Source organism: Excalfactoria chinensis, chromosome 8 (assembly GCF_039878825.1).
Source record: "Excalfactoria chinensis isolate bCotChi1 chromosome 8, bCotChi1.hap2, whole genome shotgun sequence".
Taxonomy (NCBI): domain Eukaryota; kingdom Metazoa; phylum Chordata; class Aves; order Galliformes; family Phasianidae; genus Excalfactoria; species Excalfactoria chinensis.
The window spans coordinates 8,299,341-8,370,137 of NC_092832.1; the positions used below are offsets into that span (position 1 = coordinate 8,299,341).

At 42.6% G+C, this 70,797-nt stretch overlaps 3 protein-coding genes and 1 long non-coding RNA gene across 5 annotated transcripts in view; 1 reads left to right on the forward strand and 3 right to left on the reverse strand.

The window, feature by feature from the left end:
• Window positions 1-18,549: 18,549 nt before the first annotated feature.
• Window positions 18,550-21,439, reverse strand: RGS2 (regulator of G protein signaling 2). The gene is made up of 5 exons (XM_072343682.1): window positions 21,285-21,439; window positions 21,045-21,146; window positions 20,884-20,945; window positions 19,948-20,114; window positions 18,550-19,531 (listed from the first exon to the last, which is right to left on the reverse strand). Exons 1-5 carry the CDS (start codon window positions 21,434-21,436, stop codon window positions 19,337-19,339), a joined length of 678 nt encoding a protein of 225 aa, XP_072199783.1. The 5' UTR covers window positions 21,437-21,439; the 3' UTR covers window positions 18,550-19,336.
• Window positions 21,440-24,630: 3,191 nt separating this feature from the next.
• On the forward strand, window positions 24,631-26,880 carry LOC140255804 (uncharacterized). Of its 2 annotated transcripts, XR_011904551.1 has the most exons (5): window positions 24,631-24,691; window positions 24,978-25,325; window positions 25,466-25,532; window positions 25,656-25,701; window positions 26,378-26,880. It is a non-coding gene; the product is annotated as an uncharacterized lncRNA (long non-coding RNA). The 2 variants fall into 2 exon arrangements; XR_011904550.1 differs by having other exon boundaries at window positions 25,466-25,701.
• A 28,583-nt stretch (window positions 26,881-55,463) lies between these two features.
• On the reverse strand, window positions 55,464-61,563 carry RGS13 (regulator of G protein signaling 13). The gene is made up of 5 exons (XM_072343160.1): window positions 61,470-61,563; window positions 60,470-60,538; window positions 57,755-57,816; window positions 56,553-56,719; window positions 55,464-55,961 (listed from the first exon to the last, which is right to left on the reverse strand). Exons 2-5 carry the CDS (start codon window positions 60,532-60,534, stop codon window positions 55,764-55,766), a joined length of 492 nt encoding a protein of 163 aa, XP_072199261.1. The 5' UTR covers window positions 60,535-60,538; window positions 61,470-61,563; the 3' UTR covers window positions 55,464-55,763.
• Window positions 61,564-69,713: 8,150 nt separating this feature from the next.
• The window catches only part of RGS1 (regulator of G protein signaling 1), a 3,644-nt gene continuing 2,560 nt past the window's right edge, over window positions 69,714-70,797 (reverse strand). Inside the window, exon 5 of the mRNA XM_072343159.1 lies at window positions 69,714-70,518. Coding sequence (XP_072199260.1) covers window positions 70,333-70,518 — 186 coding nt within the window. The 3' untranslated portion in view covers window positions 69,714-70,332. The remainder of the gene's footprint in view (window positions 70,519-70,797) is intronic.

Below are 70,797 nucleotides of genomic sequence, written 5' to 3' on the forward strand. Positions count from 1 at the left end.
ATGAAGGTCATAAGGACTGCTTTGTGGGATATGGGATTCAGCTGGGATCTTACCTGCCATACAGATGTTATAACTCAAATCAGGAAAACAGGAAATAAAAAAATAAAGAGAAAACAATAAGGGGAGGGGGAGGAAAGGTTAGAAGAAAAGAATGCTTCACTGCTGAGGAAAGAGGAAATAAATGAATAAAAAACATAACGTGTAGGAAAAAAAATGTACAAACTATTTTCCCCCAAATCCTGATATTATGGAGCAGAAGACAGACTCAGTCACACTCCTCCTTTGTGTTGTAGTGAATAGCTGTAAGGAATGAGAGGTAAAAACCAAAACATAGAAACCTGCAATGTTCTGCAGCACAGGGTATGGTGAAAGGATGGCAGTGGCTAAACGTGAGAAGTGCTGGGGCTGAGGGTTCAGCTCTGAACTCTGACCATGTCCTCTACTGGCATCATTTCATATTTTCTCCAAGACCTTTTTCCCTGGTGTGTTTTGGATATAATTCCTCTCATATTACGCCAGTTATTTTATTAATGTCCATGAATGTCTTTTTATCAGTTGTAAAAGTCTTCTGTTATGTACTACATTTTCATACTATTTTTGACTGTAAGATGACTGTAAAACAAACCCTGTTTCATCAGCTGTTGGTAATACAAGAGGAAGCATTGTCCTAAGCCTCCTCTTTCCTGGCAGCCTCCCTGCTTCTGATGTTTTTCCAGATCTAATATTCAAAGCTATTGGATGTGCTGGGTAATTGGATTAATGCGAGCCAAGTACATTTGTTTTCGGATGGAGGTCATCTGAGGTGCAGGTTTCACATATGAAGATACTGTATTCAAAATGTCCAGATTTCTTATTTCCATCTTTCCTGGGAATTGAAACCAGATGATCTCTAAGGTCCCTTCCAACCCAAGCAGTTCTGTGATTCCATGGCTCTGCTTGAGCTCAGGTGCAGCTGGCTCAGCTGGACAGACTGTATGGTGTGAGCTGTGATGCAGCCTCTCAGGGAAACATCGACCTCTCTGCGCTTGTTAGTCCAATGGTCCTCAGCTAGAAAAGGAGATTTGGCAAGGAGTATAGCATGGAAACAGTGCAAGAAATGTAAACTGAGAGAGAGAAAGGAATCTAACACAGGTAAGGTAAAACCCAAAGGCAAAGAAAGCGATGTCAACAAAAGCATAATGACCACAGGAAGAAAAGGAAGTTGCAAGCAGAGAATGACTCCACTGTGGTTCTGGGCTTCTCTGTTACTCCATTTTTTTTCTCCATTTGCTGGTGTGCTAATTTATGATATGCTTTATAACACTTGACTTATGCAGGTTTTTAAGATTACTCTTGTTATTCCAGCAAATCTCCGTTCTTCTCATCTGCCCTTATTATTCTTTAAGTTCCAGCCAAGGGATGTCTCAACTGCCAGGATAAAGTGGTGGAGCATTCAGTGACATTTTCTGAGGCAGTCTTCCAGTAACATCACAAAACACAGGGCTAACTTGCATCTGCCTGCATTTGTTCTGTTGGCTGTAGGTCTGTATGGAAATAGTTGGGCAAAATATCCAGTTTGGTGAAAATGTATGGATTAGATTGTATATGGCAGAAGGAATGCAGCTTGTGGAGCAAGCCCAGCATGGCATAAGGGAGACTGTTTCCTCCATTACCCACGCCTCTGTCATTTCCTTCCTACCACATTGAAAAGCGTCATCTTCCTGAACTTTGCATGGTGTGTTCTTGCAGCATTTCAACATTCCTCATGCAAATGATGCAAATATCAGTGTAAGCTCTGGCTCTTTTTGTGCCATAATCAAATTTCAGTACCATAATAGTCTTGGTTTAAGAAAAAAAAAAAAAAAAAAAAAAAAAAATTCCCTACAAAGACATGGCAATTAGACCTCATTTCTCTGTTGCATTTTTCAATTATCTGGGGATAAATTCTGCATACCAACTTGCAAAAGACTCATTTGAGGAAGTTCGGGGTGCAAAAATACGATGGCAGAGATGAAACAGAAAACATCTAAGAGCAAATTCAGTTGCTGCCCCACGGCTTTGACAGCTGAAAGAGTTCTATTTGTGTTGCAAAATAAGCTGACCTTCTAGCAGGGGCCAGGCATGAGATCCTCGCCAAAGGTGAATGGCTTGGAAAGCTCTGCGTGTGTGTGAAAAGGGAAACAGTGGAAACTATTTTTGTTTGGAACACACTTGTGCACTGAAAAGCAGTTACATACAAATGGTGTTCTTAGTAAATAGGCTTGCTTTCTGCCTGTCTGACTGCCACAGCTCCCCATGCTCTGTGCTCTCGTGTTTTTTGTTAGGACGACTGCAGTCTGTGGATGTTATTTAATGCTGTTTGTTGCTTAGTGCTTCCATGATGGCTGTGAGTGGAATAGGTGCTGGCCCAGCTTTGGTCACATGGGGAACTGTTCTGCACTAAGTCAGTGCAGCCCCTGGAATTTTGCTGGTTCTTAAGGTCCTGAGGGGAACAATCTAGTAACAAGAGTTTTGAAATAAGTACATCTAATACACATTGCTACTTTCATACTTCAGTCTTAATCAAACTTTAAGCTCTTCTAGGAATTCCCAAGGTGTAAGAGATGCAGGCATAAATGACCTAAAACCGAGCATCATTTGTCCCATAGGGAGGTTAATAATGTTAGTTTTGAGGGAGCTGTGACAGAAAACATAAATAGCAGAACACAGTGTTCCTTCTTGCGTCTTGCACTAATCCTGGCACAGGAATTGCTACCACCACAAATAAAGGTTATCAGCACCAAATCTCCAGCCAACCATAAATCTCTCCTGGGCTTGCAAGCTCTGGCTGCCCAGCAAAGTGACCTCGGCCAGGAGGAGGCTCTGACTTGTTGGGTCTGCTCAAGGTGGTACAGCACAGGCTACGCAACCTAATCAGATCAATGTCTGGAGGTGTAAATTCTGACCAAATACTGCTGAAGCTGTCTCCCAGCTCCAAGAACAGCTGCAGAGTCCAGTAAGTGTTGACAAACACAGTGCAAATGGGTGGGCAGCAGGTGCTTGGCAGCATGTGGCCTAAAGCCCAGAAATAGATCCTATTGATTACAAATAGCTCTAGCTCATGTTGGCAAGGGCAAACCTCTGCTTACAGATGTGTAATATGTGAAACGCTGATCATAGCCAGATAGTGGAACCTGTTTTGAAAGTTATCAGCACTTCTATTAACAGAATCTTTTTTTTTTTTTTTATCCTAAAAATATTGGAGAATAATGCTAAGTGTAGATATCTCAGTGTAATAGGAAACCGTCGTTTGTCTCTTTTGGAATGACCTGAATGTGGAAGAGCTAAGGTTTCTTTGCTCTTTCTACATACAAGCCATCATCTCGGTGGCACTGGGTGTTGTACTGTTGTTGAGTGCCCACGCGTTGTCAATGTACAGCAACATGTTTCAGCTGAATCCCAAACCAGGAACTCAAGGGTTTTCCCAACCCGTCCTTTATGTTTTCCAATCTTTTGTAATCCCAACTGCAAACAAAGCCAAGAGTCACGACAGGTGGATGAAGTGTGAGCAAGAGTATGGAGATAATGTTTTTCTGAAAAAAAAAAAAAAAAAAATCCAGCCCACAAGTAGTATTTGTTTCAAAGATAAAGTTGGCTGGGGGTTAAGCTCTGTTTTGAAGTCAATGAGAATCTACTGACCCTAATGTAAGAGGAGCTAATCTGAGAGAGCCAGCATAAACATTCAGAGCTGCTTGGCTATAAGTAGCAGGCTTAAAAACGGAGACCAAATACCCCATGAAAAATACACACACATTGCTGTTTGTGTACTGTGGAGAAAAAGAAGAGTGTACAGCATTCCAGAGCCACAAGAGAGAGCAGGAAGCTTCCACTTTCTGCCATGACACTGCTGCCAATAGCATGGTGTATCTAATTGTGAGTGGTGTAAATGAACCTGAGCCACACAGGGTGCTAAATAAGGTGTGCCCAGTCAGATATTCAGCTGAGAGGGAAGGCTGCGTAAAGGCACTGCTGAACAGGCAGGATTTCCTCTCAAGAGTTTCAGCCTGGTGTACGACACAGCGTAGTGTGTTACACAAACAGTTGTTACATCAGCGTGTGAGTTATGCATCTAAATCTGTGCCAGGGGAGCGTAATTATGGATGCAATATTGGGCATGAAAAGGAACTGCTTGAGTTACGGTTACTCGTATAATTTTGTGCAGTGCTCGTGAGAAGATGCATTCCTTTATATCTAGAAACGTCAACTCCAGAATACACATACTGCTCTAATTTTTGAAGGTGTTCAACACACGTTCTGTTCTCCTAGCTCAGCAGCAGCCCTGCTCCCATCTTCCTGTAGACTGTTCACAGGTAGGTGACATAGGAGATCCGCCTGGAGCTGGTACTTTTCAGTGCCCTTCTGCGTTCTCTTGTTTCTGTACCACTTTGCAGCTGCACAGAACGTCTATAAACATAACCTGCAGTCACCTTTTGTACTTTCTCATTTTCTCCCCAGACAAGAATGGTCTGGTCTGGACTTTGCAGTAATCTCTGATGTACAAACAATCAATCTCCAGTGATGCAGGAAAGGAGCTTCAGCCCATCAGTGATGTTTTCCTTTGGCAGCAGGTGCCAAAGGCAATGCAGAGCTTCACACAGACTGTGGAAGCTCAGGTTCTTGGCTGCTAGATATGGATTTGGTACAAGGGAAGACTCATTTCTGCCATCAGCCCTGTGCAGCACCAGCAGCTTCTCAAATGGAATAATCAAGTCCTCCAAGTGTTTAAGGAAAACATGGCAAGAATGCAAGGCTTCTGGTAAAAAAAGTTGCTGGTGTCATTCTCCCAGAGAACTTACTTATAAATAACGTTGTCTCACCCTAATTCCTCGTGCCCCTATTCCTGCCCCCATTCTTTTTCTGGTTTTTGGAATGTTTAGATAGAAAACACAAATATATCTTGTTACATTTTGCCTCTTGCATTTACAGCAATGCAGCACCAACAAGAGCTACGTTTCCTTTCTTTTCATGATTTTTTTTCTTCTTTAAGGTCATCCACATTGAGGACAGCTGTTGTGGGACACAAAGAGATGTAAACCCCAACTGTCTCCATGTGCTCATATCCTACAGCCACGTGGCTGCAGGTGTGAGGTCTGGCCAGAGCATTTCAGACAAAACTGCCTTTCCATTGGGTTTGCTTTATTTTGGGATCATATTTTTCCTCGGGGACCAGCTCAGTGTCAACAAGTGTTTACTGCCTGACTTCACGTGGTGTCCCAGGAAGACAACAACACCAGCCATAAGATAACGAGCTACTGAACGGGATTGAAACCATGGGCATCCAACTCACAAGAATGGAAGAGGGGAAAAAAAACCTACGCACAAAAAGACAACTCACCCTGGAAGCCTTCAGGCCCCTTCATGCCACATTTGAGATGACACACACACATAAAAAAGCCTTCATTTATGAGACAATAGCTATGATGAATTAAGCACAAGCTGTTTTGTCGAATAGCGAGAGCCTCCCATGCCCAGGGAAGGACATACAGAGGTTGCGACACTCGCAGGGTGCTGTGCTGAGTTCAGCAGCCCGTTCAGTTTCTGTGTTAGTTGTGAAATCACCTCTTTGTCTTTGGGGAGCTACTTTCTGATGGCCGTTGCAGCAGAGCTGTGTGGGACCTGATGGGGACCGATAGCTGTGAGGTCCTGGGCACAACCTTCAGCCAGGCAGCAGCAAGGAGTGGGGCTGTGTTCCCTTGCCCTGTTTGCACACCAGTTGATGTGAAACTGAGGATGTGGAACCTGTTTCTGGATTTGCATGCACTCCTGTGCTTGTGCATCATCTCAGCCTGCCTGCAGGTTTTCCATGATGCACTGTTACTTTAGCAGTTTCGTTTGGTCCCCTCATCTGAAGCACTAGGTTTACATAAATGAAGGGGAAGTAGCCCCCATCTGTGGTGCTGTGTCCATGAAAGGTATTTACATTTATAAACTGAGAAAAACCGTTGCTATTTTAAGCAGCTGCTGCTGGAAGTCTGTCTCTGACCCTCCACAGCAAGGTCTAAGTAATTATTTTAAGTTCCATGCTGCTGAGGATTCTGCTGTCTTCAGCAGTCCGCTGCACTGCAGTGAGGGAGGCTGCAAGCAGAGACTGTGATGTGCCACTTCACATTAGTCTTCAGCCTTAAATGCAAAAGTAAGAACAAACAGAAGCATTTCAATTCAGAAGAGGAAGTAGTGGGGTTGGGGGAGAATGGGGTGATGCCAGCTTTGTAGTCTCTTGTGCATTTGGAAATCCCATTTCAGCCTTTGTTTTGCAACCACAGGTGTTAGGAAAAAAGAAAACTGCATTTGTTGTGCTAAGCAGCATCTCCAGGAACTGGGGTCTCTTGGAAAAGCAAAGCAGACTGCAGAAGTTAAAGGCTGTGACTGAGGGCTGTGTGCTTTTAAATCGCACTTAGCTCTATCAGAAACACCCAGCACTGTCTACAGCCAAAGCCAGAGTCCCAGCCTTTCACTTTTCCTTGCCCAAACCCTGTCAGATACTGTTACTACAGTACATTATTAAATACCCTGTTATCTAACGTGCCCTGATTGTTTGCTGCCACTGCCATGGCAGCAGCAGGGAGTCATTTCCTAACAGCCTCACTTTTACTGCGCTGTGTCACGGGGCAGTGCAAGCAACAGGTGACACCACGCTGACATCTGCGGTGCGCATGGTGACAATTCTGAATGAATCAAAAGGGAAGGGCACATCTCAATATGTATATCCTGGTGTGCAGCAGTGACTGATATGGAAAATATTAAGAAGCAGCATAATGAATGGTGCATATAGGAGTGCTGCATGTACGTGGGGCTTTGCTAAAAGAAAAAAAAAGCTTTGTGCTGTCTGGAAGTTGTTTGAATAGATCTTAAAGCAACAGAGCAAAAGCTGCACCTGGGCATGCTGCAAAATCCAACGAGCAGAGCCCAGCAGGTTTCTGGAATTCCTTTTCTTTCTCTTCAGAGAGCTGTGTGAGAAGTAAAGTGGGTCCCTCTCCATGGAGGAGATGGGTGGCAGGGGATGGGTGGCAATCTGCTCCTGCTGACTGTCGGCATGGGACTGCGCACAGAAGCTGAATGTAATCACTGTCCCACTGCAGGCTGGTGTCCTGGAATGCATGTAATGGGTAATTAGCTGTGGGGTCATTAATAATACTGTTGAGGCTCGCAGCAGAGAGGTCAGCTAAACTGACTGCAGGTCGGAGTTGGGTACCACACTAACAGCTCCTGTGGGAAGTGCACTCTGTGCTATCAAGTATTTGAGAGCTCTGAGTCACTTCTTACATTTTCCCCACCAGTGAAGGGGCTGGAAGTAGTTTTGCCACCAATCCCCGTTTCAGCGTGTGCTCTCACCCCAGCCTATGTGCGAGAGCCAATACCAGTGCCACAGCCAGGAAGGGATGCAGGCAGCCAGCTCAATGTCAGCTGCAGAGGGGCCAGTGCCAGCATCCCGCGGGGGTGAGAACGTGTGGGTGAGAGGCTAGGATTGCAACACCCTAAAAATAGGCAGGAAGTCCCCAGCCCAAGCTGCTGGCATTGTGTCCCAGCCTCTGACAGCACAGCATGATTCTCAGCAACAGGATGCTGCTTTTACCCCTTTCTCAAGTAGCACATCCCTAAAATAAAAGCTAGGAAACAACTTTTGTGCTAAAGCACGCCAGGTTGTCTTTGCAGCAAAACAAGCTCATCCCAGAGTCTTACAGTGGGAGCGTGGACGGGACTTTTAATGACATTGATTGTTTTTTTACTGTTTGTGAACAGTTGCACTTTGCCCTTCCTTAGCCAATTCAGCTGCCCTCAGGACTAGCAACCACACATACCAACACTGCTCCTACTCTAGCTGGTCATATAACAGAGCTTTGATGCATTTGTCCCCTTAATGATCCAGAGTCATCACAGTGTGTGTGAGGACAAGTTCCCACTTGTCTGTGCTAATCTGCTGCCTAGCAAGTGGAACAGGGCACCAGGCGCTTCCCATCGTGGGAAAAGCAGGGAGAGATTTTCTTCACTGATTTTTCCTTTCTTTACTTCCATACCATATTTGTCACGTCACCAGCAGGCTCCTCACTCCCTAAGCATGAAGTCGGCAACCCATTCCACGCTGCCTGCAGCGTCATCCCAAGGACCAATCCTCAGGGCAGCGCAAGTCACTCACATTTCGCAATCCGGGTCTTTCAGCTTGTCCTCTGGTTCCCATGGGCTTTCCTGTGGGAAGCCAGTCTTTGAAAGGGAAAGTTGTCTGACACACTGGGATTTTCCTTAAGGACTCACTGCTGTTCTCAGCAGGATCCCAGTGAAGCCAAATCACCTTTTGAAAGCCACGTGGAGACGTTTGGGGATTTTGTATGTTTCTTCATTTTCCATCTCCTCCCAGGGACGTATGGCAATAAAATGAGACCCGATGTTAGGAAATTGCTCCGAAGATAACTCCGATTCATTTAAATTTTCAAGTGTTTCCTGAGCACCTCTGTTACTGGAAACTTATTCCAGATGAGAATCCATTTGAGCTTAATTTAATTCCCCCAAATGGGTTAAACTAAGAAAAAAAGCAATAGTGTACTGAGCCGGAATGTTTCTGTCCTGGATGGGCACTGTGGAGTATTTTATTCCACATCAACTATTCCAGCAAATTCTCCTGTGAGGAAAATACTTAATGGAGTTGCGGAAAGAATTAAAATGTTTCCAACAAACTGAAGCATCATTATAACCTCATTGAATCGCTTAATATTTTCCCAGACTTCAGAACTGGGAAGGATATTTTGGAACAGAAAAGTCAAATTTTCTGTTAGACTGACATTTACAGATGCCAGTCTTTATACCAGCCATCCTCCTTCTACAAAACCTTATGGTCTATTTAGATCCAAATTGGTTTTGGAGGAGCAGGCCTGGTTTTACTTTGAGAAGCAAGAAAGTTTTATTGACAGATCACCTTTTTATAAGAACAATATGGCACACTGATTGTATGACAATCAACGCTAGCTGCTATGTATGTTTTAAATGGAGTCATTTAAACTTCTATCTTAGCCCTAACTGGCTGGTAGAAATGTGTGGTCCTTGCCCTGAATGGGAGCCAGGCGCTGTCATTGCTCTACCACTGCTGGGACTGGGACTTGGGCTGTGTGTTCTGCATCTGCTTGGCCTGTAAAGGTTAATGGGAAATATAAATGCTGTCTGCGTGAGGAGTCTTGTTGGAAAATGTGCACCAGATGATCCCCAGGGAGGAGAGAGGCTGCTGCTAAGAAGGTCAATGAAAGGAAAGTTGTGCTGGCAGCCTGCAGCAAGAGACATGCCTGTCACTAACTGGTAGTCCTCTGGTAGCACAGAAAAGATCTTCTTCAGAGCCATTTCCAATCAGAAACGGGACTCCAAGACTGTCTCATAGTCACTTTCTTTCCCTCGGATCAGCTGTGAGTGACCAGGATGTATTTGCTTCTGTGTCTGCAAAAGCATGACACAGAGATAAAAAAGACACTGGGTATAGCTGACTATATTTTCTATTGCCAAGAAGGAAATACAGGTGAAAAGGGCTGCCTGGGTTTTTCAAGGCAAGCTCAGAGAACAGCTTTGCAAGCTGTGCGGTAAATAGAAACAGTAGTTGCGGAATCAGAGAAGGCTGCAAGAATAGAAATAATTACCATCGGGCAGCAGGGTCTGGGAAACAGCCTCCTGCCTCAGCTCACCCGGTCAGTCCTCTGGTGTTCCTGAAAGTACAGCAGGGCTCACTCCCGGCACATCCTTGTGGGAGCCCAATCAGAGCAGCCTGTTACATCCCACCTGCCTGTTTAGAAGAGAGCAAGGTAGGAGACAGGGTAATTTTTAGAAGCACACATGTACTCTAAATACATTTTCTATGAAGCTTTAGCACGTTTGAAGTGAAAGCTCAAGCAATTCAAAAGCAGCGTTAAAATTCTTGCTTTAACCGGAATCAGTTTGTTTGGCCCCAAGTCAAAGTGTGACTCCGGGCATCACAAAGGAGATCACACAATCAATAACAGCAATAGCTTTAGCTGCTCAGGCTGTTGTGTGCCTGTTTCCAGTAAATTATTTTCTCTGTTACAGGTAGTGCATGGCAGGGGGAGAATATTTATAAGCTACACAGTGAGAAATAAGCAACAACAAGCTAAGCTAGAGCTAACTTCCCCTCACACATACTGAATTCTGGATGAAATCAGTGTTACCCTAACTAGTTTAGGAAAACATGCCTGCTTGGTGATACTGAAATACTGTAGAAAATGGCTGATGTGGTTGACTACCTCAGTCACTGGCTTCTGGCAATGGATCTGTAGCAAGGTGTTACATAATTGGATATTTGCCTTATAAAAATCTCTACGGTACTTGTAGAGTGCGTTCCCTGTTGCAGTGCAGCAGGGGGTTTGTTTATTCTGGAAACAAGCCCTTTTCCTTCCCAAGAACCAGCCCAAGGCATCCCTTCCCTCTGGGCACTGCCACACTCAGTTTTTCTGTTGATATCCACCCGATGGATATTGCTCCCACAGCCTCTGAACATCTCCAGATGTGCTGTTATGTGACTGGTCTAGTTGGTCTATCAAGGAAGGAGGGGCTGTTTTCAGATGAACTGCATTCCTTTCAAGATGCTGGTAGTGTGCTTGAGGAGGAGCATAAAGGGGAAAGCATGACAAAGCAGTGACGAAGGACATGAACCTGGAGGTGGGTCAGCTCCAACTTCCTGACTGTCTGGCCATGTTCATCAGAGCCAAGGTGCTCTGCCTCTGAATACAGCCAAGGCCTCAAACAGCGTTCCCTTGAAGGCTCTGCTGGCTGAAGCGAAAGGACTTTGCCCCTTGCTCATGCTTAGTATGTAAATAGTTCTCCCAGCTGGCTCTGGCAAGATCCCAGAAAATGGCTGCTTCCTGGGACAATGTGTCATAGCAAGTTTGCAGGTATCTGCATCTTTCTGATGTCCCTGCAGCCATACCTGGTGCAGCCCATTGAAAGCCAATGTATTTTACTCAGAAAAGTTTCTTGAATGGCATTTTAATGAACCGCTAAGATTCTCAGGCAGGTTGAGCACATGGACAGACTGCTGGGAAAAGGCTGGTGGGGTGGGGTGGCTGGTGGGTTAGGGTTAGATCCTCTCCTCCCATCGCCCTCATCCAGAGACAGCTGGCTGCAGAGCCAGGCACACTGGATAGCTGTTCCATGGAAAAGAAATCAGCTGAAGAAAAAGAAACTGTCTGTCTGACCCGCTTGCTCATTCAGCTCTGCAGCAGCTGCACAGTTGCTAAATCAGATGCAAGCAAGGGAAGAGAGGGACGTGCAGGGAGTGGGAATGGGGAGGGAGTGAGGCGGCGTGACTGCACTGCTTCCCAGTAATACAGCTGCCCCTCATACGTCATGCTGAAATGTATCATGCAAACCTTAGTTTGACTGAGCAAGATTCCCTGAATCCATGCTGCTAAGAATGCGTAAGTTTGCCCATCAGAAAGCTCACGTGGGAGCACGGATGCATATCCTGTAGCATATCCTGTGCAGTGTCAGTCACCAAACAGGGCAGGGGATTGGGAAGGATGTGACAAAACAGCTGTCATCCAGCTGGTGACACTGCTCAGGGTCCTCTGATCTGCATGTTAACATCATACTTAGATTTAAACAAAAAAAGAGAGACTGAAATGTGGCTGGTTTTGGTAGGCTGCTTTCGAAGGAATTCTTCGTGTCCTTTTGTGGTTATATCCGCTTTGCAAATGGCCCGTTCCAGGAATAAGCCATTGGGCTGCATTGGCTCCACAAGCGCTAATTACACCCTGCTGTCAGTGAGGCAGCAAAGCAGCTGCGTTATTTCCATCCTTGGGGTGCTGCTGCTGCTGCCAACATCCCTCACTCTGAGGGAACGATTCCTACCTGTTGGTGACCCCCACACACACTTCCTGAGCATCATTTCATCCACGTATCCCTCCTGTTCATGGCAACAAAGCCCTGTGCAGACCCTGCAGCTGGTGTTGCTCTTAATCTTGCTCCTCTTGTGTCTGCTTTGATTCTGCTTTCATTGGCTCCAGTCCTCCTGTTGCAGGATGGGCACCTGCCCATGCCCAGCTCTCCTGGCTGCTCTGCCAGACCTGCGTACTCAGAGGAGCTGCTGTTGCCTTTGCAAGCTATTTCCTGACTCTCCTTCTTGTTAATGACTTCCATCATCGTTAATCACTTACCATTTCCTAGCGGAAAGTATGCTGGTATGTGCATTGTCACCCTTCCCTTGCCCCTACCATGATGCATGCTGACAGGAGCAACCCTCTGCCTGAGCCTCAGCCCAGAGCTCACTCAGGAGCTGAAGAAACACTCACAGGTTTGCTCCCCTCACTGCTCCCCAGGGCTGCTCTGACTGAACGAAAGGCTCTGCCTGCGTGAGCTCAGGGATTACCTGGAAAATCTACATGCCTTTAGTCAGCCAGGCTGTATGCTCTGGTTGCTCCAGGTTAAATGCAACAGGGATTTTGCAGTGTGGGTATGTTAGCAGGGATGTGGGGTACAGCCTGTATCCTTTCCATACTAGACATTATCATCAGCTTGTTGCCTTGATAAATGTTTGGTTTTCTCACAGGATGGAAACTACTGACAGAGAACAACCACCTGTTCTACGGAGCCCAGCAGGGCTGATTAAGAAACGTTCCTTGAGATTCCAACCGCTAACAAACAAGGCAGCTCAGAGCTGTTTTCTGCACATTCCCTCATAATTAGCAGCCTTGGGAAAAATATACAGAGAGATTTGCTGCAACCCTTGCGTGCATGGTATAGTTCCTTCCTTGGAGGTCTTAATGCATCTGCACACCAAGAGACAAGTGACCTTTCAGTGTGCAGGCTGCTTATTCCAGAGTGCGGTACTTTTTTATGTCAGTGTAATTGCCTGTTTTTGTAAGGAAACATACAAAAGGAGAGATAGTTTACAAGCATCTGTGTTCCAGAGCAGCACACTTCATAAAAATTATGTTTGCTCAGAGCCAAACGGCTTCAAGCAAATGTGACATTTTAGACGGCGGGTTACTTTTTTGCAGAAGAAATATTTGGATGGGGAGAATCGAAAGGGGAAGGGAAGTTGGTTGGAAGAGAGGGCTGGTGCTCTCTATCTCTGTATCTAAGCAAAGGCTTAAATGCTGACCTCTGAGAAAGTGGCCTATTTGTCTCCTAGTTATTAGACTCCTCAGTTTCCCTGATCTGCTCTAGACATGAGCTTTCCATGGCACTGTGTAACAATCCATGTTCAGGGACCACTGCCAGCTTCAGGAAGGGTTCTGAGGTAGAGGGACATTCAGTTTAGTGAGGAGCTATCCTAAGAAACACCTTCCAAAGGGCATCCAGAAGCTGATGTCAAGTCCCTTTCTTCACCTGCCTGCTGCCATTCATGCTGCTCCGGAGCTCAGCTGTTGCAGTACTGAGCTGAGTTACTGCAGTGCTGAGCCCAGTTATCACAGTCCCATATCTCATCTCCATGCACCAACAGACCCTGCAGGCAGCTCTGAAGCACAGAGCACACAAGACTCAGCGAGACCTGCAGAGACCCTCTTCCACCTTCGGGAAATTGCTGTGACAAGCTATGGCACATGGATTCTTCTGGGTTGTGAGAACATTTCACTTCCCAGACTGTGATAAACAGCTGCCAAGGATTCCAGCATCTCAGCATTAATACAGATGTGAGGCCTGGGGGTGATTGCAGCATTTCTGGAGTAGCTGTAGCTGCTGCAGTTTCTACCAAGATGAGGAGGCTGAGCCCAGTGTGTAGGAAAATCAAGAAGGTGACATAGTATATTATTGCCACTTTGGCATTAGCAAAAGATACATCCACTATTGCTTCCTTAGAGATTTATGGACAGAGACATCTGAATGTTGAGCCAAATCCTGGCTTTTGAGTGAGTTCCTCAAAATTATAGATTTAGCCTGAATTTGTAAGTGGCCCTCCAGAGAGAATCTACTGTGAGAGTTTGAGAGGAAAATGCATTTGGTCCCTTGATGTCAGGACAACCCAACTTCTTCATATGCATGGCTCTGTAAAGCACCATGTTTTTTCCTGTAAAAAATTAAGCCAAGAGGCTTTACTGGGAAAATTTGGTGCCTATTCAATAGCTAACAACGTGCTTATACAGGCATTAATTAGCCTGTTGAGACAAGTATGATCTCCCTGGTTTAATGAAGATGCAGACAGTTGGGTCATGCAGCTATCAAACCCCACCCTTCCATCCACATGGCTCTTCCACCACTCGATCTGAGGTCACAGCTATTTACTTCCTCACTTCCCAGCCAGGACCCATTTACACTGCATATTTTACCTGGCACTTCCATCTGGAAGGTCCAAGCCATTCTGCATTTTCCTTGTGAGAATGGAAGGTTCCAGCTCCGAGCCCAGCAGCCTGCAGGACAGACATGCAGCAGAACAACGTTTCAGACAGCTGATGGCACTGAGCACAGCTGGAGAAACCCTGGCCCTCCTGGCAGTTATTTCTCTCCCTTGCTTAGACTCTGGTCCCAACCTCAGAGCGGGTCTCAGGCAGCATAAACAGCACGAATAGATGTAGCCAAATCAGGAGACAGCTCAGCTTTGCAAACAGACGCATGAAGGCTGGGTGGATGCCAAGGTGGGCAGCCACACACAGCAGACAATCTCCATGACGCAACACCAGCCCTGCTGTGAGAAGGGGGGCTGCCGGCCTCTGCAAGTCTGCAACTGCAACAGCCCCATCCCACCGTGGGGACACTCCACAACCCCCTGAGCTCGGCCATACAGCAGCCCTCACCCTGGCTGGTCCCAGCCTTGGGTTTGTCCTGTCAGCCCCAACTGCCTGAACCAGGAGGGTGCTTACTCAGCATCTCGCTGCCCCTCTGCAACACGTGTGTCCCTGCATGTCGCACTTGTTCCAGTTTCCCTATGACACCCCTGAAGGTGGAGGAACACACCAGCTAAATAAACAGGTTGCTCTGCTCATAAGTGCCTTATCCCCATTGGCCGGCCGACTTTCCAAGCCCTATAAACATCAGATTAGTACCACGTCCTCTGAAAGCCCAAAGTCAGGCTCTGAGCCAGGCAGCCACCGAGCTGCTCTCCTTTTAAATCCATAACACAGAAACAACTTATTCCATTAGATCTGAAGTGGGAAAACTGGCTGGAAAACATAAATAGTAATTTCTGTCAATCAGATTATCTTCAATGGGATATTTAATATTTTTAATGGAACATCATTTAATTGCTGCTCTTGGGTGCTCTGTCGCTGCTGGAAACTCTGATCTCAGTGCTTACTTCAATGAAAGACTGCCAACAGACACAAAGGACTCACATTTTAAACTCCTGCGTAGGAGTTGGGACTATTTTGCCCACGTTTCTGTGCTGGCCCAGCTCTCATTTCCCAGTTACAGCGCTGAGGAACACGTCAACGAGAGCATCTACCATAACTGTACGAGGCTGATTTCTGCAGGCTGTTTCTGAGGATGTTCAGTGCAAATCCTGCCACGGAACCTCCTCAAAATTTCAGACTGCTTCAAGATCATGAGCTGCTGGGACTCCACAGCTATCACAGTGAGCACTGGGAAAGAAGTCCCACCCACACAGTCAGGCCACTGATGGCCCTGGTCAACCCCACCTGAATCCCCCCACAGCTGCTGCCTGTGGGCTGGGCCTCCATTTAAGCTCAGCCTTGAGTTCCCTAATTTTCTTTGAGCTGTGCTGTAGGTGCAGCCTTGTATCTCTTCCTCTTTCCTGGATAGGTCATGGAGCTGTGTTACAGGTAGGACTGTTTCTGCCCTGTTTGTGGGATGGACCGTGGGTTAATATCGTGGATTATGTTGTTAGTCCCATCCTTATCTCCCACAGCCAGCTATTCCTAAAAGTTGTTTTTGTGCTCTGCATGAGTGGCCAAACTATGAAGCCTAGCCAGCAAACTTTTCTGTATATGTGTTCCTACTAAGGTGTTTAAAACCATTATCAGCTTCCTTTTCTTCAACTAGAATCTTAGAATTTCAAGTAGAAGTGTGCTTTTATTTATAGCTGGAGTACATTTTCTGGCCCAAATACACAAATACAAGAAGCGAGAGCATTGTGTTTCATATTGTTTACGGGATGGCATTATGTTCCCATCGCACTGCTGTGGTGAGTCAGCATGGCTGTTTAGCTCTCCCTGTTCTCAAAGGTCCTCTCCAACATTTGGGTCAGAGTACACTTGCCAAGGGGCAGCTGCTTTGGTTACATGTTCTAAGAGGTTACTTTACATGTTGGCTTCCTGATAGCATAAAGAGCTCTCCATCAGATTGCCCTGTCAGAACAAGCCCTCTACAGCAAGCTGTTGCTGTAACCAGGCATTTGAAACTGATGTTCCAGTTTTCCAAGATGATGAGATTTATGTTATTCTTCACAAAAAAAAGTATACAGAAGTTTGGGTTGATTTTATTTTTAAGGCTAATTGCCTACCTCACATTCTGGTTTGGGGATTCACTGTGGAAGCAGAGATTCAGACTGCAGTTCCAAACTAATGTATAATCATAAGGGTGAGAAATGTTCTGATATGAAAGCTTTTCTCTAAGAAAAGCACCAGATATTGTGAGACTTTACATGGCAATGTGTGGATAGTTGAGTTGCCTTTAGTCTCTTTTTGTTGGTGTTTATCAGCAAGCCTGGTTCTCCATAGCCCAACATCAGCTGTGTTAGGACATGAGCTAACACTGCCTTTTTGGGCTTAGTTTACAGCTGGGGATTGTGATAGCAGGACTGGGGTGTCCTGCTGCCTCTGCCCTTGGGGGGCTGCTCGTTTCTCCCCTTCCTTCTGCTTTTTGCAGAAAGTCCTTTCTCTAAAACTACTGGCTTTGTTTATGGACTGCTTGCTCATAGCCTGTACTCATTTACAGCTAAGGTTCCTGGAAGGCCATTACCCACAGGGTTCCCTTTTCTTTACTTTTCTGCCTGGGTGGCTGTCAACACGGCTAAGGGCTGGAGTGACTTGAAATCCTAATGGGAGCTAAAAAAAGACTCATGTTCTAGCCAACCTCACATGGTCCTGCAGGACCCCAGCCTTCCCCTTGACATTCCCAGACCTCTCCTCTACCACTGGTGGTGAGCAGGTTGCTAGCTGAGAAGGAGGGAGCAGTTTGTTACTTGTTGCCACTGGATACCAAGAGCAGGGTACCACTTTTAACTGCAGTCAGAGGGCAGGAAGCACTACTTTCAAAGCAATCAGGGTGCTCAGGCTGCAGAAAGACTTCCCTAGGGACACAGCTTGGCTTGTTGGTACTGATGGCATGCTCTGTGTGAGCTGAGGAGCTGCCAGCACAGCCTTCCTTATGATCCATGTAAACAGCTCAATTATTACAAATACACAAGTACAGCCCTCAGGCACTGATGCCCTGCCTAACAGCCCCACCTCATTTTCCCCTCTGGACTACATGCAGCACTATAAGTAGTTCTGGCACCTGCTGAAATTCAGAGCGTTTTTCTCCCTGAAACCAGACACCAGCAGTGGTTAATTAGCACGTCCCAGACTGGCACAAGTTAATGCAGCTTCACTGAAACCCATGAAGTTTCATGGAATTTTTTCCTGCCCTGGCTCTGAGTCATTAATAGGTACAGTTCTGCCTATTTTTATGCTTTTCAAATTATTTCATTAGATTACAGAAGCAATTATCAGCCCAATTTATTTTTTTTCTGCCCTGGTTTGAAGGGAGAAAAGCTTTTTATTACAGTGAATTATCAGTCAGAGCCCTTTTTTATTGTGCTTGTTTTGTGTGGGTTTAACCAAAGTGATCAACAATTTGACTGCGAGAGAGCCAGCTCACACAGATAGATATGTCCCACACAGCCCTGTTTCTGGGACTATGCTTCCATGTCTACAGACAGTAAAATGCGTACACGTTTGTACGCTGCTACAAATCCTGTGGCTTGCATAGTATAGCTGCTTTTGATATGCAGCTGAAACATAAAACGCTGTAGTGAGGCTTTTCTTGATGCTTGGAGAAGCGGCTGCTGTTGGGGATACATGAACCAAGCAGGTGAAGCTGTGATATGAGAAGGGTGGGAGTGGGAGAAGTAGCTGGAGCCAGGATGTGAGAAGATATTGAATTCAGGTTTTGAATGCTTGTTTTGGATGTTGTCAAACAGAAAAAAATCAAGCACCCATGCAGTATGGATAGCTAGACTCCTGCTAAGGTGTGCTTGCTCAGCAGGAAGTAAAGTGTTGCCTCTGCACAGGCTTTGCAGCCTGGAAATGAAGCTGTATTTGAAGTAGAGGTCTTGAGTAGGAGCAGCTGTGCTGCTGCACTGTAAGTGCCTGTATTCTATGGCTGGGAGCTCCAGCAGCAATTCTGCTGCTTTCTGGCTGATCTGACGTGTCTAGCTGTTCGTGCACCTTGAACTGTCGTAGAGATAATTTTGAGGTAGATTCTAGCAAAGCTTTCAAGCTCTGAAGGTTTTTACTATGTTAGAAGCACCAATGTGCCTTGTAGTTCAAGAGCTAATAGCTTAAAATTAGCCCAGTGGAGACTGCATTTGCAAGAGTGGTTACTGCAGGATACCTCACTCAGACCAGTTTGTGTGTGTGCAAAACAAGCAACAAAAGCAGTTCTGTATCAAAATAGTTTATTAAAAACAGTAAGACTTCACTGAAGCTTGCTGTCTCAAACAAAATTATGACATATTGCAGCATTCAACACAATCATAATCTGTATATAAATATAATACTGTATAGCTCCTGTTCACTGTAGCTGGGCTTTGCCCTCTGCCCAGCTTCACGCAGCCCTGCTGCCATGCCCAGCCCAGCAGGCTGTGCTGCACAGCCCATTCCTCCTAGAGCAGAACTGGCTGTCCCCTCCTTGCACAGCAGTGAGGGTAGAATTGGTGCCTGCAAACCACACGCAACAACTCAGTACATCTCTTTGCAGCCCATGTCAGCTTAAACAAATGGTGTTACAACACCGAGGAACTGATGACAGCAGTACTGGTTGATGTTCATGGGGGAAAAAAATAAAGCCACCAGAATCTATACATGACTCAAGTTCCCAGCACTGCTCAACTGCACAGACTTGTGCTTCTGCTTGCAGATGGGCAGCTCTGTGCTGACCTGCTGTGTAACACCACAGCTACGACAAGGAGCGTGTCATGAGGCACAGCTCAGTCAGATGCATGCAGGCACCTTTACTGCAACACTCCAAGAAGGGCATCGCCAGCCTGGTGCACTGCTGCCAGCCACAAGTGCCTTCCAACAATGTCCTTTGCCATCAGCTTTGCACCAAAGTCAATATCAGTCCTTATGCTGTGGCAAACTGACTGAGTGCTCCCATCTCAGTCTCTCAGGTCAGGATGCTGCCAAGCCAGCTCGGTTCCTTGGTAGCTGAGAGGTATCTCCTCGCTCTGCACTCATGTTCCCTGGGCAGCTCTGGTGATGGGAGGCTTCTTGCACAGCTCCTGATAGAACTCTGACTCCAGAAACCGTGGGTATGAGTTGTTCTCCATGAGGCTGTAAACTCTCTTCTGTGCTGCACTGAAGCAGGTGTGTGTGGCTTCCTGGAGGTTCTGTGCTATCATGTTCTTGGTCTGGAAGTCAATGTTTATCTGAAATGCAAAGAACGGACACTTACTTTCCAAGAACTGAATCCCAACAAGCACAGCACTTTTGAAGAGGTCAGGAGTCTCTTTGCTTCAGGGATAAATTGATGTCGTTTCTTTTAAATTATTTCTTTACTATGAAAACTTCATAATTCAGTATGAATTGTGAGTAATTATGAGTAATTCAGGTATGCTGTTTTCTGGTGCCAAACCCAAGTGTTACAGGTGTTTGACAAGGCTGGTTTTACCCCCCCTACCAAACTAACTGAAGTACAGTTTGTACCATTTTCCACCTTGATGAAAGAAGGCAGTCAGGGAGGAGTTGTGCCCAATGCATTTGTGGCATTTGCATCTTACAAGTTCAGAGGACTAGAGTGGGGCTAAAGACACAGAACAGGGCAACGCTTATGTGCTTTCCTTACCTCCTTGGGAGCCTCCTTTTCAATGAAGTCATTGTAGATTTTCTTTGCCTTCAGTGTCAGCTTCTGGGGGGATTTGGTTTTCTTGAAGTCCTCACATGCCAGCCAGAACTCGATGTTCTCTTCACAGAACTCAGACTTCAGAAAAGCTCGGAAAGCAGCAACACCATCTAGGGAAAGGAAGGGGGGAGGGAAGCAAAACCACATCAATTAAGTATTCCAGGCATCTTATATTTGCCAATTTGTCACATCTGCTCCTAGCAAAATATTTTGCTGTAGTTCTGGTCTTTTCTGCAATGTTACGGTAATAAGAAATCCACATTGCAAGCAAATTAACACCCTAGCAGCTTAGCAGGCTTCAAGTCAGCCAAATTAATGTAAGCACAAAACCAAAAGCTGTTTCTAGTCACTGTGTACCCTTATGATACCTGCAGATAAGCTAGGTTAAAAAGAAAAGCTCTAGATGGGATCATCCTCATTAACCTTTATGCTGGAGCAAATGCTTCTGACAGCACAACGAACCCCTGGAACACTTTTGCAATGGAAAGGATGACTCAGAAGTTCAAAGAACAAACGGCCATATCAGCTCTTAGTGTTACTGCTGTGCTGTTGAGTGCTTTTTTTTTTTTTTTTCCAGCAAAACTCTGCCTCACAAGAAAATGAATCTGGGCTTCTGTGCTGCAAAATCCTTCCAGAATCATAAGAATGAATCTGCTTTGGATAAGAGAGCACAGTGCTTTGCACTTATGGCAAAGCCAGGCTGAATAGGTAAGGTTGAACTATAGAGCCTACAGCTAAAACGCTTCATAGTGGGGAGCTCTGCTTTAATATTACTTTAAGAGCTCCGTGCAGTACTGATGTGCAGGGAAGCCATCTCTAAACTACATCAGCTTCTCCCCTGCTTTGTTCTTAACAGTTACAGCCTGAAGACCAACTTACATTTGTTAGCCAGCAGTTCATCGAAGGCTTCTGACCACAGCCGGGCTTCCTCGGGGGAAGGTCTGTGTGAGGCAAAGAGAAGAGCAGAGAAAGTGAGACCGCTGCTCGAGGTCTGCTGCTTATTTTGTGCAGTACTCGAGTTATCCGAGGCTGTAACTCACCTGAAATAGGTGTGGTGTTTGCTCGCTTTGTTGGACTTCATTTTGCTAGAACGGGAAGAGTTCTGCAGGAAGTAGCTCAGCTTCTTCTTCCAGTCTTTAATGCTGGAAAAAAAAACAAAGACGCTCATTTACAACCAAGCCGTCAGCCACGCAACCTCACCCCGTTACCCAGAGCCGCCCTCAGGCTGCGAGCAGAAGAGAGCAACCTTTCCCTTCGGCCGAGCCGGCGGTGCCACTCACATGGTGCGCTTCATCATCCTGCCCTTGTCCGTCTCCTCCAGCTCCGTTCGCCGCCGGCTGCCCCGCTCCATCCGCCCGCCGTCCTGCGGCAGCGCAACGAACACCGCGCTCTGCATCGCCCCGCACTGCTGCCCGGCAGCAGCGCGCCCCATATAGCACCCGTGCTCCGCCCCACGCCCCGCCCCGCATGGCCAGGCGCTCCGATATTGATTTATTCTCTTTTTTTTCCCCCTTCCCCTCCCACCCCTCCGAGAGCTACTTTTCGCTCCACTCTTTCTCCGCTTTAAACTGCTTTTCCACTCCTCTTCGGTTTACAGATTTGGGTCCGTAAAGGCAGCTCAGGCTTCTGAGCAGAGAAGAAAAGGAGGAAGGTGGGGGCACTTTATTCAAAAAACCAAAACCGAAGCTACGATAAATTTGAACACGCCGTTTTCCTGCCGCCCCCCCCCCCCCCCCCCATTTTCCCCCCCCACCGTTCCCCGTAGTGCTGACGCCGCGTGGTGCTGCCCCCTACCGGCCGCCTGCGTCACGGCAGGTTGGGCTCGGAACAGCGCGGAGCTCCTTGCAGACGGCCTCGCATCTTTGTATGAGCTTCTGTTTGTGTTCGGCTCCCATAGCACCGCCTGCAGCGCAGGGCAGCATCCACCCGCAGCCTTGTGCCAGGGCATCTTGCCTATTTAATATTTGAAAGCGTTTAAAGAAGGATGCAGCAATGCTGACTGTTGCATGCAGGAGCCTCCCAGGTGAGAGCTTGTTAAGGAAAAGCCTGTGTAAGGATGAGAAGGAATGGCCTCCTTGCTCCAGGGGAGGACCAGGTTAGGTATTAGGAATAGTTTGCTCTATAAAAGAGTAGTGATAGAGTGGCATGGGCTGTGCTGGGAGATAGGGGGGTGTCATCGTTCCTGGAGGTGTTCCAGAACTGAGAAGGATATGGCACTGAGGGGTCAGTGGGGATGGGCTGGAGTTGAGCTTGGAGAGGTCTTTCCAACCTTAATAATTCTAAGACAACTTCTGTTATGTCAACATTGAATACATCCCTGGAGGCATTGAAGGCCAGGCTGGATGTGGCTCTGAGCAGCCTGGTCTGGTGGTTGGCGACCCTGCACATAGCAGGAGGTTTGAAACTAGATGAGCATCATGGTCCTTTTCAACCCCATGAACATGGAATTGTAAAGATAGATGGCCTGATAACATGTGCTTGCTATAACATCTGTTTTAATAAAATACTTAGATCAAATTTTATCATCTGCATTAATATATTGATTAATATTGAAGTTTGCATTGTTATTATGCTCCCAAAGCAAGGCTATTAGCATGTTTTGTTGGTTCTGTGTTGGTTTTTTTCAGTGAAGAAGAAACTACGCTGAATAGTTTCTTGCTGCATCATGCTGTGCTACGTGCTTTCTGGTGGTGGCCCTGACCTCTGCTAGGACAGCAGTTAAAACGTTTGTGTGACAGAAGATGTTTTCTGTGTATGATTTAAAAGGAAGGGGAATGTGTCTGACATCAAACAGCGTCATCAGTGTGCTGCTGCTGCCATCAGGTGAGCTGGGCAGGTTGCACCAGTCCGCTTTTGGGATGGCAGAGGAGCCACAGGCAAAGTGAGGGACACAGCATCCATGCTGCATCTCACTCTGCCTCTTGCTGATGGCATTTTGAATGTTTCCATAGAATCCAGTGGTACTGCCCCAACCCATCCTCACCTGTTTGGGGTACAACGGCCTCCGTGTGTCTGCACAGCAAGGCTGAGGGCCGCTATGGGTAGAGTGTCAAACCTTTTCCTTTATGTGCTTCTGAAGACTTAATCTATTCCTGTAACTGTAATCTCGCTGTAAAGGAGCAAGGCCAATGGAAAGTGAGGGGGGGAGCCTGCAGCCCGAACTTGCTGCTCAAGTCAGTGAGAATTCAGCTATTGCCAAGTAGTGAAATGTGATGTCGGGCATTAATGACACAAGCTCTCACCCTGGAGATCACACTTCTTTTTGCAGAGGCTTTCTTGAGAATGTTCTGTTCTTTTTCTGCTTATACGATTCCTGCTAGCAGCAGCGATAGCGAGATGCACAGGGAGCTGTAACATATGCAATAAACATCCAGGGTGGAAGATGAGGTTTTTTCCATCTTAGTTACGTTATGTGTTGCAATAGCTGTGCTGATCTTTTCCAAGTCCCCGGAGAGCAGGCGTTCTCACTGCATAGCATTTAAATCTGTGTCTGCATTTGCTAAAATGCCAGTCCTTGTTTCTTCTTTTTATAGAGGAGAAGACTTGGAGGATAGGAAAGAACATACAAAAAAATGGTGCAAGGAGTTTCATTAAAGCCCAGAGGGGAGAGAATGCTTTTGCATGGTGGCTCAAACCATGCATCAGAGTTATCTGAGGAATGCTTTACTGAACTGTTGTCTAGAGATAGCAAAAAGTCACGTTCAAAAGAAGGAATAAGGCATTAAGATGCAGCTGTTCATTACAATTGCCTCTCTTTCTGATATTGCTGTATGCAAGAGAAGATGTTTACTCCAAGCATTAGTCTGCTTCTCATTCTGTTATTTGCATTCTGACCTCCCAGTCCTTCTTACAGCTCTAGCAGCATGCAGTGTGTATGACTGCTGGCTTTCTAGCTGCCGTGTGATGGATTGCTGGAGGCTCTCTGAGGTCAGCTTCGTGCTCCCTGATGCTGGCGCTGCTCTGCTTTACCCTACATGATTTTCCAGTTGTGAAGCTGCAAACCTGCAAATCACAAGAAGCCATTTCTGGGCCTAAATTTAACATTACTGTGGCCCAACGCTAAGACCAGAGCAATTAAATGTTTGGTCTTTGCTAAATAGAAAATAAAATGCATCTTGTTACACATGGATCTCTTTTCACTCAACAAAATCCTCTGTCTGAGTAATGTATAAACCAGACAGAGCTCTCTGGGCACTCATCATCCCCAGCTGTTCGCCACCTTGTTTTTTACATAGACAGCCATGGGTGTTTATAAAACTGCTAAAAATAGCCCTGAAATTGAACAAAAAGTGGATAAACCTGGACAATATGCCTTCTTGCAGCATTGCTGTTCTGTGGCCTTGTACATGTGTTACGCTGTGAGAACAATTTGAATTCAGGCTTTGAGGAGCAGATTCTGATTCCTCCTCCGCCCACCAAGGTTGGGAAATGTTGGCTTTCAGGTGTGAGATGGTCAATGACAGGAGCTGGGTGCTGCCCTGCTGGAGGGAGCTCTGCTTTGTCCCTCTGGAAGCAGCGCCTGCCTTGCAAAGGACAGGACATTCTCAATATCCCTTACCTCTTCTGTCAATACTGAAAACAAACAGCTTAGCAAGAAGTGGTGTATTTTTAACAATGAAATTTTCTTTGCAGGCACTATGCCGTCTGGGCTGCGGAGATGTGATTAATCTTGTTTGCTGCTAACCAGGTGATGCGAAACAGAGTGTCTGTGTGATCTGTTGGTCTTGCAGTCTATTTTGTTTCCCCCTCTTCCAAAAGGCCATGTTAGTTAAACTGTGTGTGCAGAGGGACGTTGAACAAGCAAGTATGTTTGTTAAACCCGGATGTGGACGTTGTCGTATCGTTCGGAACACATTCAGTACACGGTTCTTTTGGTGATTATCTAAGTTAATGAAACCTAACTGGCATTAGTCAGACACTGAGCTAGAAAGTCTCCATGACATATAAATCAATCCATTCCTCCTCTTCTGCAGATAAATGCGGTCAGGAGTACAACGGTGAGCAAACTGAAGAAGGAATATGAAGAATTCAGAAGGTTTGGTGCTTTGAAAACAAGTATTTCATCTGGACTAGAGAGAGCATGAGTGAAAGCCAGAAGGAAGGATTCCTGCACAGCGTAAGTGGTGCCACGTTCATCCAGGGGCATCCTGACCTACTCCCATAGAGAAAGCAGCGAGAGTAATCAATGGAAGATATACAGAGTGATATTTGCCAGCTTCTAGCAACCCTCCTGGCTGGTTCAGGAGCACAGCGAAGAGGTGAGGCTGTGGCCAGGGATGCACAGGGAGTGCAGAGTGCCTCAGCCTGGGAAAGAGCCGCAGGTAAGCAGCCTGGAACATTAGTCACTCGCTTAATGCTAAGCATTGCAAAACAGTGCTTTAATCCTCCAACTGAAGTGCATTAGTTGGAGGAAAATGCATTGTTCTCCTGGAACATGTTTTCTCATCAGCTATTTGTTCAGCACTCAGACAGGTCTTCAGAAGAAAGCAGCTCAGAGCTGACTCCAGGTGAATCATCCTGTGTGGAAAGTAAGGATCCAAACCTTTAAATGATGTGAATGGAGCTACAAAGTCATTTCTTGCATTTAGAAAGAGATTAAGCAGGTAAAACTCCCCAGAAATCATTGAAGCAATGCTTTGCTGTTGCTCCAGCATTAGTTTCTCCGTGTATCACTGCTGTAGCAGACACGTGTGACAGGTAACTGCACTAAGATGTACTTTCTGTGTTGTTTATGGTGCTGGCAAACAGCAGCACAGGACTGCACGCTTCAGTAAGTCGTGCCCAGAAGCCTAAAAAGCTACGCGTAATTTGGCTGTGTTTTGACAAGTTGTACTTAACACTCGTGGTGGTTGGCTAAGGTGGGTGCTCCCCAAAAGCTGAATGCAGCATCACTGATAAATGAGAGCAAGAAACCTGTATTAAGGTTAAGCTTAGGCCTCCCCATTTGCACAGGAGGCGGGTAAAGGTTTCCCATGACTACCCATGGATGCTTCTTTTGATCTCTTGGTGCAACCTGACTGATCGGCGTCCCATTCCTGGCTGCTGTTTGGAGAAGAGCAGCTACTGCACATCAGGTGCCTGTGCTGTGGTGTTAGCTGTGATTTCACCTCACCCTTTCTATGAGCTTTCTTCCTAAGTGAAACTGTGCTGCAGCTTCCAAATCCATACTTAGAAATAGGCTCCTTCTCTATGTTCCATGGTAATGTGTTCCTCTGAGGTGTGGTGTTCTATAGTTCAGGTTTTGAAATGGCAGGCTCATTGTATGGTTATCATAAAACTGGTGTTTGGTTGCTGCACATTTCTTATTTTTTTAATGTTAAATCATGTTGTTTATTTAATCTCTTTGCTTTAAATAAGTTTGGCTTTTTGGTAGCTCTCCAACCCAAACTGTTATTTGAAGACTGAGACAACATTCCTGGCAAGACTGGGACTTAGAAAGAAGTAAGGGGATGAGATGGCTCAACTCTTTGGGATATATTCAAACACATCAGGTGAATTACAAGAAGAAATTAAAAGAATAAAAAGTACACGGATGAAATTACTCCCTTCCATGTTCTATACCAACATCCTTAGTATGATTTATACCAACTATATTAACTGTCATCCATTTCCTTTGGGTACAGAATAGATAAGGACAATGTCCTCCATTTATTATGGATTGATTCATCTCTTGCATGCTGTATAAACCATACAGCACGTTTGCTGCAGACAAATAGAGATGCTGTAATCTGCGTACAGTAAGCAGCTATGAGAGATTAATTTCACATCTGTGGATAAGTCTCTGAGGAGTCTTGAGCACTCACTGCAGGGATAAAAGGAGCTGTTAGTTCTAACAAGGGATTCAATTTAAAAAACCATGCCTGTCTAGAAGCCAAATAAGGAGAGCAATTGTGCAGATTACTTACTAATTACTTACTAATGTGCAAGCACTTAAAGTTATGAAAGAAAGAATAGCCACTGGAAGCTGCCAGGACTTTCAACATCTAGATTAGGCTCAAGTCTGTGTTCCAGCATCATTCATTTAATGGCCCATTCTGACATACCCGGCTCAAAACAACTGCTGTTTTCTCATTCTTTCCATCGCTCACTCAGAAGCAGCTCTGTGTTTATACAAGGCACTGTGTTTACTGCCATGGGGAAGAAGGTCAGGCAACAAAACATCACAAAAGATGCTTGAGTTTGAAACCTCATATTTCTGCAACTACTCCAAAGTCGGAGCAATGCTGGGGTTCAGTGGAGAGAACCCTCAGCATCACTGCTGGCTGCTCACTGCCTGGCTGATGTCCATCTTTGCTGGACTGATGGGGTCAGTGCTTCGTGGAATTATGTGCCTTATGATTAACTTCAGCTGCATGGGCCATGTGAGCGGTGTAAATGAGAGTGTAACCTTGATGTATGCACAAGGAATGACATATTTATAGTTACTCTTGGAACTGAAAGAGAAAGTCGGTTTGTGTGTGTGTGAGTGGAGTAACAAATGGGACAAGGATGAATGCAATCTCCTTGGTTCATAATGTGATGCATGTCTGGAGAAAACAGTGAGGGAGATTTGCAATGCACTTTCCTGAGCAGGGAAAGGAGAGGTGCTTTTGCTTGCTGCCTTAGCTGTGTGCTCTCTTTATATATGCACAGAATGCATCTGAATTGTACCTTCTGTATTTCAGAGAGCAGACAGGTGGAGAATGAATGTTGGTAGCCTGTTTCTTCTGAGCTGTAGCTGCTGCACAACTGCCCTGTACCCATTGTACAGCCTTCCTGCTTTGAATATGTTCCTATTGAATCTCCTGTCTGCCTCATATCATTTTATTTGCATTTATTAAAACTAGGAAATGTGGAACTGAAATGAAAAAGGTTATTTTGTTAGAGCCCGTAACAACTAAGCTACCTGTGTTTTCTCTGGCAGTGTGTATTTGCATTTATAAAGGCATTGCTAGCCCCAGCTCTGTCTTCTGATAGGCAAATCACCAGCTTGATATTTTACGAAATCCCCATTTATTTTTCTTTCTCCCTTGTGGACACAGCACTATTTTGGAAAATGGAAAGAGGGAAAAAAAAAAAAAAAAAGAGAACATGGAGATCTAAAGCCAGGCCTCTATTTCCCTGTGCATCCACAATATCCTGCTGTACCTTGTAGAATCTGATGATGGACTCACACAGCCAGTGATCAGATCTCATCTGCTCAAGCCCTAAGCTGCAATCTATGGCCCAGTAGCAGAAAAATAGGCTGCACTTTGCTCAAGTTCTACTATTGCTGCTGGCTTTGACACTTCTCTCTTTGTATTTTCAAATGTACTGGCCTACCTGAGTGTCAATCATCAGTTCTCCCATTTTGTGGACTGTGTCATTTCTGTTTGTGTTTCAATATTGTTTCTTTGTAGAAGGATGCCATAACACATTGAAGTGGCAGAACTGTAAGAATTGGATCTATTAACACCATTAATGGGTTGGAAGCTGTTAGGTTGCCTGCAAATAGTGTAGTTCTCATTTTGTTTGTTTGTTTCTTTTGTATGTATCATATCTCTTGGGATGTATACAATTTACCTTTGTAAGAGGGTAGTGATTTGTTTTTGCCTAATAGCAAGAATCATCGGGGTTGCTGTGGAAGGAAAGTGACCAAGTTTTGTGGTCTGAAGACATGTGTGAGATGGAGACAATGCATTGCAGAGTGTGTGATGAGGTTTTAGATCAGTTTAGTTAGGACTGCATGATGTTTAAGTCACAGGCAGATGGGTACTTAATTCAGCATTGTCTTTTGCATGACTAGGCTCTTATGTCTTAGTGGAGTAGCAGCGATCCTCTGCCTCTTGTCTCACATTTGTTTGCTGTTAATTAGCAGTTCACATCATCAGGGACATCTCTTCCTGAAGATACATGTAGCCTTTGAGTATTTTCAGCCATTGTTCTATGTATGACACATTTAGCTGTCTGCTAAATACGGTTCCTGCTTTGAAATAGCAACATTATTTTTTTAAACAAACTTTCTGAAAGCAGGCCCAAATGCACGTAAAATTATCCACGGTTACAGTGAAGTGCAATTTGGACTGGAATATTCTTGGTATGGTAGCAGCATTGCATGCTTTTAGGAATTTAGGATAATTATAGAGACAGAGCTCTAATGCTCTTTTCTGTGAAACCATTTTCAGGTGAGAGCCTTTCTGGAGAGAGAAATCCATTTATGTTATTTGCTTTGCTGCAGTCACCCTCTGCTCAGCCATTGCATTGTTGGTTTCTTAGATAAACTGAGCTGCTTTTCTGCTGTTCCTTATGTACCACAGTGCCACCTTCCATGGCCTTGCAAGACCTCCTCCGTTTTCTCAGCTTATGCTTTGTGAATTTCCAAAGCTTTTCTGTTCCTCATGTTTTTTTTATCCATTTTTTTTTCTATCTATATTGTCTGTAACTAAAAGTGGGTGCCCTTGAGCAATGTTGCAAGTACTCAAGAAGTAAGGAAAAAAATCTCAAACTAAGCAATTCCTGCTTGCTGATTAATTGTAATTCTTTTGGGAAGATCCTGTTCAGAGAATATGGAGAAGATAAGAATTCTTTCTTACTTAGTTTCCTTGTGTGTGGGGACAGATGGCACTTGATGTTAGCTCCTGTTGGCTGGCATCTGTAAACGTGTTCTAATCGGTAGGAGCAAGGATAAAGTGCAAAGAAGGGAGATTAGAATGATTAAAGGAATAAAATATTTGCCTCACAAGAAGAGAAGGGCTAGGACTCTTCAATCTCCTGAAGGGGAGAAGGCAGAGGGGTGATGTGTTCAGGGTTTTACATAATCAGATGAAAGTGAAAACCAGAATGGGAACCAGTCCTCAGCCAGTAGGCAGTGAATTTATAAAACTTGCTTCAACAGAAAACTGCAGAGATAGGGATGTCAGCAAAAAGGTTCAGAAGGGGATTTGGTAATTTCATGGGCATCTGGTCCAGGTGAAAAGGACAATGCTGAAAAGTCCATGCTGAAAAGGACAAAAACCCTCCAATATGTCAAGTGCAATTGTGAATGCTGAAGGACTGTGAGAGGAACAGAACAAGAAACAGTTTGATTTCTTAAGCTTTCCTTACCTATCTTCTTTTAGGCACATACAGCTGGGCTACATCTGGCATTACTCCGAGCCTCTGTGGCATTTGGTGTGTCCTTATAAGATTTACTTATAGCTCAGACCGCAGCACAGTTAGGACTTAAAGCATTTCCCACTGAAAAGCCTACGATTAAGGACCTTGTATACGCACAAGATTTTGTGAGGCTCAGGCCTTATACTTTATTTGGTTAAATAATACCATGTCCATTTACATGGCTATATAAATAATCGCTTCCAGTTAGGGCTGTCAGCTGAGCCAAACTAGAGATTTGAAGTGCCAAGGACTTAGTACATCTCCTTCTAATTTTACCCTGGCTCAAAGTGTGTTTAGAAGATGAGGTACAGATAAAAATCAGATAAGCAAAATTATTTAGTGTTCTGTCACTTGTAAAATGTTAATCAGTTAAAAATAAAAGGTGAGAAAAACATGATAATCTTTTACAAGAAACAAAGCCATATCTAAAGGCTGGATTAGGAGGCTGTGTTTTAAGTGACAGGAGATGACTGCAAACAATCTGCGTTGGATGTTGACAGAGATCTCGTGATGTGTGGCTTGTGCTTGCTTCACAAAGAGATGCTACCTGCAGAGCAAGAGTCACGCGTTGTCTTAGCAGTAGCTAATTACCTGGAAGATGGGAATAAAAACATGAATGACTAAACTGAGTGCTGGAGCTGTTTGGAGAGGTTCCAGCTGGTTTGCTGACTGGTTTGCTGTTAGAAAATGCTGATTCTCCCAAGTGAAAACACTTTGTTGGAATATGTATTATCAATGAGGTCATCACTTGCGTTCCTTCCTAGCTGTTCTTCTACTGTGACAGGTTCCTTAGTGGTCTGCCAGGTGAATGGCATAGAGCTGAGCCCTTTGTCTCTTTCTCTGATAGATTTGTAGGGCCTCCTGACTGGTGTGGGCACACAGCTCACTGAGCTCTCCCACATGGGAGGCACATAAACCCCGACCATATTCTTTTCAGTTGATGGAGGACCATCTTTTCCCTTAGTCTGAAAAGCTGTCAAATGGAATGCAATAACCTTCTTCCTTAATTTGTTTACAGAATGGGTCCTGTGGCAAAAAGGATGCTGATATATTTTCACATGCACCAGAATTTATTAGCTGCCAGAAAAGCTGTGAGATGTTTCTTTTAACAGTCACAGGATTATTCTTTCTTAGTGGTTTTTTGTATTTCTGGACAATTTTGCATTAGCAGCCTGGTGGTTCATTAACCAGGAATACTGCATGAGCTATTTTAGTGGCTTTGCAACTATGAATATAGAGGGAATACCAAAGAAGGAACAAGCAATGGGGCAATTCTCTCCATCAGAAAACACTTCTTTATTTCAGTTATAATATGTGTATGACTGTTGGTTTTTGGTTTTTTGGTTTTTTTTTGGTTCTGAGGTGAACAGTTTCTCCATCAGACATATTTATTTGGTGTCTGGTAATTTATGTTTGTGTCCAATGGGTTCAATGAATGTCAAGACCTTGCAGCTTACGAGGAAGTAAGAACTGTTGAGCTCAGCAAGTCGTATTCCAGTCAACAATGTCAGCTGGAAGTTAAGACACGAGGTATCACCTCAAGGAGAAACAGAGAAAACACTTAGGATTGTTTATCAAAGCATAAGGGCAAACTGACTGCAATGCTGGGAAATCTGTATTCATCTTTGTCTTTTCTATGCGAAAACTACTGTACTAATAAGGAAGGAAGACAGGAATGAGAAAAATAGGGCTATTGCTAGACAATTAATTCTTGCCAAAGAGACAAATATGTTTACAGAATGATGTTTATGCTATGAGAAGGAACAACCATTAGTGACTTTAAACATTAGCCATTCAGTCTCTATAACTCCCAGATGTTCCTGCTGGCAGAGGCCCGCTATTCTTCAGCCTTACCACTTGTGCATCCTTAAAAGGGATGTGGAGTGATGTGTCTTCACTTTGGAGTTAAACAGAGCAAATGGTAATTTGCTTCTGCAGGGTGCAGACTTGCTATTGTTCCTCCATGTGCTCCGCATGTGCTGGGTCTAGGCCTTGTATGGCTTCTGGGTAACCAAAGGAAACAAAACCACTTTTTGTTTCTTTCAGGTCAAAATCCAGGCTGTAACAGAAGGTGAAACTATAAAGAAGATTTACTTTTACTCACAACATACATATCTTATGGATCAAATGACCCCTCCATCATGATTATTGGTGACATAAGAATGGAGATGGTTTGTATAATTGTTGTTAAGGGAAGAACAGCATTGGATTGAAAGACTGGAGGTGGTCCCACAGCACAGTATTTGGTCTGCATCTGAAACACTGCCTTTTCTTGTTTTACTCAGGACCCTGTAATTGTTTTGTTTTGTTCTTTAAAAAAGGTTTAATGCAGATAGATGAAACGAGATGTTTAAAACAACTTCCTTGTCTTGTGAAACATGTCCAATTAATCCTGAACTTATAGACACCAGAGAAACAAGTTATTCCTTCATTGCATAAGTAGAGAACACAAGTCTTCCCTTATTTTCTGACAGGCGGATTCTACCAAGGATGCATACAACATATTATATGTTTTTGATGTTGCACTTACAAAATACACTCAGCGCAGTCTAGAATGCTTACAAGATAGCCAGGTTTTAATCTTTACATAAAAAGTCTGTTCTTTCCAGATTATTTGTGCCATTTTTTTTGGCCTTGTTTAAGATAACAAGCTTGTTCCCAGCAATAAAGCAACACATGAGAAATGTTGTGGCAGGAATCTTGGTTCAAGTGCTAAGCAGACATTCAATGAAAGGCTGTCAGCGTGGAGCTGGAATTAAGATTAGGACTTAGAAAAGGACAGCTGGTAGTAATTTTTAAGTGAATCACTTCTGGCCAGCAAAACTGCAATAGTAGGATGTATTAATGAAGATTTATCTGAACTGTAGTTGGTAGATAGGGCTGGAGTTAATGCTAGGTTCTGTAAATATTTTTGCTAGTCTTTGAATGGCCCAAAAGCTGGAATAGCAGAGTCCAATAAGTTACAAATGTTTTTCTACGAGGATTATATGTGCTGTCCATGCAACAGCATGGCAGTCAGGATGGAGCTTACATTTCAAAATGCATGTTACTGAACACCTTTGTGTTCAGTTGGTGGTTGCAGTGAGGACTGCCATCATCAACTCTCAGTGATGGAGGCTTAGTTTTAGTACTGGTATGCGTTATTATCCACAGGGTACAGCAAGTTTGGGCTGGAGCTGTTTGTTAAAAATATTAACAATCCATTTCTTCAGCAATGTTTCCAGTTCTTAAGTTCTCATGTTCCTTTGGTCCCTGGGAAGGGACAGGAGAGGCACAAGAAGCTTACATCTTACATTTTTAGAAGGTACTGTGGAGAATGCATTAGTATTATTTTGCTTACACGCGTGCCAAAATCAAAGGAGAGATAAGCATTTTCAGTACAGGAAGATCTTAAAATACTCCAATCTCATTTTGTAAAAGTGGAAAATAAACTTCAAAATAGTATTTAAAAGCTTTGAAGTCTTCTTCTATTACACGATCCTGTCTCTTGCGGTACAATTCCCAAAGTAACAACCATCTCGTGACCAGAGCTAAAATAGAAGGGAAAGAGTAACTGCCAAGGCAGCTTTTGTAGCAAAGTTTCTTCTTGCAAGTTTGTTTGGAGTGCTAACTACCTTCCTTTTCTCCAAATACATTCTAAGAATGAACTGCAGGGTGTTCATTCTCTAACCTTGCATCAGAGTTGCTGATGTCTCTCCAAGCTCTCTCTAGCAATGAGAGAATTTTTCTAACAGGATAAGATCAACTCCGTTTCTGGATTTCCTTTTTTTTTTTTCTTTACTAGAGATAAATTGTTAAAGGAACAACTTGAAACCAGGCCAAAAGAATATGCTCCGTGTTCTAGGCTTTTTGCTTACTAATTTCAAAGAGGAAAGAGGTAAATCATCATAGCTATTATTTGCTGTAATTATCTGCTAGAATGTAAATATATTATCTGTATCACTTGGTTTCTCTTGATTGTATATTTGGGCCTGGCTTTGGTAGCATAGATGTTAGAGTTTTGATTTGCTTACTGTAAATGGATGCCATGAGGCTGCTGAAAATTAAGAAACTCATTATTACTGTCATGTACTATTTTTCTTCTCTGTGCATTGGATGCTAACAACAAACATGTCCATAGCACAGCTGTCCCACATAGAATTAGAAGGATTAGTGCTAAGTTTTCTTAACAAGTCTAGAAGGACCTTTTCCTACCATCAGCTTTAGTCACTCTTGAGAACAGGGCTATGACTTCTCAAAAGTTGATGTCTGTTGTCTTCTTTCTATTTCTTTCATGGCAGAATTAAGGGAGACATTCCACAGGCTGAATCTTATCTTCTTCTCAGGACTAGATGGAAGAGAGTTTATAAAGAAGTCTTCTTCAGAGGGGTGTGATGTGAATAACAGCTCTCTTATACTGGATTAACTTTGAAAACAAAGTGCAATGTTTAGCTTAGTTTCTTCTCCAGGCAGCTATTTAAGATGGTTAGTTAATTTACTTTTGCACAAAACGATCACATTCACCAGATAAATTAGATGATTCCACTTAAGATCTGTACAGTTTATCCGTAAACAAGAAAGCAGAAGAATTATTAGAAGGAAGTGACTTGTTTTTTTAACATAGCTCTAAGTTCAAAGTCAGAGGGGTCTTCCCGACACACAAAACAAACCAAACAAACATGAAAAGCCCCTTGGATATGAACTGGCTGCTTTGATGAACACAAATATCTAAGTTCTCTGTGGGAGCTCAGAAATTCAAAAGCATAAGTCAAATTCAAGGAATGCTGCAAGTTCCATATGAGCATGGGAAACAACTTCTTTACTTTGAAAGTGATGAAGCCCTGGAACTGGTTGCCCACAGAGGAGGTGGAGTCTCCTTCTCTACAGATGCTCATAGCTCACCTGGATGTTTTCCTGTGAGACCTGCTGAAGGAAACTTGCCTTAGCTGGGGCGTTAGGCTAGGTCAACTCTAGAGGTCCCCCCCCAGACCCTACAAATCTTCAGTTCCTCTTGATATGGACATCACTCCCTCTTTTCTCTGGCTTAAGAAAATTTGTACAACTGTTAATATTCCAGCTTCAGCCATTTAAAAAGTTCTATGAATTAACGATGTGGAGAAGGATGGGAATGAGTGTTCTAGGCAGTCCCGATGGAGAAGTCAGAATTGAGGTACAGGGGAAACCCTGCAGTTAGAAGACCTGTACCTGTCCTGGCAGCATCTCCCCGTGCTGGAGGGGTGCCTTCAGACTTAGCCAGGGTGAGCCTCTTGCCAAAACATCAATCCGGGGACATTACTGTGGGTTGCCAACTCTCCCTTAGGAGGAACATTGCCTTAATGTTTGTGGGTTGATTCCCAAATGAACTACCATTCACAGCTACTTTAGATAACTGTAATGAACTTATTCTGGAAGACTATCTTATTACAGCCCTGCTACAGGCTGTTATTGTTGTCTAACTGTAGTTCTATTATTCATGGAAACAGAAAAGAAATACCCTTACCTTTAAAAGAATGAGTCAGAGATCTGTGTAATTCATACAATATAATATTTTTTTCTTGTTTGCGGTTTCCTGTCTTCACCACACTAATCACAGTGTAACCATTAGACATATTTCCAGGTAAACTTTACCTAAGAATTCATATTACATTTCATATAAATATATTATTGACCAAAATATTTAATCCCCAGTTCATCGGAATGAGGCCAAAAGTCTTTCATAGAAGGAAACGGGGTTTGCAGCAATTTCCTTTAGCAGGAATGTTGACTTACCACCAGCTTTCCTAGCAAACCTGTGACTAAACCATGGCACTACCGCAGTGCCACTACAGAAGCAGTAGTGATGAAGTAACTGGGAACTAGCTGAAGCACGGGAACTTCCTTCTTTAGTTGGCTGCAGCAAGTTCTGTCTTGCCCAAATGGAAGGGTATAGATGACACCTTTCCCTAATAAGAAAAGGGTAAAAATTGGAGATAATCACGTTTCAGACACAACTGCAAAGCAGAATAATAGTTAAAGAGAAATATGGGAGGGAGAACAGTGGAAAAGAGCCACTGAGAGTCAGGAAGCAGATGTTGGGTATAACAGGGCTTGCAGGATGCCATGACTTCTTGTTGTCAATCTGCGTATGTTTAGAGGAGAATAGGAAACTGGAGGCAAGCTGTGGAGTGCTAAATTTGGCAAGCAGTTCCTTTGAGGATTAAGCTTTCAGTGTTACAATGCTTCTATTTAAAGCCAGTATTCACTACATCATGCTTAAATAAAGACTGTAAGACCAGGGCTGTAAGAAATTGTGGGCTCCTGAAAAGCAATGTTGTTTGTTTGTTTGTTTGTTTCTCCTTTTTGGTAGGGAAAAGGAAACTTTAGGAATAGGTGCAGCCTTAGCAAATTGCACCAAATACTACTGAAGACTGAACTGATATAGCAGGAAAAGGCGTACAGAATTCCGCTAGACCATCACCCAAGTCTTGGACAGCCCACACTATGCAAGATCGCTCCTCTGTGTATAATACATTGAGCTGATCTGAAACTGCTATAAATCTGGAAAAGGTACAGTACAAACTGAATGTACCAAACCACGAAATTTCCAAAAAAAAATTGTCTTATCTTCTGCTCTGCTGTATTTCAGGCTGTTTCCCACTTTGATGCCAGAACTCAGTTGACAAAGTGTTTCTTAATGAGTAATGAGATTTGGAAAGAAAATATTTGCACAGGCATCAGATGCGCTTTTTGTTCCATCCTCTTTCTCTAAACAGGTATTAAGGATTTGCCACAGTTGCTGAAAGTTAATACATACTTTTTTGACAAAATGTTACTACTCTTTGTCCAGACACATTGCGGCAGTCACATTTAAAGAGGAAATCGCAGTAGTTCTTTAAAATCACCCCACTACCAACCAGTACAAACACCTAGCTTTGTCCACAGTAGTTGTTCATATGCTAAATTCATGGAATCACAAGGTTGGAAAGGACCTACAGGATCATCTGGTCCAACCATCCTCCCATTAGCATTGCTACCACAAGTCACTAAACCATATGTTGTAGCTCCTCATCCAGACACCTCTTGAACACTGCCAGGTACAGTGACTCCACCACCTCCCTGGGCAGGCCATTCCAGTCTTTCAGCAATGGGCTTCTCCTGGTGAAACTGTTTTTTATGATACCTTATGATGTTAGGAATCTATTCTTAGGCTGGGGAGGTTTTTAGTTTTTTCTTTTCCTCCCAGTCCTGAGCTTTGTGCAAATAAACGGCTGGAATTTTAGAGAGGGCAGAGTGACCGAATAGCTAATTAAAACTGTGTGATTCAGTCTTCTGAACTAAAGATCATGGAGATAATCACATGCAGGTCACATCACTCCATACATAAGCATGAAGATCTAACTTTTGGCACCTGTTTCTGGATAAATTTGGCATAGGCCTCCTGAAGTGCAGCGTAAAAACCATGGGCAGCTTCTCCAAAGGGTAACTGTAATTGCTGTCCAGTGATACACCTCTATTAAAAGAAAAAAACAAGTAAGGACAGGCTCAGATCAACGTATTTTAATCTGTCCCTCTTTATTTCCTCCAAACTCAGAAGTAGTAGAATTCAGCAAAGCCTTTGACACTGTCTCCCACAGTATTCTCCTGTATAAGATGACAGCCCATGGCTTGGATGGGTACACTCTTGGCTAGGTAAGGAGCTGGCTGGAGGGCTGGGCTCAGAGAGTGGTGGTTAATGGAGTTAAATCCAGCTGGTGACCAGTCATGAGTGGTGTTCCCCAGGGGTCGATGCTGGGGCCTGTCCTCTTCAATATCTTTACTGATGACCTGGATGAGGGCATTGAGTGCACCCTCAGTAAGTTCACAGATGACACCAAATTGGCTGGGAGTGTGGATCTGCCTGGGGGTAGTGAGGCCCTACAGAGGGATCCGGACAGGCTGGAGAGCTGGGCTGAAGCCAATGGGATGAGGTTCAACAAGATCAAATGCCGAGTCCTGCACTTCAGCTACAACAACCCCAGGCAGTACTATAGGCCTGGGGCGGAGCGGCTGGAAGACTGTGTGGAGGAAATGGACCTGGGGGTATTGATTGATGCTGCACTAACATGAGCTGACAGTGTGCCTGGGTGGCCAAGAAGGCCAATGGCATCCTGGCTTGCATCAGAAACAGTGTTGCCAGCAGGAGCAGAGAGGTGATTGTTCCCCTGTGCTCAGCACTGGTGAGGCTGCACTTCGACTACTTGTCCAGTTTTGGGCCCCTCATGGCAAGAAAGACACTGAGGCCCTGGAACGTGTGCAGAGGAGGACAACAAAGCTGGTGAGGGGTCTGGAGCACAGGCTGTATGAGGAGAGGCTGAAGGAGCTGGGATTGTTCAGCCTGGAGGAGAGGAGGCTCAGGGGAGACCTTATTGCTCTCTATAACTTCCTGAAGGGAGGTTGTTGTGAGCTGGGGGTTGGCCTCTTCTCTCGTGTCATTAGTGATAGGACCAGAGGGAATGGTTTTAAACTATGGCAGGGGAGATTCAGGCTGGACGTTAGGAAGTATTACTTTTCAGAAAGGGTGGTCAGGCACTGGAATGGACTGCCCAGGGAGGTGGTGGAGTCACCAACCCTGGGGGTGTTCAAGGAAAGACTGGATGTTGTGTTGAGGGACATGGTTTAGTGGGAGCTATTAGTAATAGGTGAACGGTTGGACTGGATGTTCTTTTAGGTCTTTTCCAACCTTGGTGATTCTGTGATTCTATGATTCCGCAATAGTTCATCTTTTCTGTAAATCCATGCTAAATTAATTAGCAGACCCAAATGCTTTTTCTGCTTTTCCCAGTGTTGACTATACATCAGTGCAACAGGGATATAGAGATGATTGTTGTTTAATGGCAGATAGTTCTCCCAGGGATACAGAGTACCAGCAAAGAATGGTCTCTCTGTTAGAAATCTGCAATGGAATGGCTGTTTCAGGTTTATCTAGTTTTCTAATTATGGTGCACATGTCAAGAAGTCTTGCAAATTCATATTCCACACAATGTTTTCTTTGTGTGCTGAGAATATCTACTTGTAATGAAATGCAATGCTTCAGAGTAGAGCAAAGGACACTTTAGAGAACATTATAGAGAAGAAATAACAGGAAAAATATGCCATATTTCTAGAGGAAGAGGATCACATCTAAAATTAGCCATCTGGGGTATTCGAGTCAGGATGGCCTAACTTGAAAGTGCTGGTAATTCCTGCCTCGTTGCAGTGACAGCCTAACAACTCTTGTGGCAGCTGCTGCTGATTACCGTCTTGAATTCCTATTGGTTTGAAGTTGCCCTAAATGGTAAACAGGTGATGCAGGAGCTGGTATTTGAGCAAGTAACTGCAATTGTATAGAGAGGCTGAAGTTTCTGGAGGCTTTGTGTTGGGAAAGGTGATGTATTCAGAAGAAAGGAAGTGTTTTTTAAAGTTTTAACATGGTGAGTTTCTTTTGTAGACTGTATTTATGTAAGATATGTAGCTGAGTAGTTTAGGCAGTAAGAGCTGAATTATGCTGAATTACCCATTTAATTCCCTAACAGGGTATGTGCACCTGTGCAACTGAGGCTAAGGCAGTTCCTGTAGTAAGCTTCTCCAGAACAGAAGACTGGACGTCCTACAGGTAAGTGCATTGGAATTCAACGTGGAGAACCATAGTCTGAAATAATGAAGCTTAATGAACTATAATCGGTCAGATTTTATCAAAAGCTTCCTCCGGTTTGGTCTTGCATCACTTCACAGAGACAAAAGTGCAGACTGTGGGTTTTCTGTGTCCTGAATAAATGTCACTTTCTTTACCAGTAATGGTAGCTGTGTTTTAAAATGAAGGTTCTGAACTCTGCTTAGAAGACAAAATTTAAGGCAGCAAAGTCTGAGTGGATGCTCTAACGCTGTTCCAAGTATCACAGTACCTAGAAGCAGTGCTTCCTCAGGATTGGATGGAGGTGGAAGTGACCTTGCTCTGCACATATGCCAAGCTGTAGGGAAGGAACGTTACTCTATTTGTCTGGGGTTCAGTGTGTTAGTGTTGCCTGCAAGGCCAGCAGCCTTATTCCAGCTTTTTTTTTTTTTTTTTTTTTTTTTTTTTTTTGTACAACTGTTGAGCATCTTGAAGAATAGGCATGAGCTTGTGTCTGATTTGGTTATGAGTGAATCAAGCTTGCTTCTTGCAGAGCACCGTTAAGGACGATCCATAAGTTCATTTTGAGGATAAGGTATATCAGGCCAGAATACGCAGAAGTTGTCTCTTATCAGTTCTGCTTCCTCTTTGTAATTTCTATTATCTTTGATAAGGATTTGATTATAATAGTTCCCATAACTGGTGAGAAATACACTTGGGGAGCAGGAGTTTAAATTTAGACTGCTGCAAGGAGGACAGAATGTACTCCTTGCTCAGTAATTTATTAAAGCTAGTAGCACAGTAGGGCTTGCGGAGCTGGTGCTTAGGGTCTGAATAGCAGCATTTCCCAGCATTACACTCTTTTGTTCTCATTGTTTTAAGCCCATCTTTGCGTTGTGTTTGAGGAAAAGATTGTAGCGGAGGTCTACATTTGCCACCTGCTGTGCTCTGTGTCCAGGGATATTAGTCAAAGAGTAGAGCTGCTAGACGTTAGCCTGTCTGCTCCAACAGGCTTCTCCTTTGCCCTCCTGGCTCTTAGTGAGCTGCACTGTCTGCTTCTTCATGAAATAGCTTGTGTCACTGGAGCTGTTTCCTTGTACCACACCAGAAATAATAGTAACACTTTGGCACAAGTCTTGTGCTTTGTTAGTTTTCATGTAATTCACTTTTGAAATCCAACCGTGAGCCTGGGAGGGCCTCGTTTAAGAGTTGGAGTGTTTTGATAATACAATGTTGTGCATGAGGTGATGCCCAACATGTGAAATACAACATATCCTTTGTGGAATGAATTAAGGATGATCTTTATTTTGTTACTGATGATGTAATAAGCAACATAAGGGAATGGAAGGTTTATTTTGTTGTGTGATCTGTTATTTCTGCACCTACTTTTATAACATAGTTATGCGTATTCCTAACTTGATGAAGAATGCTGTTAGAGCTCAAAATCATAAGAATGCCTTCGATGTACCTGTGCCTTATATTTGCAGCTCTGTTACCCAGATTTGATTATCTTCAGATTTGGGCATTGGGCATTATCTTCCTCCATTCAAGTCGTATTTACATGAGAACTGCATTTATACAAGTGATGTTTGATACAAACACCAGCTGATTGTTTTGTTTTATTCCTTCACTTGTATAATGTATTTTGGGGGGTGGGGGGTGGGGGGGCATAAACAGGGAGAAGGGAAAAAGAGAGGGAACGTAGGTCCTTTCTTACTTAAAAACAGGATTCTTAAAGCCTCTCACAAATTAATGAGTCAAAAAGGTCAGTAGGATATAATATTGGAAGTCTGCAGTAATGAAAAATCACCACTAAAAATGCTAATTATTGTGTATTTCTCATTTCCATCTTCAGAAAGCAATCATAGAAAATCATTGTAGAAGTGATTTTTTGATGTTGGAAAAAGATACAAAATAAATAAATAAATGCTATGTATTCCTTGCACATCACAGAAATCCACCTGGGTTTAATGAATTATTCTCCCTCTTCACCTTTCTTGAAGCAATTTTGCTCTCGCTCTACTGGCTGAAGTTTCACATAATGACACATTTTGATGTATTGCTATTATGTCACAGGAGATAATATCTGAGAAAGAAAAACAGAGCAGCAGTAAGTGCTGCGTAGAATTAATGTTCCAGTTATAAATCTGCAAGCGAATGTGAACAGTCTGTTCTGAAATGTTTCCTACTTCTGGCATAGAAAGACAGCAAAGCAAAGTTGGTATGTTGCTGGAGTTGTGAAGCTGCAGGGAGCTGTGTGCATGATGTGTGCATATGGTTCTTTTGTATGTTTTAAATGCAGCCAGATCTGCAAGTGGTCTGAAGTTGGTTCAGCTTTACTTTATCAGGACTAGGGCTATGTGGAACTACTTGCTGGCTGCACTCTTTCTCCTGCAGCTGCAGCTTCGAGGTAGGGAAGCAATTATGTACAGAAAACCTGAGAGAGATTGCATGAGTGGTTTTCAGAAGGCAACACTGAGCACATGTTTGTGATACAAAGAGGTTCTCTGAATGTGTGGAGCTCTTTCCAAGAATACTGGAGGAAGTATGCCCCATTGACTGAGGACATCTATGGTTCTGTTGAAAGACAGAAAAATGAATAAACGGAGAAATATATTTAAACAAAGATGGGGGGGGGGGCGGGGGGGGGGGAACTCCCATTTCTCCTAGTTGCCAGAAGCAGCACTGTTTGCTTTCATTATTTGTTTGCACAGTAAGTAGCCTTTCTAATTTCTGGTTCCAATTAGAGAGGTAAGTAGGTGTTGCCCATGTCACTTGTCTTATTGGCTTTTCTCTTCCAAGTTCTGTAGCCCATGTAGGATTCCCTGGAAATGTTAAGCTTGTTCTTGATATACATTAATTGCAGTCAGTTGCTCTTGAGCTGGGTTTTGGCTCATATCTGATAGAGAACAGCACAGTGTTGTGCTGTATGTGACAAGGAAATGACTAGGGCCACAAGGAAATGACTAGGGCAATCTTTATATCTCATCTAGGAGTTTAGCAGATGTTTCTTGTTCATGCCTGTCTGTTTCTTCTGCACTTGAACATGAGGATGACGTTCTCTTCAATTATGCCTCTAATTTTATCTCTGTTGCTGGATCCATTTCCAAACAAGTATGATAGATCTATGTAGTAATGGCGCTTATTATTTCTGCTTAGTCTGTCACTTTTATTTGCATGGAAAATCTTGATGGTGTGAGAAGAGACTTAATGACATTCAGCAGATCTGTATGATAAATAATATTTTATTTGCGGCAAATATGACCTTGAGGTTTACTACAGTTAGAGATGCAGCTGGTGAACTTCAGCTTTTTTGCCCTTGTTTACATACAGACCTGCTAATAAACTTCTAAAACCAAACAGAAGAAATTTGATTTTCTATGTCTTTCCAGTCCTTTTGCCTTAACTTCTCCATAAACTCAAGGCAAAATCCAGATGGCATTTAGTTACCAGTTTTCACTCTTTCCCAAAGTAAGTTTCTACTTAGCTGAGCACTTCAGCTGCCCTGACTCCAAGCACTGTGTGTTTGTATAGGAGATCTGGCTTTGAATGAGACACTGTAGGACCTATGATAGGTCTCCTGAGAAACACAAAATTGATGGTTGTCATTCCTGGCTTGTTCTCACCCTCAATTAAATACGGGTGATGTCTTCATTGACACTTGAATAATGTTCTTAATTGTGCCCTGTGAGCCAAGCCAGAAAGCATGTGCTTGCTGACACTGGCACAGTGATCGCGGTGCTCATCTCTATCAGGAAGTGAGGGTGCAGTGGGGGACTCACAATGACCTGTAAATGAGCCCTAAAAAACATGCAGCTAAAACCAAGCAGGGAATGCCTCAGCCAGTGCCTTAATCAAGGCATGGTTTTGAAAATACTGTGGGTTTTTTAAGTTATATTTTTGACTGGAAATGAAACACAAACCTGTTTCGTAAACACTAGTTTATTTCTGTTGCTAACACTGTTGGATGAGCTGGGTCTTGGGTTATTTTCTGGTCTATTACTGATAGACCACAGTTTTGGAACCAGTGGGCTATAACAAATTAATTGAAACATCAGAATTGTAGTAACCACGTTCTCTTCCTTAGATTACCAAGCTGGTGCTATGGAATTTCAACTTAGCTTAAGGGAATATTGCCATTTGAATATTCAGTTAGGTTGCTAAGTGTTTCAACAGTATTAGAGCAGGGAAATCTCTGGTTTTCTTGGTTTGGTTCCTTTAAGCTAATTATTCTGTAACTAGCACACTGAGTCGCCTGGTACTCTCTTAAGTTATTTGGTAATATTCCTGGAACACTCTATAGAGTAATCTATCCCGAGAAGCTGACAACTAGTTCTGACCTATTCTTACTCTGCAGATCTATTCCTCTTACTCATTAGAAATTTATTCCAGCTGACACCAGAGTCATTACGCTTCTTTCTGCATTTTATTCCTGTTAAACTTCTGGTCAAATACCACTTTCCAAACCTGTGGTATTGGAACATCTCTCTAAGTGCTGCCAAGCACCCCTTGACAGCTCCATGTGCAAAATTTCGCTCTTTGGACATCTCCATGAGGAACAGCATCTCCAATTACACAGTTTCCTCAATATTCTGGAGTGTTTGAGCACATGGAGAGAGGAGGGGAGGGTGCAAAGGGATGAAAAAGTTGTTTGTGTGGCTGTGTGAGTAGAACACTAGAAGAAAAAGCACAAGCTATGCTATGCACTAGAAATAGCATTGTCCAACCTGCCTGTTGATGCAAATCCCAGCGGTGAGTGGATTTATTACAAGTGCTCTGAATTTTACTGGCACATCTGTATTCTGCTCCCCTTTCCCGTAAGCAGTGCAAGAGCAATTGATTGTGCAAAATTTCCTAACTGATGATTTCTTGGATGGGAGTGGTTTGATGGGGGAAAAACTGCTGCCAAAGTGAAACCTTGCTTTGTACCCTTTAGAGAGACTTAGATACCTGACTTTAAATCATTACCGAGAAACTATGATGGTGCAGAGTCTTGTGAATGGTTGGTTCAGTGCAGTGCAGAAAAGAAGTCTAGCATCTGAAAAGAAAAGGTCTGCCTCTGCAAAACCCCTTCAAGAACCCTATTTGCAAAGACTTGTGCTTCCTGGATCCTCACCAAAGATTAGGGCTGAGTGCTTCCTTGTAGAATATGTCTTGCCTTGCATTGGCATGTGCACTGTTGTTCAAGTTGTCTCTTCTAACTGGAGTAAGAGTGGTGGTATTTCTCAGGAATTATTGCTGTGGGGTTTTATATTTATTGATATTGAATGAAGAGCTTAGTGAGGAGTTAACATTCAAAAATACTAAAGTTTTTTGTTTTTTGTTTTTCCCAAAGACTGTATGTACAAGTATAAAATAACTTGTTAATTTCTGTAAGCAGAATATAGGTAATAGCTAAACTTGAAGGCTAACTTGTAGGTGACTTAATTACATTCTTTTACTTATTCTCTGTAGTGGCAGCTATGAGTGGGACAGAGGAGGAGGCTTTGTTTGAAGCAATAACTGTGCTTTGCCATGTGATGAGAGAGCAAGCTGTTTCTTAATCATTGCTCATCAGTTCACCTTTTCTCTGTGCACTGCCGCTTGCAGTATCACCTACTAGACAAGAAGGGCTGTAATATCTGCAGTAGGAACACAGTTCAGCTTCCTGTTAGTGGAAATGGGCATGGCTGTCATGCATATAATGACTAGAAGGAGGGAGAACAAGCCAAACAAAACACACAATTCAGAGAGCCGGAGATCTAAATGAGAAAGCTCATAAAGAAAGCCCCAAATATATGGGGAACTTGAATGCCAGTTACAAAAAACTCCCTTCCACATTGCTTCCTTCCTGAAATAAGGGATCCTGAATTCACTTTTTGTGCTCACCGTTGTGGGATGTTATTTCTTTGTTGTTTCTTGCTGTATAAGTTTTGTTATCAGTACTCCATGGAGGGAAAGAACTGCAATTCTTATTTGCATAAAGCTCCATTACTTTGCTATTTAGACAGTGCTTTCCATACTCCTATTGGGCTTATTTTAGTTCATATTTTTTCCTCTTGTTTTATGCTTATCTCAGTGCTAATCATTCATTTATGAGTAACAGCTGGCTGGTCTCCAGAATTCAGGTATCTGGAAAAAACCTTAAGTAGAGCCATGCTGTGTACAGTAGTAGTAAGGCAGGAATAAGTTACACCTCTCATGATAGCAACATTTTTCAAGAATCATTTAAAAAAAAAAAAAGGACACAAATGACGCATCTTAATGAATATTTATTAATGTGCTAGAACAACATGAGCTGCTCAATTGGCTACTGTGTGTTCTGCAGTGTGCACGTACCTTATTGCAGTTCTGGTTATGTTAGCTATTAGCCACGTCACCTTCCTCCTGTTAAACAAACTGCAAGTCTTCACAAAGAGGGGTAAATATGAATTTTGCTGTTAACAACTTGTTCAGGCTGCTTTGTGTGGACTAGGCTGTGACAAGGCCAAGGCCAAGTGCAGTTCTGGCAGCCTTCCACTCTAATCTGGACCAAGGAGAGGAAAAAAAAGCAACTTCTCAGTGTTTTTAGGAGCCCCTTATCACTGGTGAGAGGAATTCCTATAAGAAAGTTGTCAAAGTTTAATGAACTTCAGGCATATTAACGTGAGATAAGAAGTTCTAAGAATTGGATATAGACAAGTGTTCAAAGAGTATCTTTGGATGTGTTTTTTCAAGCTTGGCTCATTAACTGAATCCCACACAATCCTGATACCTCAATTAAAAGCACAGACATCAAATACACCTATAATATTAACACAACCTTCTGCCTGAGATTTTCTACTAGTCACAGAGAGAGCCTGTATATAAGAAAATGAAAACCATTTCTGCACAGAGCATGGTTAAAGTGAGTGACAGCAACCGAAGCTCCATATTACTCCTTCTGGGATGACTGCAAGCTACTGAACAAAACTCAAGGCCTCTTTTGGGGTGATGGCTTGGTGTTCTGAACGCTGGATTAGCGTGGTGAAAGCAGTGTGACTGTTAGGTCAAAGATAAGTTATGTTTCATGAAAACATCTGTGCAGATTTCAGGACTGGGAGTTGGAATGCCACTTCCTCGGCTGCTGGTTGCAGACTGGCTCTTGTAGCTGATAATTGTACTGCAGTTTGGGCATAAGGAGTAATTATCCAGCTCTCTTAGTGAAGGGTAAGCAGAGTTTTTGCTCAGCATCCTCTGTGCCAGTTCAGCTCTTTCTTAGGGATGTTATGAGGTATCACCAAAGAATGTTCTATAGGGGATAAATGAGACCAGACACCCAATACCAGCCATCTGATGATACACAACTAATATCTACTGTTCTGTTTCAAGATGTTTGACTGCTGTTTGCTGTGGTAACTGACTGGCTTTATTGTGCTGTCCAAGAGGCTGGCCAGCACTACAGCCATGATGTCCAGTGGGTGAGTGACTGCTGGCTTATCTTATGCAGCAAAGCTAGAGGGGAATCTACATCAAATCTACATCAACCAGCACCAAGTATACTCAATGCAACTGGATTAATCAGGACTTCAATGAGGTCAGATGTGGGGCCAAGGGAATAAAAGAAAAAGCCAAGCAGAAAACAAACAGCTCCCTGCTCAAACTCTAGAACTTGAAAGGTAAAGGAAGTGTGTGGGTGTTCTACTTACTCCTTCATCCTCCAATAGTGGTTATTGTACATCCCTGTACATTTGCAATTGTAGGAGTGTTTTGACATCATCTGTCAGTAGATAGAATTGCTTTAGTGCTTTGGTGTATTAGATTAGTGGCTGACTGATGTAGTCTGTATTGAACAGGGAAATAGAGTTACAACAGCAGGTCGTGCAGATGTGATATAGTTGTAGGGATATCACTGTACTTGAAGTAAAATTTCTTCCACCAGATCTGTGGTATATGTGCCTAAGAACTAAATTCTGGAGTTAAACAAGGAAGCCAGACTTACATATATTTTAATGGGATCCTTCTCAAAAGCTGGGAGAAGAAAAGGAAAACTGAGAAACGTGCACAAAAATAAATCTTCATATACACCAGAAAGGCTATAATTGCTTTTAGTGCTGTTGTTGAGCCTGTTTTTGGAGTCTAGTTTATATTTAGGAGCGTGATTTAATTACTGTGACAAATGTGTTTGCTGCTTTAATCTACTGAAAAATGCTGTTCAAATGTCTTTGGTGGCTTTCAAAATGATGCTTGGCAATAGAGTTTCTTTCAAAAGCATGAATTAGGAAACAGAGGAAAGTGTAACATACATGGTTATGTGACAGAAATGATGGGGTGCATTGTGTTTTTGGTTTTCCCTTCTCTATGGGGTGTTTTGGATGAGCAGTAAGCAGTGGTTCAGACTGAACATGAAGTGACTGTCTGGAATTGCTCTGTGAGTTGAAATAAATAAATGCAGCACTGAAGAGGCCAGAAAGGAAATGTGTAAAAGGGTTTAATTTACAAATCTCTGTATTTTTCCTTAAGTTCTCTTTGTTCGTGAGGTTACCTTTTAAAGTCTCATCTCTACACCATAGGTAACTTCTTTTGCTATGCCCTGCTTGCCTACATCCTTTCCTTTCCAGTTCAACCCTGTTTATGGGTCAGGATTAGCACAGCACTCACACAGGAATAAAATGTAATGTACTTTAAGTTGTTCTACTCTACCTGAAAGCTGCATCCTGTGTCCCTTTGCCTTTAAAGCTCTGCTTTCTGTTTGTTTCTCTTCCTCTTTTTGTAAATCATGCAACAAGTATGGGCACATTTCCCCCTTGTGCTTTGGCGCTTCTTGTTTCTTTGCTTATCTGAGAATCTATTCTGGGATTGTTTCTGTGTGGCTGCATCTGCCGTTTCAGTTGTCGAGCTGGAGTTAAGTAGGGTACGCTTTGTGCTTTTAGCTTCAGTGAACTTTATCACTCACTCTCACAGACTTTTGGTGATGTAAATTGCTTTTCAGATCTCTTCACATTCAGAATTATGTTGATTGTAAGTAGATGAGCTGAAATGACAAAACTAATGGTGTAATTGCTTCTTGATATAATTCTTTAGACAGGAGACCATAACAGTTTTAGTTTTCTCAGTGTCTCTGAGCGCAGCAGCTTCATTCTGTAAGATGGAGAGGAGACCACAGAAATGACCCTGCCTACAAGAACAGCCTGAGAGCTGGTGGCATTCAGCATAGAGAGGAGAAGGCTCTGGGCTGATTAGAGAGTATCTGCAGGGGCTATAAGAAGGAAGGGGACAGACTCTTTGGCAGGGTCTTTGAGATAGGACAAGGGGAAACGGCTCCAAACTAAAGGAGAGAAGATGGAGATTGGATATAAAAAGTTTTTTCCAATCAAGACAGTGAGGTGCTGGTGGAGGCTGCCCAAAGAGGTGGTGAGCTGCCCCATCCCTGAAGACATCCAAGGTTAGGCTGGATGGGGATGTGAGGACCTGATTGACTGTGGGGGATTTGAACCAGATGGTCTTTGAGAGTCCCTTCAAACACAATTCTATGATTTTTAGGACAAGGCTGGTTTCACTCTACAAGCAGGTATGCTTTGTACCTCAATCAAATTTGTGTGCAGCAATTAATAAATCTATATAAATTTATTTGACTAAAAAACCAAAAGAGTAGAGATAAAAGAAAAAAAAAAAAAAAGCTATGGAAAACTGATCACAAGTGACTTTACTTTACTGGTAACCAAAGGAATGTTGTGCTTCTATTCTGATCTTTCTCATGGGATCCAAATTCTCTCCTTTATAATACTGCCCGTACAAACATTTGTATAACTTCATGAATACAATTACACATGTGGACCAAATACGATCAGTCTTAGGTCTCACTGTTTCAGTGAATGGGGAGTGCAAGTTGGGAAGAAGACAACTTCCACCCTCCACATCTGGTAGGCTTTAAATTGTTTGCGAGGGTTTTAGAAAGCTTGATGTTAGACAAAATGGGAAACAAGAGGCTTTTCATAGTTTTGTTTCTCTTCGTTCTTTTTTAGCTCTTGTTATTTCTGGTCTTGCAGGAACAGCGTATTAATTAAAATCGTTCCATCTTCTGAAACCTCCTAGTTGTATTTTAATTGTGGTTTTTAAATGATATTTTTTTCTTCAATGGAAAATAATGAGAGGAGTCTGGAAAGTTTCTGATTTATATTTGGTGCAGATTGCTTCTCTAAATGCTTCTGTGTACCTAAATGATTAAGCCTGATTAGTTTGGGTTTGTTTTTTTTTTTTTTTTAACTGTGTGTATTAAATGCCTTCCTAATATAAAGATACAGAATCATTCAGTCTTACTGAAATAGAAGCTATAATTTCTTGGATGGTAGCACAGCTTAGAAGAACATATTACTAAATAGCTGAGGTTTTATCCATATTGTTTCTGTGGGAACTCGAGAATCGCATGTAACAGCATACTAGTGGCATATAAACCGCCACTGTGACTGATGGATTACAAGAAGTACAAAATTATGCTTAGGTTCCCCTTTGGGGTGTGTGGGCAACATTCAGCTTGTTGGTTGCAGTGGGGAGAAAAGGTGCATGGTTTGAGAATCCCACTGCCTTGCAAGTCCAGTGCCTATGGAGATGTACTTAGTCATGCTGCGTGCACACACGTCACATCTTGAGGGAATCTTCTCAAGCCCTCCTTACGGCTGGCTGCATGCTGGTCAATGGTGAAGAGCAAGGCGGAGATGAAGAGGTGGCACTGTTTTCTTTAGGGCTGTGTTTTGCCAAGAAACCCATAGAGGCTTTTCAGAAATGTAGAGACCAAACAGTGAATGTGAGGGCAGTGAGGCAGTGGATGGTGTGTTTCTGTAGTGCCAGCAGTGGGCCACATCTACTTGTGCTCATTATTTTTACAAGGGTGGCATGGTCTTGTTTAGCACTGCAAAAATACATAGTTATTGGTGGTTGTGTTCAACTGTGTTGAAAAAGTGTTTTTTAAGCTGAAAACTTACTCTATCAAGAATTGCTTTTGTGCCTTTTATATCTGTTGTAGTTTACATGGACATAAATAGGAGGCGTTAGCTTTGAAGTGACTACATAGTATGTCCTTATATCTAGTTAAGTTACCTACCTGCTGGTTTTTCAGCTCTGTTACTCCTTCATGAGTTCTCAAATGCAGAAAGCACTAATTCTCAGAGATTTTTTTCCAAGAAGACCGCATGCATTACCATAATATAAACATATGACAGTCAAGTTCTCTGTGTCCAGAAAGCCTTCCAATTTACATCATGGCTAAAGCCTCAGAGTCACGAGATGTACTTTTATCAAACCAGCCTCTCAGCTGCTGCTATAAACTAGTGCTAGTAGAGCCAGACGGTCCTTTGCACTGATCTTTATTTCTTTTGCTGTTGTGAAGTACAGGTGGGGTAGATTAGCACCTTTATACAAAAGGCAGTAGATGTCTTCTGGTTGGTTGACTTCACTTGTAAACCTTTAGCTGCTGGGTAGAAAAGCTATTATTTTTTTAATTTAGCTCTAATAGCTGGCAGTCAGCACAGATACAGAAATGAAAAGAATGCTTCAAAAACTTGTAATTAATAATAATAATTGCTCAGATTATTTAGACCATTAGCTTCATTGTAGTGCTGTAGAGTCATCAGGAAATCCAACTTGCTAGAGGCAAAATGATTAGCATGTTCGGGTAAAGTCTTGCAGCAATCATTAGCTCACCACTGAACTCTTTGGTTGACCCTTTTGTTACATCTGAGAGATTAGGTAATCTGTTTGCTAAATTTCCTTTTTTTTTTTTGATGTCACTTTTGTGGCTGAAAACAGAAAGCTCCCTGAGGTGTTTATAATATTATACCTTAGCAAGTTTACCAGACAGAACACAATTATCTCAGCAACCGTTTTCATTATTGTTTTTTAAAAGCAAGTTGTATTATTTCTTTTGTAACTGATACCAGAGGTGGATTTCTCCCGTCCTTCAGAATTTAACAGTGTAAGGCTATCTAGTTTTGAATGTCAGTGAACAATTGATCCTAGTGATCTACAAGTGCAAAGATAAGGCAGGCTTACCTCATTTCAATGTTAACCGTGTTACTAGGAAGTAACTGCCGCGCTGATACAGCCAAAATTGAAGTCAACTGAGCATGGGAGCAATGAGTTGATGTTTGGGCTGAATGATTTTAGATATTCTCCAGCCTTTATGGTAGTATGATTAACTAAAGCAGGCCTGCTGTACTTGTTCTGTGGAACTGTTGCTATGTTTGCATCCTGGAGCTGTGTTTGAGGAAGATTTGTTCTTCATCTCTCTCCTGCAATTGCTCCCTGTGAGCACCTCAGAGTTGACCCCTGAATCCACTTGGCTGCTGGCCTGGGCCTGGCAGTCCCATAGAGCTGTTGTATGCTAACGATGTTGTCACAGCTTACTGGTGGCACCTATAGAAAACCTACATTTATGCTGACAGAACAGTGAAAGCATGGCCAAGGGTTTGCAGATGAGTGTTTTCTAGATGATTCTTTTGGTATTTATTTTTCCAAGTTGAGGGCTTGAAATGCTGAGACTAAAAGCTGAGCATTTATTGGTCTTCTGGCAGATAGTGATTAACAGGAAATAGTGATGTTTCTAGTGCTGAGAAGAGCATATGAGATATTACCAGAGCATGTGAATGGTAAACGTAATAACTGCAAGTGCATGAAAAGCTGCTTTTGGTACTTTGAATAGCAAGTTATCTTCTTCCCCTTTCTACTGATGCAAGTCAAATTACAGTTCTGTGCCAGCCGCCTTCACCTGCTAAGGAAAGGCAAAGCAGATGATGATGTTGTAGAAGGAAATACCTTCATAAAATAGAGCACGTAACTATTTCTTCTGAGGAAAAATTATATACCCTGTTCTTATTTGCTCACCTGTTGTTACTGAGGTGATTACTGGAATTGCCGTTTGCAGACAAGGAGTGTGGGAGAAAACCCTATTTGCCTTGGCTGGTGCTACGTGTAGCAATAGCCCCAGTGATGGATGTTCTGGGAAATTTGACTTACCAGTCTGCTACTGATAGGAGCCAGGGGCAACTGTTTAAATCTGTCATTAGATGTATGCAATTTTCCTTCAGGACTTGGTAAATAAAGTGACAATTTGTCATTTCTGATTATTGGCACTTCTCATGTTCATGATATGCAATCTTTCAGCTGTGCTTTCACATTGTACTTCAGGCCTTTCTACCAGCAGAGCCTTGTATCACAGCTTACACTGGCTTTTACGTTCAGGCTCTCTAAATTCCTTCCCAGTGAGAAGGACAGCCATGTATCTGCAGAGTAAATGAACCCCAAAGGCATTGGGCTGTGGAGAAGGGCCTGCAGCCTCATCTCTTCCCCATCTTTTCAGCATGTTCTGAATGTTGTTTGGAGGATAACCCGATAACTGATGTTCATTGGTACTTGTTCAGTTTCAGTTTGCTGGAAATTTGGGCAGCTCTCCATTGCAGAGGGTAAAAATAAAAAGTATCCTCTCTGCCAGGTGATACCAAGTTGTTTGGATGGGAATTAGGATGTGTGTTCTTGCAGCTTCTAAAGGCTTGTTCTGATCGAGCTCTTGTGAGCACCACAGAAGCCCTTCATCACATTGGATGCAAATGCTTTTGTTCTTAGTTGCATTGTGGCACAGTGGAGAACCTGTAGGATTGCAGCTGTTCCAGTGTCTGTGAGGATGGATTTGAAAGAAACAAGGACATTATGTCAGGTAGCTGGCAGCAGCAAACCCAGGCCACCCTCTTGAAATAACATGAGACTAGTCCTGGTGTTTTAGAGGAGAAAGAGGTTGGGGGATAAAATACTTGTTGGTAATCAGTTTGTTAATTCTGCAGGAGTGTGGGCTGAGGAAAAAAATCATAAGCATATATGTTTGTATGTGATCTATATATACATACACATAGAGGGCTTTCTTTTAAAGCTGTACAGTTACCCAGTGCTACATGGCAACTTATTAAATGTATTATGGATTATTTCACTGAGAGAGAAATAAGCACCGCTGAAGCTTCATTTGCAGACGTTGGGCATGCTTGTGTTAGGATGCAGCCTTTGTGTGGGAAATGCCATACCCATGTCATACCCATGTAATCCACTTGTCTAATTAGAGTATGCAGGAAAATGTTATTTTTCTTAGGTTGAATCCTTTCTCCTTTGTCTAGTGAATATTAGGCCAAACATAATTCCTGAAGGAACCTGTGATTGCAAGGGTGCTTGGCATGATATACTCGACAGTGCTTGAAAATGCCACAGAAAATCCAGTAATAGCCCCTATTAAGTCACTGGTTTCCATGACTGGATATAGTTAATAGAAAGCTTTTTACTAATGTATGTTACCTTACTTAGCTTTGAAGAAAGTTAGCCACCATTTTTTATTTATTTTTTTTAACCTTATTTTGTGCTTTACTGTGTTAGAATGAGAGAATTCTGCCAACTCATTTATTCCAAGGTTTTTCAATCTTAACAGCATATTACAGTGATTAATGTGAGCAAACACATTTTAGTGTTGTCTGCTAGTGGAAAGCACATCTGAGCTTGCTATTAATGAGGCTGTTAAAAGCAGTAAATTATTGCTTGCTGCCTTTAGTTACTGTTATGAATCATGTGACTTGATGAAATAAACTGTTATTGCTGAGCAGATAGTAACACAAAACACAAACTGAGAAAGAGATCTTCACCTGTTAACAATTAATCTGCTTTAGGAAAAGAGTGATCTCTTCTTCTAGCTGGGGGGAGGGGGGCAAGAAAAACTTCCCTGGCTCTTTCATTTCCAGAAGGAATTCCTCAATCAATATGAAATCAATAGGGAAGCCAAGAGTATGTTTTGCAAATAAGCCATGTGTCTAACAACACAAACACCAAACATTTTATGGGGAAAAGTGGGTCTTCTGGTTTGTCAGAGTGCATTTTTGCTTCTGGATAATCTCTTTGGTGCAGGGAGAAAGCTAAGATGCACCAGCATACTGCCTGACCAGCCCAGTGTGTGCTCATTTCAGCTTCTTGGGTTTTTGTCACAGATCTGCCTCCCTGCAGGATTTGCTTCTAAAAAGTTCCTGCAGCATTTCTTTGCTCTGAACCTATTATGGCATCTGCAGTGTCTATCGAGCTCAAGACCAACATGTGTCCAAAAGTTAACATGGTGCCCTTGTTGATTATGATTTTTATGAGCTAAATGTTCACACCTATCTAGGATGATGTTTTTATGTAGGATGAGTACAATCTTTCCTTACAATATTGAGGTTGCCTTAATGCCTTCTGTGCTACAGTAGGCCATGCTTAGAATTGCTTTATTCTGCTCTACACAAGTACACAGTGATATACCTAATTTTGGGAGGGACTACCTGAATACGTTCATACATCTTATTGCACTAGATTAGGAAGTATAAAGCTACCAAAGGGATTTATTTTCCATGTCTGCACTGATCCATGTTTTCATGCTTGTCTTGTAAGGAAAGGGCTTATCCATTCTGGTTGAAGAGGAGAAAAAACAGAAAGAGTGAGAGTAAAAGCTTACTGTGGTAAAGCAAGAGACAGAGAGAAGCTTGCTTGTGTTGTAGGATGATAAAGATAAGCTGTGCTCCTATCTAGTCATTAAGGAAACTGATGAGGAAGGAAAGTATCTGTGTGTCTGTATCCAGAAGAAGGGATCACATGCTAATGAGTTGTATCACAGAAGATAAAATCACTGGCACAAGCTGTGCAGTATATAGATATGTAAACCAAGTACCTTTGTGACATATGTTGTATGTCATAATTCAACACAGAATTGTGGCATAAGTGTGCCTTGTGACTTGAAGTTAAAAGAGAAGCTGTACTTCACAGTATCTTTGGTTCATTTCTTTTACTGTGGCTGAATATAGAAGTAAAACAACAACAAAAACTTGGTGAAAGCAGCAGTGCAGATATTTCTTTCCTCTTCTAAGTTATATGCAGCCAAATCATTTGGGGGAAGCCAAACCAGAACCTTTCCACGGGAAAAGAAAGACGGAAAGTAGTTCTTCATCAATTCTAACATCAGCAGAACAGTATAACAGATGATTATTAATACTAATCTACTGTGATTTGTTGTTGTTGTTTACTTTAAGTCTTAGAAACTCAGGTTAGAGGAGCAAGTTTTCATCCCTTCTCTTTAACGTACTGACGGAATATTGCTATCAGTTTGGAGTCTGTATTTGAGCTGTTGATAGAACTTTGACTCAAGAAATCGAGGGTAGGAATCTCTTTCCATGTGTATATAAACTACTCGTTGTGCTTCATCAAAACAGGACTGTGTTGGTTCTTGTAGGTTCTTGATAATAGATTTCTTCATTGGGCTGTCAATATTAATCTGAAAGCACAAATCAGCATTACTGAAGTATCATTAAATATTTGCAAAGGAGGGCTGAAGTTAGATGGACTGTACTGAGTGACTTTTATTTCTCTAGTTTTATGTGTCCTTTGTTTTAAAATCAGAGCTTAATATTTATTATTGCAGCAGTATCTTTCCTCATAATGTCAGAAAAATCTAGTCTTCGCAGCTGGATGGGGAGCTTGCTCCTTTGGGGGAGCAAAAACCTGAGTGGAGTTCTTCATTTGATTTGTTTACTCTTGTGAAGACCGGATTATTATTTGCATGTGGGAATGGCATGGGATCTATTAAAGTGAGATAAGTGGCCCATGGATCAGACTCTTAAAAGAACATAAAGATCCATGAGTTTGGGTCATAATCTAGCTGTGTGCATACACACATATATGGTGTGTGTGTATATATACGTATGAACTACTATTGACAAAGCAGTAAAGGCAAGTTTTGGGAGGATGAACTGGAGTCTTCAATCACTTCACGAGAAGTTCTAGAAATCTGTTGCATTTTGTAAGCTATGTTACACTTCAGACTGTATTGCAGAGGAAATAAAAAGCTCAAATTAGGGCATATCACCTCTTTTGGAGCCTGGGGTTGAATGTAACTTGCGAAAAGTTTCCTGGCCACATAAATCCTTTTTCTTTGTGATGTGATCTTCTTATAAGCTTCGCAAGCGAGCCAGAAGTCTATGTTTTCCTCACTGTGCTCTGTCTTCAAGTAGATCTTGTAGATCATAGGTCCATCTGTAAATGTTTTGAAAGCCAAACTTTATATACAGCATACCATGTTTATTACCTTGAGAGGCCTTTGAAGGTAGTAGGGATATTTATAAAGTAGCGTGTATAACTCTGTTCAACATCTCTGATATCACCTTTCAATAAGAATATTTGAAGTGGGAAATCAAATGCACTAATTCACCCTCGAACTCTCTACATAGACGTTGCTTTTTGCTGTGTGTGCAGAGCTTCCTTTAAACTTTGCCATATTGCTAGTCAGGAGCACTGAAGTCTATGCTAGGCACTGAGTACTGCTGGAAGCCACAGGTGTTTGAAAGCTTGAACCAAGCTTTCCTGTTGGTGCAGAGTTCTGAGCTTTCCCTCAGCTAAAGGTGATGGCTGTGATGTAGCAGTAACCATGGACTTGCACCCAATTGTTCCTTTTTCAATAAAGAAAAGTGCTCTTTCTCCTTGTGCTTTCCCTATACAGTGTAGCAGGTCAAGTCGTTTGCTGTTAAGTGTTATAATTGTAAATTCTGCATTTTTCTTCCTAGCTGTTACAAATCCTCATTCTGTTCCTCTCCTTGCTCTCTATACTTCACTTAGTTTCAAAATAATGGCTACCCTCAGAAATCATTGTAAGAAGTCTTTGCTGTGACTTAACTTTGCGTGGTGAATGTGAAAGTTCAGCAGTGATGTTTCAGTCAGATTGCCAGCCATCAGCTTTGAATGAGGCAAAGGAAAAGTGGAGGGGAATACTCAGATTGTCTGCTATGGCTACAGTTCTTTCTGTACCTGAGGTGAGGGTCTGTGTTGCCCTGCATGGCATTGTGCTGTACAGAAGTAGCATTAGCTAAAATGTCTTGGCCGCACACGGGGTTTGCAAAGCCACTTTTGCTTTCGGTTTCTTCAGCGTGCTGCATGGTAAACACAGCCCCCTAAGCTGTTTTTCAGTAGCTGCGTGTAAGATCAAGAACACAGCATACTGCTTGTCTTGCTGATTGCGCTCCTTAAGAAGCATTTTCAGTAATCCAACTGGGATACTAATATGCATTTACTTACTTTTACTCGTTATCAGTTTCTCAAAGGACTGGGACCACTGTAGCACTTCATCCAAAGACAGTCTTCGGGGGAAAAAAGAGGAGATTATTATGTGTTTGAGCCAGAGTTAATTCTATAAAGTCAAATATAATTAGTTATTGAAAATATGTCCCCTATTTTAAGTGAGATGTATGAATCTTGCATTTGAAAGAGCTTATGTCTTATGCTTACTAAGCATGTAATTGCTTCAACATAGCACATAGTTCCATCTTGAAGCACTCCTTTCTAATTCCTCTGGAAATAGTATTCACTGGTTTAGAGCTGTGCTCAGTTTAAGCACAAGATAAGTAGTGACTTTCTACATTGTCACCAGTTTGGGATGGGAATTATGTGGTGGATTATGCAATGTTGACACATGTATTTAGTAGCAAAGACTTTTAGGGGCTCAGATTCTTACTGTAATTTTTAAAGACCCTTCTTGTCCAAGTTGCAGTTGACTTATCAGTTGGGAGCTGAAAATAAGCTCCAAACTTAACATAAATACTGAAAGCTTAACACAACCTCAGCTGTAAGGTACATCCTCTCCATCTCTCTCCAGTTGTTTACAGTGCGGTAGGCCGTGCTATTACTAATCTAGAAACAGTTCTTGAAGATGAAACGAGATTTCTTCGATGTTTGTTGTACTCAAATGGCAATTTCATAAGATTGTAGGAGTTTCCTGCCTGATTCTGGGAAAAAGTATGGAAGCAGTGAGGTGAGAGACTAAACACAGTAAGGTAAAAAAAAAAATGTTTGATGGCCAGACATGTGCATGTTGCTCCACTTAGACCAACTGATTTTTAAGCCTTGCAATTTTAGGAGCTCAATGCTAGTAACTTGGAAAAAATGCTCCTGCTTATGTTAGTAGAAGAAAACACAAGGATGTATTCCAGTGAGTGCTTTCCGCTATGAGTCAGCCAGAATTGGGAAGAGAGAGCTTCTCCGAATGCTCCCTTTCTGCATGAGGTATAGCTTTAGTGATTCTAGGACTGTAGCACATGAAAGATACTTAGCATCTCAGAAGAGAGATATTCACATATCTCCTTAATTAAAAGCAAAATCATCTTAAGTATGAATGCTGCATGCAGCTTTGTAGGCTTCTGCTGTGCTACAGACATCAGGAGTTTTATAGCTTTCAAAAATGATGATTATCCTTTCATCTTTAATTTGATAGAATTCTCTGACCAAGTGTACTGAGGCATAGTGATTACTGTGTCAGGTTTGTGTGATCAGAAATATATTAATACAAGTCCTACTGCTATCAAATTACAGGGTTAGTAGTTCTTGCTAGTATGCTCAATTCTCATCCAAAGCTCGTTTTCCCCCTCCCTCCCCCCCATGCATTAGTGGCTCTCATCTATGGAAACTTGTTATTATGGGAGGTGAGACTTCATCTGAACGCTCCCTTTCCTTGGGAGCCACTCCTGAGTCATCGTCAGTGTTACTGATGCAGATAATATTTCACTCCTGTCAGCAATAGCATTTGTATATAGAACAAGTGACAGTCTCGTCCGTCTCACTGAGCATCATCAGCTGGGCCACCTTATTTCCATGTCTGATTATTTGCCTTTAGCATTAATCTCTGAAGCAGAAAGAACATTACCTGATGGGGCAGCTGACATGGAGGAAAAGCTTTTTACTCTTTTTCTTGTCTTTTCAAATCATGAATGTTACTAAGGGAAATGTGAGCATGTGTTATTAATGCCACTCTCATAGCTGCTGTGCTGACTGCGAAGTTTTCCCAGTGTTAATTGGCAAGATGATTCAAATTGCCAGAGAACCTCTATTATGCTGAGAAACGTGAGTGTTCTCCAAAGATATGAGGCTTTATAGCTTGGGCTCCAATATTTTACACACCGAATGTTATTGCCAGGCCTTGTGGGAGCTGTAGTTTGCTTGTTATGCCCTCCCCAGTGTGTGGGATTTCCATGGCTGCTCTGCATTAGTTTCCCACAGGCTGAGCCATTGCTGTGTAGAGGTTCATGTTCAGGAGACTCTTCTGGAAGGAAATGCACTCTGGATTTCTGCTGAGCTGTCACTTAGCCTCACACAAATGGCAGTCAGCAGAAACACCTCAATATTGCTATGGAGGATGTATTTTTCTCCAATCAGTAAATAAGTACACTGTACAAGCTAGTACCAGTTCTTTGGCAGGTGTGTTGAATAGAAGCTTTTTAGCCACCCTGATGTATGACATGCTGACCAAAACATCTGGCTATGCCTGGCCTCTATAGAGTTTAGATGCAGTTGATGACTTGCAGGAGTCATTACTGCTTCTCTTTTCCACTCTACAGCACAGCTTCATGTGTGGAGGAACCCACATGTATTCAGTCTCTCCTGATAGTCTGAATTCTTCAAAAGATTTGGCACAAAATTGAACTTAAAAATTCTTTTGGAGCATAAACCTGAGATTAAACCAAGGATTAGCTCAAACCTGTGCCTAAATACTTCAAATAAAAGTCCTCTCTAGGATGCACACCACTTCCAATAGCAAATTGCTAATGTATGCTTAGTGTACTGCAAAGCAATTAGCTGCATTGCAGGTGGTCAGCTGGAGCAGTTGTGAAGATGCTGCACACATCTGCATGACTTTAGGCTTGTAAAGAAAACTTGTAGTGAATCCTCTGGGTTTTACATCTCTGTCCTATTCAGAGAGCCACATGTACTGCAGAATGTAAGAACTTTGTCATTACTTACTTAGAAATGATCCCATTTTCTTCTGCTCTGAATGTCTTGCAAAGCCAGCAAATATTCGGACTCATTCTCCTAAACATGAGAACTATGTGAGTGTTAAACCTCCTATACTGATTGCTGACTATCTTCAAATTCTACTTGTAATTCAGTCTTCCATGTTGCAGCGCTGCCTGCTCTATCAGTATTATTATTTTGAACATCTAATCTTTATCGTCTTTTATTTTAAAATTACCAGTACTCCAAAATGTATTTTTGTAGCATGCAAAAATGTAGGCAGTTTAGCAGATATTTCTAAAGGGAGAAAGAAATAGAGCTGGTATTTCTCTTCCTTCCCAACTGTAGAAAGAACTTAAACAGTGAGCTTCAACAAAAGGAGAAGGGAAACAGGTGGTTATTTTCTGAAAGGACAAGTACACCTGGATCAAGAATCAGAGCTCAGTGTCAACTGGACAATGTTCAGTAACTTAAGTATGAGGCACTAATTTGCCCCGCGGTTACCAGCTAATCAGTACTGATTAAAAACTGGTCTTATTTTTGCTTTCATATAGAGATGATATTCGTGAGAGCAGGTACGGTCTGTATAAGGACAAGGTTGTTAAGAATATATTCACATACGCACAGGAAAACAGCCAAACGCACAAGAAACACAAATACAAGAAAGCAAAACAAAAACCCCATCAATGTTTTCTGACCCAGATTATTTCCCTCTCTGTTTTCTATAAAGAGAGATCAAACTCTGTGCAAAGCTTGTGAGGGATGGAGAGCGAGTTTGCATAGATCTGCCAGAAAGCAAATCAATTATCTTGCACATTATTTATTTCAGCTCATAGTTTCTTTCAGGTTTGGGTTTGACTGGCATATACTATTCTGGCAGTCTAGTTTTCCTTCCAACTCAAACATGGTAAAACACAGAAAGAGGCCATATCTTCTCAACATGTGAAATGATCCTGATCTTAGTCTTATTAATGTCCAAATCCAGTTTGGTATTACATGAGAATCTTACCCAGTAGATTTCCTACAGGATATCGAAGCCTCTTAACTTCCCTGTGCGTGGTACTGCAGCTGGGCTGTTTGTGCTCCAGCAGCCCTGTAGGACTGCCAGTGACTGTTGCTCATTTCCTACTTTTGTGGAATTCTCTGAACTATGCTCTGCTTGTTTTCTGTATAACTTCCTCTACGTTTGCCTATTCATATCACTAGTATTCACCGTGATCTCACCTTCTGCATATAAGGGATGTTTTAGAACAACGCAATATTCTATATTTAAAGTTGTTACACGTTAAATTCTGGTATATGATAATCAACCATCCCCATTGCCTTATTTTAGTCCTTATCTCCTGTCCTCTTATTTTGCATATCTTCATGTTACTCTCACAGGTCACTGACATACACACAAAACACAGCCTTTGAAACCTGTAGTTGGTACTGCATGACAATTCCCCCCCAAATATGAGATGAAGCAGTAGTTCAGCTACTTCCATCTAAATTCAGAGTGTCATTCATTAACTTCATTTTTGTTAGGGTGCATGGAGGACTCACATTGGGCAATGAGATATTGTTGCTCTGAGGAACATTTTAAAGCAGGGTTTGAGGTCTGTAAGAAAATACTGTGCCCTAGAGCTGGCTGTGTTCACGCATTTGCTATGCAGACAACCAAGGCTTTGTAATTCTCTTTGCTTAGAAAGGAACAAAGTGTGCTGATCTTAGTTTTTTAAAAAAATATTTTATCTTTATCCTTGGATTTTCTTCATTCCACAGAAGTATGTAGCCTGTACTCCATCAGTTTGTCACTTGTTACTGCTGGCGATGATGTTATTCTTTAAACAAAACAGATCCAGCACACAAAGCTACAACGTGCCCTCGTGAAATGTGTGCCAATTTTGCATTGGCCGAATGTCACAAGTACAGCCTGTGACCTTGCCTACGTTTGTGCCCTATTCTCTGTTGCAAATGGTAGCACGCATACGTCATCACTTTTCTGCCTTGGTAATTCAGCCAGCTATTTGGAGGCTGCAGGAGCTGATTTCAGCTGGTACATACAAATGTTTGATGAGAGGGGTGGGGGATATCATGCAACATTTATGTTTTGTAATAATTCACAAGCTTTATTAAGGCATACGACCTGTGCTCTCCACAGATTATTAATTGAAAAGGAAGTCACACAGCTATGATACTTGCAGAGGAATTACCTATCTGATAAATGAATCTAGGACATGAGGGTATTCACTTGTGTACAAGATGTGATACCAATCTAGAGCATTACCTATTTTTGAGCTCCAGCATATGCTTTCACAGAATCTCTATAGTCAAAACAGAGCTCCAAGATCATCCAGTCCAACTGTCCACCTATCACCAGTATTTCTCACCAAACCATGTCCCCGTACCCCCCCTTGTACAACATCTAAATATTTCTTGAACACATCCAGGAGTGATGATTCCACCACCTCTCTGAGCAGTCTATTCTGTTTTGATTCATAGCATCTGTATGCCAAGCCAGTGAACCTGTAAGCTACCCCATGTCGCAGGCTTGGTTGTGCTATGCAGGTCTCAGCAGAGCCTCTGGGGAGAAACTGCTCAAGTTTTGCTTAGTTCCCCTCTGTGATGTCATTCAGACTAATTTGTGATAGGAATATTACGTAAAATGTTCACACATAAATAATGAAGAAGCTGTTTATGCTTCAGGAACACTTCTTAAAATAATACCTTTGCTATTCTGAAGCAACTTTACATGCCAAAAAGAAGTGTTTCCTTTCTTTTGCTATGCTTGTAAGCACAAGCCATCATGCTTACAGAAACTCAGATATCATTGCTCTTGGTTAAAATTTTCATTTATTAGCTGCATTTGTAGGGATAAGATTCTAAATTCCTCATGTGTGTATTTTTTCTTTATTTTCTTGAAATGCAGAAGATTTTATTTTCCTTTGGCTGCGTCTGCTCTGCATGCGTTGGCGCCTGTCTCATCTCCTTCCTTATATGTGCCATAGGCAAACTGTGTGGTTCCTATCAGGAGCAGTTGTATTGGACTCTGCACCACTGATAGAGGCTGATAGATCTGTCTCTGCTGATCAGCTACAATTAAATTAAGCTTTGTTTTACTTCATTTAAATCTTTCATGAATTGTCCAAGTTTGTTGACTAATATTTTTAGACAAGATCTATAAAATCTGAAGTCCATGCTGAAACAAGGTGCAAGCACTCTTGCACTACAAACAGCCTTGGTCCTCTTGCACAAAGAAGCAGGGACTTAGATTGATGGGTCAGAGCTCTCCCATAACAGTGTGAGGTGTGTTATATGCTTATAACTGTTGTGACTTTTGGGTACTTAGCATTGCCTATGCTGGAAATGATATCTGGGTCAGGAGGGGAAGGCTGGCTTTGTATGCGTGTGTATCTGAAAGTTCTTTTGCATTAGCTTAAATATCTTATTTTGGCAAGATAATCTTGTAGTAAACTTAAACTATGTAATGACTAAGTATTGTTCATGAGTAATTAGTGACATTGTGATCAAGCATCTTATACAAACTACAAAAAGCCCACAACATGCTTCAATGACAAGTTGTCTGATCAAGACGGTATTATGCCCTCCCTCTTATTACATGGATATTCCACTAGATGTCATCTGACATCACTCTGAAGGAGAAGGTGCAAGTAATCTTCTGTGTACCTGTTCAAATAGATCTCATGAGGGTGAATGTAGGTTTCTGCAGGCCCTGGGGAAACCCCCTGATTGTAGTGAATGGCCTTATCTAGTCTGAAAGGGGTTTCTTATCCAGCCAGGAGAGAGAAGGAGGCAAGCACGTAGCTGAGGCTTTTGTTGGACAGGCTGTCTAACATGGCTTCTAATTGAGCCTTGTTTATTTGAAACCTTAGATTGCATGCTTAAGGGTGCAGAATAACTGTGATGCTGTAAGGGCATGTGCTGTGTAGGAGCCAGAGACTGCCTGGTTCATGCAGTAGTTGAGCAGGACACACTTCAGAGGAAGAAAATAAAGTGAAGGAAACAGAAAAGCCAGTGATGGAGAGAGAAACAACTATCAAGCCAGAGCTGCTTAACTTGTGACTTATTCTGGCCAATTCTTTTTCCAAGGATTAAATGTATTGTCTAAACTAGCTGTTAATTGATGACTATTTTTATTGCAATTCTTTTCTTGTCAGCAATAATAATGCTTCCAGAGAAACTCTTGCTCAAAGCTTTATATTTCTTTCCATTCTTTCCCGTGTTCGCTCATTAAATAGTATCCTTATTAATCCTCATGCTTTCTCTTTATTCTTCTTTTGCTGTTACAGTCAGTCTTTCCTGTTTGTGTTTCTATTTTAATGCTCCTCTTGCTCATTAAGCACCTCGCCTACCTGAACCTGTTTCACACCAGTGAACTTGGAAGTCCTGTCTGCCTCATTCTCTGTATTGTACCCACTCTTTCCATCCACCCACATGCTCCATTGCTTGTACACTGCTACTCACCCTCCTTTTTCTCCTGCAGTACGCCCACATGCTGGCATTTGTGAATGCAGGAACACTGCTTGCTCGGGCTTGCCTTGTAGGCTCTATCCTACAAAGGCAGGTAAATAGGAGTGCGTGCCAGTTGATTTAGGCCTGCATGGAAGAAAAGGCACTGGGAGGCTTTTGTTTTTCCTTGAGGAGCACACAAAATAGATGCTCTGATTTGTGTTCTATTTAGTGAGCGCACATAGCGTATAAAAGAAAAATGGATCAAAAGTCTTGCATTTTACTTACTATGGCCACTGAGTTTTCCAGAGAGCAGTCATATGTTCTAGGCTATATTTTATATTGTGGCTTCAACCAGCCGTGGCTGGGACCAGTTCCTTTGTTGGGAACTTTCCTGCCATATATTTGAAAGTAACCTCAAGAAAAGTTAAGATCAGCAAGCAACAAACATCCTTTCCCAGGGCAACAGACCACAATGACCAGCTGTCTGTTATTAAATGGGTGGTGAAAATATATTCTTCTTGTAGAGCATAGCTTGCTAGTGCTTGCTAACCTGAGGAGTGGGAATTGTTTCCATAGTTAAGACTTCTTCAGTTTTTGCCCATGGAGTTGGACAAGTCTTATCTGTGAACTTAATAAACATCTGCTTAGTGACAGCAGTCTGGAGTATAGCTGAAAAGTCTACATAGGAGTTCTGGAAATCTTCTCTCTATCGTGTGCTATAACCTTTCTCTTCCGTTTTTCTTCCTAAAAGCCATGATGTCATTGTGTGAGGGTGACATTCTGCAACTGGCAAAGCAGAGGAGGAAATCATGTGACTGGGTGCTTGCAGTGCATTGAACAAGAACATTCAGCCCTCCCATTCAGTCAGGCTTCAGAGAGTACGAATCCCTGTGTGCCCCGACAGCACGTTGTCAGGCTCCTGTTAGCAAGCTCACACGTCTCAGCCGTATGCAAGGCTATTTACATGGGCATCATGTGGGTGGAATCATTTTGAAGGTTCTCATTCTCTGTGGCAATATTCTCATTAAGAGAATTATTGTAGTTTGTTTTCAGTGTCAATTTACTGATTACTGTATGCTTCAGGTTGGTCAGAACATTTGACCTGTTAGTCTGGGTCTCCTAAACCCTATAGTTCATCCCAGCACAACAGCTCCCAGCTGGCCGTTGAGTTTTGTTCATGTATTCAGTGTTCACTGTTTCTTCAGACTGGCATGAATAAATGCACTGTGTAGCTTAACCTCATTGCAGGTCCAATTCTGTTCAATAGCAAGTCACCCTTCTGTATATCTAAACTGATCTTGACTTGAGTAGTTGATGACCCATCTAGTAAAGATTTTCCCGTAAGTCTGGAAGTATGAAGTTTGAAACTCATGTGCTTATGAGTTATTAGTACAACACATTTATTCTGTTTTAAAGATTGTCTCCTAGTTACGGAGCACAGTAATTTGATAACACAAAAAGCCTCTGACTCTCATTCCCAAGGATGTCAGATTTGTGGGCAGTTGTAATGTCATTTAAGTGCTTTGGCTGTATAACAGACTTAGAAGAGTGGCTGATTTGCTTTGTTTCCCTCTGTGCACAGGTTTAAAGCATTGCTGAAAAGTTTACATTTCTTTATTTCTTATTGAAGTTGTTCTTCATTTAAAATGAAGTAAAAGAGACCATGTGAAGGCTGGCTGCCATCACAGCTCAGTTTAGTGCTTTGGGGTTGTTTAGGCTGTTTGAAGAAACCAAAGGCCAGCACTCAGTGCAGTTTTAGTATTGGTGATGATTGAGATCTGTCAGCTGCTTTCTGATGCTGTTTGGAGAAGAGAGTGGGGACTAAGTTTATTACTGAAAGACACACATCCATGCTTGGTAGATCTTAAATCTTTGTGACTAAGACCTTTTGAGCTGTGATTGTCTGAATGTACCAGGGGATGATCTTAACTCTGACTTTGTTTCTGAGTATACAGGAGAAATTTAAATCATCCAGTGAATAGTAAATAACAGTTTGTTTTGCAGTTTCTACTCAGGTCTAATGAATAAAGGTTTCCTTTCACAGAGCTTTGCTCACAGAGATTACACTCCAAGATAATTAACACATGTCTCTGAATGGAAGATGAAAACATCTGTTTTTTCCACCTATTGTCATCTGGTCTTTGCTTGTCAAACCCATTTCACAGCCACAAAGGAGACAGTGACATCCGGAAAGTCCATTACTTGAGAATGTGGGCACAGACAGATGGCATTTAGGAGTCTAAGGTGGTGAAACTGTAGTGTTCTTAACCATCTCAGCTTGGCATCGCCTTTCATTTCCTTCCTGCTATGGGGTTCAGTGTGCCTCCAACAACAGGTTTAATATACGTGTCTTTTTGTTATATGTGAGAGACTCATATAGTGTCATACCATGGTTTCAGTCCTGTGCTCCGTGTGATGGCTGCGTAACACCAACTGTTTGCAGAGAGTCTGCCACATTCTGCAGGGCTCAGCCCACAGCTGTGGCACCCATCTGCAGCATTGGGGCTGATGGTGTGCAGGGCTGGGAGTAAGAAATCATGGATGAACTTGATAGAGTACATTCATCTTGTAAGTGAACTAAGGGTCACAAAAAGCTGTCTTTAATCCCTTTGGTCTACATGTTCTGCTATGCTTCTGAGCCCCACAGGACTCCATTTGGGCAGCGTTTGAAGAAAAGAGTTTGCCGCAAAATGAATGCGCTGCATTTTGAAGGAGATTTTGCAGAAATGATTAGAAAAACCTGCAATAACTCTTGGGTGTTTAAAAGCACGTCAATGAAGTGTCTTAGAATGCTTTGCACATTGTTTCAGTTGTACCATTGAACCATCATTTATAGCTGCTTCTCTTTATTAAATGGATGGCTATGGACAGCGTAGTAAATCTATGTTGAATAGTTGGACCATGTTTAAACAGCTGGCTTTGTATGTCCCTGCTATAGCAACAGGGCTATAATGCTGGGCTTATGACAGCATCCCTGAGACAGCTCTGGGTTTCTGCTGCACTGTTTATTCTGTGGCAAAACTCAGTTGTGTTGCTAGGGCCCCTGGAGCAGGCTGGGATGGCTCTGGAGGTAGGAACACAGGTAGCTGACTTGTGTAGTTCTCCCATTCTTATTGCAGAAAGAGGTGTGGGCAGTGCCAGCCCTCTATTGGAGTCAACAGTGGCTGCTGTGGAACTCAAATCCATTGCAGTCCTCCAGAGCCTGCCTTCCCCTGTTGGTTGTATCCAGCTCTGAGGATTACACTGAGTCAGAAATGTTATACCCACCATTACCCCATCCTGCAGTCTACCCAAACACAGACAACTTCTGACACTCTTCCCTGGCAGTAACAAGTCATTGAAAACAATAGCCCTACCTTGCCATGCTGTATATGATTTTGCTCAGAAGAGTCATGCAGATGTTTGGTGAAATCACAGCTACAACTTTGGGGGTATAGAGTTGGGCCTGTATGAGTTCAAGAGATTGAAGTTCAGAACAGTGGCATCGCTTAAATGTAGTGCCAGTAGCAAAGGCAGCTGATGTCTCATATTTAACAAGCTTTGTGGGAGCAGTTGTAGTGCTGTGAGTACGTCCTGTGACATGAGCAGTGGATGTAGATGGCTGCTGCTTTGAGGAGGTAACCAGTGCCGATGAGACCTGGTTCCCTAAGCACAAAGACGAGCAGAGGTACTCTCATCTTTTGAGGCTTTTAAACCATGCGATCACTTGGTATGTGGGAAGCGTGTTAGGACGAGCATGAGGATATGCTGGTGTGGGAGTCAGAGCTGGTTTTTGGTATCAGTTAGTGTTAGGAGTGGAAGGACGTGCTGCACAGCAGCCACCAGGCTGTGATGACGAGGCGATGGTGACAGCAGCTGCCACACCACTGTGTCGCATCCGGAAGAGCTTTTTTCCTTCCCCGGAGGCCCGAAAGTCCCCAGAGGGCGGCAGCAAGTCCCCACGAGCTGATGTCTGTGGGTCTGCAGCTGCTCCATTTGGTACAGAATAGCTCACTGCGCCTGACTAAGCTCGTGTTATTTTTGGGAAAGTGAGAATCTTCAGTGGGGAAATTAAGTCCTGTGTTACCAGCCATGTGATAGCTGTCCCTCATGATGGTAGCTCATCTCACCAAGAGATGTTTGGGTTTATTTTCATTACAAACTCTAATGTCAAAAAATTTTAATCACTTCATACACAAGCACTACCAAACTTGTACTTGCATAGTTTGTGTATAACTGCAACTTCTTTTTCCTTAGTCCCATGACAGTACAGACTAGACGTAACATTGCATATTTTACAGGGTAAACTTAATACAACATTCACAGTGAAATTTAATGCCCGTTGTTTGCTGTTGTATAGCACTAACACCACAAGTAATGTGACTGCTGGTGAGTCTCATCACTTACCGCCTCCCTACGTAAGCAAGCGTGATTGATCTGCTGTGCTCAACACATCAGCATCGAGCTGGATTAACTGTGAGGGCAGTGGTGAGATGATTTCTATATTTGAGATTTGACTCAGGTGCTGGTAGCTGGCGGAGTATGAAAAAGAGATAGGAAACTTGGACTTGCTTTTGTATTTCTTTGTGGGGGGGATGATGTGGATTGAGAGGGTGGTTGTGTGGGATCCCCTACTCTAGATAACCAAGGCTATGTCTCTGCAGAATGGGTAGGAGAGAAAAGGATTTGTGCTGTGGGGAAAGCATAGTATTTGAATAAAGAGATGGGAAGTAGTGACCTAGTGGAGTGGAAAACGACAGCGTGTTTCACTACTTGGTTTTGCTTGGTTCTGTAACTGTAATACCTAGTCTGTATTTTTCAGTACATTTAATTGAAAAGTTTATTTTGCAATAAGTTAAACGGAAAATGAACAGAAAAGATGCTACATATGTTTGTTGAGCACAAACATAATAAAAGTACAGCTTATATAATTTTTACATAACTTAGAATATATCAGTTTTAAGAGGAGTCGATATATATTTACATCACACAATATTATCATGAAGCTTCTCTAACACTTATTAACGCTTCACAGATTTCAAAAAGCCATTACAACAGTCTCATCCGAGCCTTGTCTTCTTACATACAAAATTGTCAGTCACCCTTATTCTTCTTCTGAACCTTTATAATCTTTTCCCATCAGCTGTTCCTTGGGTTTCTAACCCTTGGTTCAACATTCACAGTGGAGTTCAAGTAATAAAGAGCATCCATATCCTGTCTCGCTTCCACATTGTAAGTAAGGAGAGGATTTTCACCACATGTTGCTTTCACACTTGTAGCAGAAATCCTGCATTTTCTTGCACACAGAGCTGTTTGCATCCCTCTTGTACCACCTCCCAAGGCAGGTGTTCTCTGTGCCAAGATCCAGACACCTTGAAGAATGTGTTCACAGCATATTTGACACAGAGTCTACTTGACTCTTTGTTATCTCAACCACGTTATTTTGAACTGTTGGTCTGCAGCTGGTTCAGGAGGTTCAGGTAGGTTTTGGATTTTAAGAATCTGGGATATGAATCCCTTTCCATAAGGATGTAGACAGTTCTCTGGGCTTCATCAAAACTGGTGTGAGTTGGGTCTTGAGCCTTTTTGGCCGTTGCTTCCCTCATCTGATGGTCAATATTGATCTGGAAGGGGAAAAACAATTGTCGGTGACTCATTAGAAATGTATTCTGTACCCGTATGCTGGTATTGACAGCAAATGAATTCCTAGTCTTAGAATTCAGTGTGATTTTTGGTATCTGAAGTGCAGAATGAGGAAATGTTAAAGTTTATAACCCAGTCATGTGCAATAGAAATACTGTTTCTTTACAGATCAGAGGCAATAAAACTAAACTATAGAGAAAGTACTAGAACAACCTCTAGTTAAACCTCAAGTTAAAACAACAGGAGAAATCTTGTGTAGG

Excerpts from the sequence above, each read along its gene's own strand:
- RGS2 (XM_072343682.1), bottom strand. The coding sequence starts at position 21,436 with ATGGGGCGCGCTGCTGCCGGGCAGCAGTGCGGGGCGATGCAGAGCGCG. Across the intron at positions 21,147-21,284 it reads AGGATGATGAAGCGCACCAT|CATTAAAGACTGGAAGAAGA; the intron begins GTGAGTGGCACC and ends TTTTTTTTCCAG. Across the intron at positions 20,115-20,883 it reads TGAACTGCTGGCTAACAAAT|ATGGTGTTGCTGCTTTCCGA; the intron begins GTAAGTTGGTCT and ends TCCTTTCCCTAG.
- RGS13 (XM_072343160.1), bottom strand. The coding sequence starts at position 60,534 with ATGAGTCCGAATATTTGCTGGCTTTGCAAGACATTCAGAGCAGAAGAA. Across the intron at positions 57,817-60,469 it reads GAAAATGGGATCATTTCTAA|ACTGTCTTTGGATGAAGTGC; the intron begins GTAAGTAATGAC and ends TTTCCCCCGAAG. Across the intron at positions 56,720-57,754 it reads GAAACTGATAACGAGTAAAA|ATGGACCTATGATCTACAAG; the intron begins GTAAGTAAATGC and ends AAACATTTACAG.